This window comes from Cynara cardunculus (genome assembly GCF_001531365.2).
Source record: "Cynara cardunculus var. scolymus isolate 2C chromosome LG 2, CcrdV1, whole genome shotgun sequence".
Lineage (NCBI taxonomy): Eukaryota > Viridiplantae > Streptophyta > Magnoliopsida > Asterales > Asteraceae > Cynara > Cynara cardunculus.
In genome coordinates this window covers 49,661,005-49,733,093 of record NC_037529.1, presented here as the reverse complement: position 1 = coordinate 49,733,093, position 72,089 = coordinate 49,661,005, and positions in this window count along the sequence as shown.

Sequence of the window (72,089 nt, the reverse complement as noted above, 5' to 3'; positions counted from 1 at the left end):
AACTAAGGAAAGAAAGTTAACAAAAAGATAGATATTACCTAGACCACGACGAGTCTTAATACCTGCACCTGGATCACCAAGAATTTGATGAATTGGATGCTCTTTAGTCCATCGCTAAGCTGGTAGATGATTATCATCTGAGTAGAGAAGTTCAGGAACAGTGGATCTTCAGTTGCAGTGTCTTCAGTGATTGGAACAATTGCTAAAGGAGTCTCAGATTCAGCGACTGAAATAGGTTCAGATGCTGAAGGCATTTCATTCACTGAATGATCAGTGTTTGAAGTAGAAGGAGGAACACAGCTAATCGGCACAGCAACGATCTCTAAAGAAGTCACATTGGTGTGACTAGCTGCAACTGGAATGATTAATGGTTCATCTTTAGCTTCTTGGGCTTTAATCTTGAGAGGAATGCTGAAGGAAGCTTCAGGTTGTCCATAATGAGAGAACATTCAGTTTTCTAATTCATCTTCATCATTTAAGATCGGTTTTGAATTAGGTTACTGAGATTCATCAAAAGTGACATGGATAGTTTCTTCTACTGACTACGTCTGTTGAATACTCTGAAGGCTTTGGATAATAAAGAATATCCAATAAAGATTCCTTCATCAGCTTTGGGATCATACTTTCCTAGTTGATCACGGTTCTTGAGAATATAACACGTGCAACAAAAAATATGTAGAAAGTTAATAGAGGGCTTTCTTCCATGGAAAAGTTCATATGCCCTTTTCTTAAATCTTTTAACGATCAGCGACCGGTTTTGAGTGAAATAAACGGTGTTCACAGCTTCAGCCTAGAAATGAGTACGGAGATGGGAATGGCTGAGCATTGATCGAGCAGCCTCAATGATTGTTCGTGATAGTCCTGATGTTGATCAATCTTCAATAAAACTCAAGAATCCATGGCAGATCTATGATTTAGCATTAAGAGCATGTGATGAAGGTTGAGAGAGAAAGTCAAATATTCAATCTTGGTCAAACTCTCTACTACGTAAACTGGATATTACAATAAGGCTCATACTCTAAAATTACACAAAAGCAAACTATATATAGGGTCAAACTTGAGCCCTATAGTCAAAGTCAAACTTTACACACAAAGTCAAACACGATGTCTATTTTAATTATAGACAATTTTATCTTTCAAGACAAATACAACTTTACACTGAAATTCAGTCCTAACATTCTCCCCCTTTGTATTCAGGCTTGAATGAATTTACGCGCATTGAATCTCGTTTGAACTTTGTCTCTTTAAGCACTCTATGACTTCTTCAAAATAATCTTCAATTTGAAATCTTCAGACGATCGTTAGTTGAGAAAATCTTCTAACATTCTTCCACTCGAATGTGGAACAACGACGATCTTCTCTTTTAACAATGTAGAACAGTATCAGCAACGATCTTCAGATATGATCTTCACGATACGATCTTCAAATATGATCTTCAAGATACGATCTTCAAAAAATCTTCAGACAAACAAATCAATAACACTCTCTCCAAAAATGAACTTCTTCAGACAAAAATTCACAAATTTGCTTCAATAAGAAATCTCTGTCAGTAAACTTTTGAAACGATGATCTTCACATTCAAAAACTCTCAGACATTTTAGCGTAGGAATAATCTTTAGTAATAATCTCCAGTCATACTTCTTTTGAGTCTTTTGCCGTCATTGATGTTACTCTCCCTTGATCTTTACAACATATTCCCCTTATATCGTTCGGAATTGAACATTTCATTCATTATTACATACTCCCCCTTATGATGAAATGAGAATCATTACATCATACACAAGAATGAATGAAATTTTCCGCAAAAGTCGTCAATTCATGAAATTGTAAGTAGATCTTTTCAAATACACTTGTATAATCTTTTCAAATTAAGGGAATGGGAAGGTAACAACCAATTTCAACTTATGAAATTGTTTTCAATCTTACAAAAAGATTGGCCTATGAGTATAACAAATATACTCAGTACAACGGATGTACTGTATATATAAGACTTTTTTGAGGTTCGTCTCACCAGGTCTTCCATTCAATTATCAATAACTTAATAATAGCATATCTATGAATGTTGTGGCAAAATAACATATAATTTGGAAAATATGTGTAGTGTAGAAAGATAAAGCAACATATGCTTCTGTTTAGGCTCAAAATGATAAACCGTGTGGACTACACAAATTTATCAGACTCAATTAGTGATCAAAAAGACTTGAAGGGGGGACATATATCCTTCTGATTCAATATCAAATTTCTCCGAATGAGAAACTGATAGATTGTGAGCTGCGTGCCCCAAGTATTATTAAAACACTTATCTGTTGAGAGATAAATGATTAGCTGGTGGGGTTGTGACAAGAATTGGTCTGGGCTTTGCCTTTTTCAATATTAGTCTCAAAAGAGTTGAGAACTAATAAATTGTGTGGTATGCCCGAAATTTAGAAATTTGGAACATGATTCTTATGTTCTTTTAATCCTGACACAACTCTCATCAATTCTTTTAGCTCACAACAACTACCCCTCTCTTTTTCCATTTTAATCTCAGCACACAAACCCTTTTTGATTTAAAACTCACCCAGATATGGTTGTCCTCTTGGGTAGGTTTGTCGGTTCTGACATTCCATGGAGGTATTTATGTGAAGCACTCAGTTCCTCCTAAATTTAGCAATATGCTCAAATGATCACAAGCAGTTGATCAAAAATATTATTGCATATAAAGCACAATGATCATATAAAATTTGATCAAGATATAACTTTGAAGCACAATCAAACTAGGAGTGATGAACAAAATCAGATTATTCAGTATGTGAGAGAAATGAATGAAGATCTGTAAGAACAAGTTTACAAAATCTGAATATTCAAAGAATTAATGAATGTGAATCAATAAAAAAATATCAGAAAAACAATATTTGAATACAAACGAGCGTATTATCACCGAAAATGATTTTCATTTTAAGAGACGTGATAATAACTATTTGAAGAATAGCTGAAACAGGTATTGGAGTTATGTACGATGATAAATTACACAAGTAAGATCTCAGAAAATACATGCTCAGAAAATGTATTCGTTTTCAAAAATAATTCACTTTCCGAAAACATTTATTGAAATTTCTAGAGACTCCCCCTAGAAATAGATTTAAATAATATTTCATTTCAGTTCAAAAATTAAAAAAGTAAAGAAAACATTTTTAGCACGGGTCCTAAACTGAGTGTTTAGAAACCACAACCGGTTAAACACGGGTCCTAAACTATGTTGTTCAGAAGTCTTTGTTTGAATAGTATACAACTCCCCCTGAATTAGTGCATCAATGGTATGATATTCTGATCAACGCAAAATTAACACACCTGCAAAATAAGATCAAACATATTTTGGTACCCAAATGAACTTGGGTCCTTCTTTATTAGTATCAGGTTGCGGGATGTTATAACTTCCAAACCATCTATTTTTATTTGATGTTTTCTTTTTAGCACTTTTAACAGGATGATTATATACAAAATAAAATCTATACAAATTATTGTTATCATACATGTTATTACCTTTCCAACTGTTCTGATATCTGTTATCATCAGTCCATCTGTTGTACTGTTTCCTGTTGACAAAATTGGTTGTCTTGCATGTGGAGCATATGATTCTTCTCTTGTTAAGATGAATCAAATCAGTAGTAGATCTCACAAAACAAGGAAGATTATTAGTAACAACAGGGGTACAAGATGAAACAGGTTCAGATTTCTTTACCCAAATGCTTTTAACTTTAGAAGAATAATTGGGTGATCCAATGACGWACCCTTGATAATACTGATTAGAAGAACGAGAATAGTTATTAGAAACAGTAGATTTAGGGCTGCTTGAATAACTGTTTAATTTGGAACAGTCATAAAAGTTGGTTTTACACTGAGAAGGATAACCAGTTGAGCTTTGAGCACAAGAAAAGTCTTTGAATTTTTTTAAAAGCTGGTCTCGTTCGTCAGTAACTAAATCATACTTCTCTTTAAGTTCAGTTCTCAACTTCAGTTCAGTTTCAAGTTCTGTCGTCAGATCAGACAATTTCCTTGAAGTATCAAGGAGTTTACCTTCTAACTCATTTTTAAGCATTTCAAATTTCTTCTTCTGATTAATAAACTCTCTTCTCTCTTCATCTGAGCTACTCTTCTCATTCTCAGAAGCGATGTCGAGCCATTTTTTCTTATCAACAAGCTCTTTAGCAATAGCTGCATATTTCTTTGTAGTATTTCTCTTCTCAAGCGCAAATTGCTTCTTTTCTTCATCTAAAGTCTTCTACTTTAGAGCAATGTTGTCAGACAATTTCTGAGTCTGGCTCATACATTCTTCTGTGATGTCTTTCTTCTCTTTATCATTCTTGGCTCGTTCCAAGATATCAGTTGCTCAAAATCTGAGATTTGCTTTAACAACATTTTGGCATTCAGCTCGAGAGAGTTTATCTTATTTTCATAAGATACACGTTCAGCACCAAATCTTTTCTATTCTTCTTCTCTTTCTCAAACTCTATTATCTCAACATTCAAAACTTTTCTCAGCCTCTTGAACTTTTTTCTTCTCTAAATTCAATAACTTCTTTAACTCACTCAGATCAGTCTCAATCTCATTATAATTCCTTGGAGATGTTTTCTCAGCATTAAGTTCACTCTGGACTTTTTGGAGTTTGTCAAATAGATCTTTGTTAGATTCAGTCCAAGTTTTCAGTTCTACTTCACACTCTTTTCTTACTGTGTCCAAAGCTCTCTCAAATTCACAAACTTTAACTGATAAATCTTTTTCAGAATTTTTTCTCAAAGTTTTTTTTCTCTTTACAGATCCTTAATAAATTCCTTATATGCATATTCTCATCAAACATTTTCAAGTATTTATCATTGTAGTCCTTCACAATCTTTTCCAACTCTAAAATCTTAACTTTCAGTTCCATATTCTCCCTCTCAAAATATACTGCCATTTTCAGAAACGGATTGATCACTGGATCTAATGCGACGAAATCAGTCAAAAGAAATCAAGAACAATCAATAAGCTAAAAAACAAATCAGAAAAACCCAAAACTGTTGAGAAATCAGAAAATCAACGAAAACTGTCAAAAATCAGTAAAAATCGTCAAAACTGTTGAAAACAGTTAAAAATTGTTAAAAACAGTTAAAAATGTTAAAAACAGTCAAAAACAGTTAAAACTGATAGAAAACAGTTTACGCGATGAAAAACAGTTAAAAAATTTCTCAAACAGTTAAAAAACAGATACAATCAGATAAAAAGAAATTGAATCAAATGAAAGTCTAAAAAAATTAAAACAAGTCCAAATCAAATGATTCTAGCCCAAATTTTCTAAGCCTAAATCAAATGATTCTTGCTGTACGATTTACACAAAATCTAATCAGCCTATTGTTCGATAAACATCAAATCTGGTTGAGACTATGTATGACTAAGGTGAAATCAAACAGGTTGTCTTGAAGAGCACACGGCTGCAAATCACAAACAATTGTTGGACTCTTATCTGACCATTTTGATGAATTGACCGTGATTTTTGCTACTGCACTGCATTCTTCCCATTTTGGAACACCAATCAATTGAACTAGAATTCCAGATTTTCCTCCTTTACCCAAAACCTTCCTACTGTTTGATCTCCTATCAGCTTGAAATGCAGATTGATACTAGGAGCAAATGTATTTCTCTTTGTACCCAGACTGCAGGCAAGCAAATTCTCCTTCAAAGACTCTGTGTTACATCTGGATGAGCAAACCAGGCCCTGATCTAGAAAATGCAGGGCACTGCAAGGCCCTTGAAAGACTGCAAACTCACATCCAAGAAAAACTTGTGGAATTAACAGTGGAATAAGCAAGTGTACTAACTGTAACTTGAAAGATTGGACTCTTCACCGGAATTCTGCAGATGTCTATCTACTATTATATTGATCAACTCCTCAAATTCTTGGACAAACTTCTTAGCAGTGGCTTACCAATTTAGTAAACAATGAAACCAGTTTGTCTTAGTTTTTTTTTTTTTTCGTTGTCAACAACATTCCATTGCTGCATCCTGGTAAACCTGCCTTGTGGAGCAATCACAACCGAAAACCCTGTCAAATGCATATGTAGATGGGTACATGGATCTCTCCGGCACACTGAGGTTCACATTCTTGTAAACGATTGTGTTGTCAGCAACACATTCCCAATCAGACACATCGTTCACAACAATCTCTCTCCCATTCAGCAGTCGCAACCGCACAGATACAAAAATCTTCTCATCATGGCCGACGCCAAATCAAGGCTTAGACCAAGTCAAATCCGGTAATTAGATTGTGTGATATACATCAAATCCGCCCAAACAGTAAGTAAAAATTATGCTGGTTCAAAGATCAAAAATTCACTCAATCAATCAAAAATGACGATGAGTTTCTGCAAAACAAACATCAATTGACTGCTTTATGCGATTTAGACCACACTAATTTCTTGAAACCATATTGACTGTCTTGAGCGATAAAGAAGAACCAGATGAAGAAATGAGCGGTAAACCCTAAAACCGAATGAAGGATTAATCTTGAAATCGGACAATGTAGTATGCGGTTTAGAATAAATCAGTGACTGGGTTGTGCGATTTACATATCCGATCAATCCAATCTAGTGATTTAGATGTCCGGCTATCGTGTTGTAATTCTGGCTAAGTCTTAAACCGGCTGAAGTGAATCGATTTACAGGAATCCGGTCATGATGATGAGCAATTTGAACTAAATCGATTGAGCCTATGAACGGATAAGAGCTAAACCGGGCATAGAGTTGAACGATTTACACTTAAATTGGATATAGAGGTGCACGATTTAGGTTTTAAAAGTGAAGTGAACAGTCTGAAATGAATAAGATGATCCAGATGAACGAGGCAAATCCTTAGAACCCTTGTGCGATTTAGATATCGATTTAGCGATGAAGGTAGAAACCAGAGAAGGAATTGAGCGATTTAGGAGCGATTTACTAAACCGGGCGATGAAGATGAAAGACTTGGAATAGAATGGGCTCTAAATCAACTGGGCTTTTAAGCGGATGGGCTGTGCGATTTTAAATGAATCCGAGCAACAATCACCAAAAACACAAAATTTTCTACTTTTTCATCCAAAATTAGATCAAAAACTGACTTTTTGAAGAACTTTTCCAAGAACACAAAAATTTTAAAATCCACAAGTTTTAACAAATCTCGAAAACTAATGATCAGAACACAAATCATTGTGAATAACAAAGATTCACAATGCAAATACGCACACACTGATCATCTTTTTAACACCAAAACTCAAAAAATTTGAAATTTTTTGGGTCAAAGTCTTGAAAATTTTTAATAACACTTTGAAGAAAGGATGAACAGTAGAAGAAATTCTAGAAATATCTTCAAAAATTATGATTTCTTCATGTTGATTTCTTGCACAACTTGCTCTTATACCAATTGATAGTTCTGATGTTGATCAATCTTCAATAAAACTCAAGAATCCATGGCAGATCTATGATTTAGCATTAAGAACATGTGATGAAGGTTGAGAAAGAAAGTCAAATATTCAATCTTGGTCAAACTCTCTATTACGTAAACAGGATATTACAATAAGGCTAATACTCTAAAATTACACAAAAGCAAACTATATATAGGGTCAAACTTGAGCCCTATAGTCAAAGTCAAACTTTACACACAAAGTCAAACACGATGTCTATTTTAATTATAGACAATTTTATCTTTCAAGACAAATACAATTTTACACTAAAATTCAGTCCTAACAGTTCGATTTCTCCTTTCAGCGACCCCATTCTGTTGAGGAGTTCTTACTAAAGAAAAGTTGTGAGAAATTCCCTTGTCCTCAAAGAAGTTATTCATAGTACTGTTTTTGAATTTCGTACCATGGTCACTTCAAATAGATCGTACTATAATCTTTTTAAGCACTTCTATTTTCTTGATGAACGAAATGATGTCTTTAGGTGCTTCATTTTTGGATCTGAGAAAAAAGACCCATGTGTACCTGGAATACTCATCAACAATGACAAGTGTATACTTCTTTCCAGCAATAGATTGCACATTAAAAGGACCAAAGAGATCCATGTGCAATAGCTGAAGAGGCGATGTGACTGAAGAAATATGTATTGACTTAAAGCTAGATCTTGTTTGTTTTCCTTTCTCAAACATTGAGCAAAGAGATTCCTTTGGAAATGAGTGTTGAGGAAGACCAGTGACTAAAACATTTCTAAGTGACTAAAACATTTCTAGAAAACTCACTAAGTGTCTTGAATTTAAGGTGAGAAAGCCGTTTGTGCCACAACTAGTTGATGTCTGACGAGGCTTTTTGAAGAAACAACTATTCTCAGTGATAGAAGAATCCATATTGATGATATAGACATTCTCTAGATGAGAACTGGTCAAGGAAACCTTATCATCTTTGTCATAGACATAACATGAATTCTTGGAGAATTTCACCATGTAGTCTTTGTCACACAGCTGAGTGATGCTGAGGAGGTTATGCTTCAGTCCTTCAACGTATGCAACACGTCTGAATGTGGTTGCATCATTGGTTAATATACCAAAACCTCTAGTATATTCTTTTCCATTACCTCCAAAGGTCACGGAAGGTCCTTTTTCTTCCTTGTAGTCAATGAGCAGGGATTTGTTTCCGGTCATGTACCTTGAGCATCCATTATCTAGATATCATATGCCTTTGACTTCCTGCACAAGGGAGCAGTTTTAAAATGTTTTTGGTACCCATCTATTTGGGTCCAGCAATGTTAGAGGCTTCATCTACTGAAGCTAAAGAACCAGCGTCAGCAGACGGCTTCACTGAACCTGAAGAGGTTTTAAAGGAAAAGGGAACAACCTCTGACACTAGAGAAATAGAGTCAGTGGGTGTCTTCACTGAGCCTGATGAAGAGGCTTTAGTGGAGGGTGTTGATCTTCTCTCTCATTGATTTGATGATAATCCCTTGTACCTTACTCGAAGTATTTATGTTTCTGTTTTTCAGTTCCAGCGATCATCAATGTAAATCCAATCAGCGACATCGATACTTCAAAAAGACAAAACTCACACCAACTAACCTTCAGGAAAAGCCGAAGATTAAAGCTGAAGATTAAAGACTGGTGAGTACGTGATCTGAAGCGGTATTCAGTGATTACAACCTTGTCTATATATGTGTGAAGACTACCCAAGCCTCAACGAATGCTGAAGAGACCTTCAAGTTATTCCAGCATTTAGCGATCAAAAGAAGCTTGTTGAGCACGATTGTTTTTATCTTGTCCTTACACACATAAAGGCCAAACCCATACCCTTTCTAAATGTTAGTATGCTACGGAACCGATTAGTTGACTCTATTACCCACCAACTTTGTAAAATAATGTCTGCTCATGAATAGGCTTTCGAACTATTCACTGTAGCAAAGGACAAGCCTTCCTCTTAATATTTTCTTCAACCTTAGTCTGTTCTTTGATATTTGAATGGAAAATCTTCAATTGTTCTTGAAGATCAGGATTAAGCATTTATGCTTTAGACTTGCCATTCAGGGCATTGTAAAGGTCCACCGTCAGCGTGTCTAATGCTGATAGGCTAGAAGAAGATGAAGAAGAGGGTTCATTCAGGAGACATACATGAGCAGGTGAGGATGATGAGGGATCAATTGAAGTTGATGTCTCTGAAGCTTCTTCTTTAACATCTTTGGCCATTAAGCAGAGATAGGCCGTATCTTCCTCATCAGATGATTAATCAGATGAATCAGCCCAATCGTGCTCTTCAACGACAAGACCTTTGGCCTTTTGCTGGATGTTCTTCATCATCTTAAACTTCTCCTTCAACTTCAGGTATTTATCATCCTTAGATCTGAAGGAGGATGGGGTCTTAAAAGATGGCGTCACAGCCTTCTTGGACCTACATTCACCAGCAAAGTGACCCTTGCAGTGACAGTTGTAGCAGATCACTAAAGCCTTGTCTAGCTTATCAGACTTTCACTTTTCCTTTATGGTCAGGGAAGGAGATCTGCGGAAGTTACTTTTATTGGCGAATCTCCTAAAAGATTTAGTTAATAATGCCAGTGATTCATCAAAATCTGCAAGATCAGATTCTGATAAATCCTCAAAGTTAGTAGAATCTAACTCCATAATAATAACAGGAGGAAGAGAAGAAGAAGAAGAAGAAGATGGGATTTCAGCTGAAGCTTCTTCAGAGATTAGAGCTAACAGAGAGCTCTTCATTTCCCTAGAATCTTTAATCAAATTTCTTTTCAGGTGACGAGAGTACTCATGAATGAGCAGTATTCCATAAAAAGTGCTGATAGAAATAGATGACATGTCATTGGACATCTTGAGACATATGAAATAAGTGTCTCAAGACTCAGGAAAACATTCTAGAAACTTCGTTAAAGTTTCAGAGTTAGAATATTCCCTGCCTACAGTTCTTAAATTTATAAGAAGACAGTTAAATCGTTGATGTACTTCAGAAAAAGTTTCAGTCTTTGCACAGTGAAAGCTTTCATATTGTCTTACTAGATTGATCTTCCTAGATTCTTGAACCTTAGAGTTTCCTTCATATTGAACACATAAAGTGTCCTACATAGCTTTAGAGGTTCTGAGTTTCAACACAGAGTGATAAACCTCATCGGGAAGAGGCATAGCTATTATAGACCTTGCACGAGTGTCTATAGCTATCTTCTTCTTATATTCATCATTCCATTAATGAGGGAGCTTTGGAATCTGTCGTTCAGGAATCGCAGCAGTCGTAGCTGTTTTAGGAACAACTGGAGAAATCACATATGGAACATATGGTCCATTTTCTATATAGTGTGGAATTTCAAAATCCATACCTTCCAGAAAGAGGGACATCCAATTTTTCCAAAGACTAAAGTTGTCTCAGATAAAACGAGGTGGTTTGGCAAGCGAGCTATTATCTTGAAATTGTGTGTTTGTGTTTTGTAAAGCCATTTGAAAGCAGTAATATTATCTAGAGAAAGAGATAATATAATGCAGAAAACAACTAAACAACAATAATAGAGAATAAACTGCTCTAAAACCACTTGTTGGTCCCGTTAGGGTCTACAAGATGTGTATAACAGTTTGTAGAGGGGGAGGGGATGAATACAAACACAGTAAACTTTTCAAATTTAAAATATATATTGATAAAGAATGATCAATACAAATTTTACTAGATTGTTTCCGGAAAGATAAGGTAAATAAAACCTATCTAAACAATCTAAAGTTACACACTAGTTCTTAGCAAATAGAGAAAAGATTTGTTGTAAAAGACTTAGAAGGATGTTAGTTCTTTCTGGGTAAGAACTATTTTAGAATACAAAAAAAAGGATTCTAACTTGTTTTTTGAAGATAAGCGAATTGTGTTCTTAGATGTGTCTCTTTTTACTTATGAACGTAAGTTAGGGTTCAAGAGTAAGTATCAATATATCTTTGCATGGAGATAGAACATATTTATTTATACCCATTGCATTAAATGCACATTTAATGCAATGTAGTAGGGTTAGAACACGTGTCAAGCGTTTAGAGAAAGATTTGTCCTTGCTATAGTGAATAGTACAAAAGACATTCATGAGCAGACATCCTTTCACAAAGTTGGTGGGTAGTAGAGTCAACTAATCGGCTACGTACCGTACTATACTTTGGAAAGGGTATGGGATTGTCCTTTATGCGTATAAGAACAAGACAAAGCAATCGTGCTCAACAAGCTTCTTTTGATCGCTGAATGCTCGAATAACCTGAAGGTCTCTTCAGCATTCGCTGAGGCTTGAGCAGTTTTCACACATGTATAGACCAGGTTGTAATCACTGAGTACCGCTTCAGATCACGTACTCGCCAGTCTCTAATATTCAGTTTCAGTCTTCGACTTTCGCTGAAGGTTCTTTGGTGTGAGGCTTGTCTTTTTGAACTATCGCTGTAGCTGATGGATTTACAATGCAAGTTCTCAGCGATCACTGAACAGACTCAGTGATGAACGCTGGAACTGAAAGTCAAAAACATAATATACTTTGTATAAGGTACAAGGGATTATCATCAAATCACTGAGAGAGGGGGTCAACACAGGGATAGAAGAAGAAGAAGATGGTTCATTCAGGGAACATACCTGATCAAGAGAGGATGATGAGGGATCACTGGAGGTTGATGTCTCATAAGTTTATTCCTTGACATCCTTGGCCATTAGGTAGAGATAGGTAGTGTATTCCTCATCTGAGGATGATTCATCAGAAGAATCAGCCTAATCATGTTCTTCAGTGACAAGACCTTTGCCCTTTCGCTGAGAACTCTTCATCTTCTTATACTTCTCCTATAGATTTAGATATTTATCGTCTTTTGACATAAAGGAGGTTGGGGTTTTTTAAGATGGCATCACAGTCTTCTTTAACCTGCATTCACTCGTAAAGTGACCTTTGCGTTGACAACTATAGCAGATCGCTGAAGCCTTGTCAATAAGATCGGACTTTGGCTTATCCGAGATGGTCAGCGAAGGAGATCTGCGGAAGTTAATTTTTTTGGCAAACCTTCTAAATGACTTGGTTAGAAGAGCCAGTGACTCATCAAAGTCTGCAAGATCAGACTCTGGCAAATCCTTAGAGTTAATGGGATCTAACTCCGTCAAATAAACAGAAGAAGCAAGAGAAATAGAAGAAGAAGATGGGAGATTAGCTGAAGAATCTTCACAGATCAAAGCTAAAGAAGAGCTTTTCATTTCTTTGGAATCTATAATGAGATTTCTCCTTGACGAGACTGCTCACTATTAAGTAGTATTCCATAAAGAGAACTTAGAAAGAGGGAGGACATATCATTGGACATTTTGAGACACATAGAATATGTATCCCAAGATTCTGACAAACATTTTAGAAACTTCGTCAAAGTTTCAGAAATTGGAATATTCCTTGTCAATAGTCCTCAAGTCGATAAGAAGACAATTAAATCATTGATGTACTTCAGACAATGTTTCATTCTTTCCACAGAGAAAGCTTTCGTATTGTCTTACTAGATTAATTTTCCTCGACTCTTGTACTTGAGAAGTACCTTCATATTGAACACAAAGAGTGTCCCACATGGACTTCGAGGTTCTAAGCTTCATAACAGAATGATAAACCTTGTCAGGAAGAGACATGGCTATTATAGATCTTGCACGAGTATCTATAGCCACTTTCTTCTTGTCTTTATCGCTCCATTGATGAGGAAGCTTTGGAATCTGCCGTTCAGGAATCGCGACAGTCGAAGCTGTTTCAGGAACAACCGGAGATATAACGTATGAAACATAAGGTCCATTCTCTATATAGTGTGGAATCTCAGGATCCACACCMTCCAAGAAGAGAGACATCTGATTTTTCCAGAGACTGAAGTTGTCTCTTATAAATCGGGGAGGTTTGGCAAGAGAGCCATTGTCGTGAAAGTTTGTTTTGGTGTTTTGTAATGCCATTTGTAAAGCAGTAAATTATGTAGAGAAAGAAGAGATAATAAAATGCAGATAAACAACTAAACAAGAAGAGAAGATAACACTGGTATGATACCATTTGTTGGTCCTAGACGGATCTACAAGAGTTAATAGGCGAACAGTTTGTAGAAGGGGGGGATGAACACAAACACAGAAACTTTCGAGTTTAAAAATATATATATTGATATAGAAGGATCAATATAGATTTTATAGATCGTTTGCGAAAATAGAAAAGGTAAGAGAACTTATCTAAAACAATCTAGGATTACATACAAACACACTTAGCAACTATAAGAAATTTGTCGAATAAGATAAAGACAGAAAGGTGTTCTTCTTGGGTAAGAACTTTAGAATTAGAGAGAAATTCTAACTTTCTTGAAGATAAGGGTATGTGTTCTATTGTAGTGCGTTGTAGTAGTGCATGAGTGGAGAGAGCACTCAACTATTTATACCCATTGCATTAATTGCAATTCAGAAGAGTTAGAACATGCGTGAAGCTTTTAGAGGAAAGTTTGTCCTTTGCAATAATGAATAGTACTATTGTCTATTCATAAGCAGATATCCTTTCATGGAGTTGGTGGGCACTAGAGTCGACTAGTCAGTTCCATGCAATACTATACTCTTGAGAGGGTATGGGTTTGTCCTTTGTGTGTAAAAGGACAAGACAAAAACAATCGTGCATGGAAAGCTTCATTTGATCGTTGAATGTTGGAATAACGCTGGAGGTCTCTTCAGCATTCACTAAGGCTTGTGCAGTCTTCACACGTATGTTGACCAATTTGTAATAACTGAATACCGCTTCAGATCACGAGCACGCCAGTCACTAATCTTCAGTTTCAGTCTTCGACATTCACTAAAGGTTCTTGGGTGTGAGTTTTTTCTTCTTGAAGTATCGCTGTCTCTGTAAGATTACAATACATGTTTCAGCGATCACTGAACAAACTCAGTGATGATCGCTGAAGCTGAAAAGACAAAAACATAATACTTGGAAAGGTAAAAGGGATTATCATCAAATCAATGATAGAGAGGATCAACACTTTCTTTTTGTTTCTTCATCTACGTATTATCCGCATGTTTTTCATCGCCTTTAGTCCTTTGCTTACATTGTCGCTGCTCGTTAAAAAAAATTATAGTTTATCGATCAATTTCATGATGATGTGACTTTAAAATTTATAAATACTTCTCTTAATTAAAGAAAACTATTTAGTTCCAAAAAAAAAAAAAAACTAAAAAAACTCTTATAAAATATGAATGTTTTATTTTTTGTTTTAGATTAACTAGTTTTGTGTACCTTGCGTTGCGTGGTGACGATAATTTTTTTAGATAAAAAATAAAATTAATATAACAATGTCTGCTCATGCATATATCATTTAATTTTATTAGAAATTATCGACTATAAATATAGTGATTAATTATTGACCTTATATTACGATCAATCCCTCTAATACATAACTAAAACTTTAAATCATCATTAAATAATTTCTTCAAAATATTAAACAGAACAACTTTTTTTTATTTACTGTATATATAAAAAAAATTCTTACAAAATCTTTAATCCCGTCGCCTGCATAGCAAAATCTATCTATACCCAACAAAAAACATCAATTTTTTTTATTACGTATTTTAAATATGATATTATATAAATAAATAAATAAAACTTTAAATAATTTTAAATAATTTTAAGCATAATAAAACAAAGAATACATATCATATAATCTATATATATATATATATATATATATATTAAAGGAGAAACCAAGTAGAACGATATGACACTATGAGATTTGAGTATTCCTCAAATCTTGAATCTTGAAATGTGGTTAAATTTGTTTATCCCACATTGGTGGCAAGAAAAAAAGTAGAAGGAATGATATGTATATACATATATATATATATATATATATATGTGTGTGTGTGTGTGTGTGTGTGTGTGTGAAAAGAGGAGGTGATTCTTTTTGTTGCAAGTCATGATGTTGGCTCAAATGAGTCAACCATTTCATTTGCAATTGTCATTATGAGATTTGAGCATTCTTCTTAAATCTTGAAATGTGGTTAAGTTTGTTTGTATCATATAAAAAATAACTTTAAAATATTGAGATGACATCTTGTGAGTGGTGTATTTTAAAATCTTGCGTTGTGGTTGGTTTTTGAAAATCCCACATTGATAAATAAATGATACATTGATAGAGTATGATAGATATATATAAAATAAGCATGTGATGGTTCGAGAATTAAAATAGCAATATAACTATGTGAGCTATTGTTTGACCTTTAATTTTGGAGTGATGTTTTTTTATTATGAAAAAACAACAATAGGAGTTGAGGTGACATTATGAGATTTGAGTATTTTTCTTAAATCTTGAAATGTGGTTAAGTTTGTTTATATCATATAAAAAGATAACTTTAAAATATTGAGATGACATCTTGTGAGTGGTGTATTTTAAAATCTTGCGTTGTGGTTGGTTTCTGGGAATCCCACATTGATGAACAAATGATACATTGATAGAGTATGATAGGTATATATAAAATCAGCATGTGATGGTTCGAAAATTAAAAGAGCAATATAACTATGTGAGCTATTGTTTGACCTCTAGTTTTGGAGTGATGTTTTTTTTAATTATGAAAGAACAACAATCAGAGTTGAGGTGACATTATATAATTTGAGTATTTTCAAAGTCATGAATTATAGTGTTGTTTAGATTTTCTACAATGGTAAGAAGATATTATTATAATAGAGGAACAATAAATGGAGTTGAGGTGACATTATAAAATTTGAGTATTCTGAAAGTCTTGAATTATAGTATTGTTTAGTTTTCCTACATTGGTAAGAAGATAGTATATTGACAAAAAGAAAGTAGAAGAAATGTAAGGGTGTATATATATGAAAAAAGGAGGTGAATTTTTTTTATTGTAAGTCATGTTTTTGGCTCAAATGAGTCAATCCTTTCACTTGCAATTGTCAATATGAGATTTGGATATTTCTTAAATCTTGAAATGTGGTTAAGTTTGTTTATTCCATATAAAAAGATGATTTTAAAATATTGAGATGACATCTTTAGAGTGATGTATTTTAAAATCTTGCGTTGTGGCTGACTTTTGGAAATCTCACATTGATGAAAAAAAATGATACATTGATAGAGTGTGATATTCTATCTATATCTTTATATATATAATTAAAGTAAAACCCATAAAGAATGAGGTGACATCCTAAAAAATGAGCATTCTTCATTTTTTGAATTGTGGTTGAGTTCGTTTATCTCACATTGATGGAGATATGAAATATTTACAATGAATGGTGGGTATTTTAAAGGAAGATTTGAGATGTTTTTGTGACAACTTAGGATGTTGGTTCCTTTTGATCAATCCTCTAAACTCACGTTGTTAGCTCATTTTAGCCAACCCTCTGAACTCATGAATTTACTCATTTTGGCCAACCTCATTTTAGCAAAAAGAAATTAGTCATACAAAATAAAAAAAACTCTTTATCTTTATGTATATTAAAATAAACCGCACAAAGAATGAAGTGATATTAAATGAAGAACAGAGAGTAATTGAGCTGATATTATGAGAATGAAGTATTTCCAAACAGTGAACTGTTGTTGAGTTTTAGACATCTCACTTTGTGAGAATTTGAAAGAATATAATAAAGAGACATGTATAAGAACGAAGGATGAGATGATAATTATGTCAACTAATGAGGTTTGACTCATGAGTTGTCTTATTTCTATGGCTCTATTTTTGCAAAATAACGTTTATTATATAAAACAAATCTTTTTAAAAGATCAACCAAGTACTGTAAGGTGACATTACAAGACTTGGGTATTCTCAAATATTAAAATATGATGTGTTTTGATTATTCCATGTTGGTAGGAAAATGATAGACTGGAAAAAGAAATGTCTTTGAAATCTATAGTCGTGGGTTGGAATCAAAACCAATTCTAACCAAACGATAAAAAATATAGTTATGAAAAACCATGGTTGAAATCTACCAAAGCCAATCAAATGGTAAAACTTATAATTATGAAATATTTTTCTACATGCATACAAATTTATGAAGGGTTAAATTCATGAAATAGCAACCTACTTTCATAAAATTTCTTATTAAAGTATTATACTTTTGTTTTTCTTTATTACATCAATGTACTTTCAAATTATTTTTTATTAAGGCATCGTACTTTAAAAAATTTACTCATGATAGCAATGGGTAACCTGTTACCTTTTAAACTGGTTAACCCCTTGCCTTTTTTTTGCTTGTGTGGCTTTAATGAGGTGATGTGGATGACACATCATTTTAATAACTTAATTAAAATAAAAATAAAAACCTATTTCAAATTATTATTAGTGATTTTCATTTTTCATTGCTATGATCTAAAAAAAATTTAATTTTTTTAACTTTTTCTTATTAAGTTGCATACAAATTAAATATTCTAAAGTAAAATATTTCTTAAATAAATATGAAACATTATTTTTTAGATATATTCTGTTTGTAAAAAAAGTAACACTTCTTATTTTATATCGTTCAAATAAATACATATCTTTTAAAGTTCTCTTTAAAATGTTAACGAAATAAATTATGATCTACATTTTTTTAATATTGTTATATTAATAAATAATTCAAAAAAAACTAATTAATTTAATATATTTATAAGTCAAGTAAAAGTTTTTGAACGAATATAATATATTCTTTGAAAGATAATATTTTTTGGTAAAAAAAATAATTCTTATTTTCTTTTTTCAAAAAACACATATTTTTTTAAAATATTAGAAGATAAGTTGTGTTTTTAATAGTTTTATTGATACTGGTATATTAATGAATAATTTAGAATTTTTTTAAATTCATTTAATATATTTATTAAATAACATGTAAAATATCTAACTATCAAAATTAAAAATACAATATTTAATAAGAACTACTAGATACTATAATAAAATAATTTTGAAAGTACAATGATATAGTAAGAAAGTCACATAACTACAATACATATGGACAGCCTATGTGGACAATGATGTGGCATTAAAACCTGGTATAATGGGTAAATTTAAATCAAATTATTATCCAATGCTATAATGGGTAAATTTTTCAAAATATAATGTCCTAATAAAAATAGTTTGAAAGTATATTGTTATAATAAGAAAAACTGGAATTACAATGCTATAATAAAGAAATTTATGAAAGTAAATTGATATTTTGTAGGTTTTCTCCTTCTTTCAATCACTTTCTTTTGATGATGAGATACAATCCTTCAACAATATTTTATAAAATAGAAAAAAAAGATTAAAATCGAGCGTCAATACAAGAAATAAATTATTATTTTAAATGCCATAAATATTATAATAAGTCGTTTTTAAGGATAAGTAAGGATTAACAACGTATGGATAGAAAACCTGTTTATTTCCATCCAACACAATTACCTTCTTATAAAAGAGTCTCAATTTATGTTACATCACATTTATATATCCATCGAAAATGACCCATTAATACTTGGTATTTGACCCACCATATAAAAAGTTCGGGATTTCGCCTGTCACTAACACTAAGTGGCCAACGAAAGAATAAGTGGTTGTATAAAACTCGAAAATTGAATTAGGCCACTCGAGTCTTTACCATGGGTCCGACTTCCGCTCACTAATAATCAAAGATACTTGGAGGTTATTTGTTTCATGGATTTGGATGGAATTGAAAGGAATTGGATTGACCAAATCCTTTGACTAAATTCCAAAAACAATGTATCGTTTATGGAATAAAATTGATAGAATCCTTTTAATTCCAATAAATTTTTTCATTCACATATTTTATATTCAACGGCAATACCCTCGGATTTCAATTTCTTTCCGACAAATTCCTTCCCTAATCCAAGTTCATTCAACGTTGCGTCTACCATCTCAACTAATTGATCTATGGTTCGATCTTCATCTAGTACGCTCTCGCTCTCACTCTCACTCACTCTCTCTCGTAATTTCTCCATCTATACGAGATCGATAGACAACATATGAAAACAATGAATTGATTCAAGATAACTAGCTATCGATATCACTAGTCCAATTCCGTTATTCAAAAATCATAAAAGATCATTTGTTGATATTTAATTCCGATTCCAAAGTTGAATTCCGTGAACCAAACAAAAAAATTCTAATCCGTTAAGAATTTCATTCCAATTCCATTGAACCAAACGCAATCAGAAGGCATGGTCAAATTCCATCAAATTTCATTCCATTCACTCAAAGTCAAATTCATTTGATAAATTTCAATTCTATCGAATTCCATTCTACGAACCAAACGCCCCCATACATTCTTGAGAATAACTCAACTGGTTAAAAGTTGAATTTATTCCCACGGATAATCAAGTTCATTAAAAGTTTTTCTAGTTATTAACTTCAAGATTTTATATAATTAATCGAATAGTGCATAAACTAGTCATAAAAATATTTTACATTGAACTTTTGTGGAAGGCAAAGGTAAAAGTTGTGAAGGGACATCGTACCATTTTGGCTAAGAAACAAGTGAACCAGGGTTGGTTTAGGTGGTCTCATCAATCGCCACAAAAAAACTACTCACATTTATTTCCATCAAGAAATTTGTCCCTACCATAATAAATGATTCATTTGTATTTTGTTTTCGCATTAATTGTTTCATAGAATATGATTTTTGGACGTTAAGATATGTCTACTAACGTTGTTGTTTCTCCATGAGTTTTCCTGTATTTTATATTTGGCAAAAATCTATGTAAGATTTTTAATGTATTATTTTTAAAAAGCCCTTACAAGGAAATCAGAGTTTCTATATATGCAAGTTCAATGGCCTGTGTTTTTCAACAAATACAAGATTGTAATAGTCTAAGAGACCGCTTACTACACACTTACCCAGTAATTAAGTGCTTATTAGGTAATTTTCCCTATCTTATAAACATGGCAAGAGCCGAAAATCTTACCGGTAAGAGCAATGATAAGGGATAGAGAGTCTTACCCGATAAGTGATGGTGATGACTTTTACCCAGGTAAGCGTTTACCGGATAAATTGTTACATATGATACCATTTTAATATACTACCATCTTACCTGATAAAATAGATTATAGTATTGACTTTTACTGATAAATACTTACCGGGTAAACATTTGGATGAACAACCCGTAAATATCTATAAAACCTTTAGATCTTATCCAATGTTCTTGAAAAGGAATTTAAAAATGATGTTTAATTAATTGTCTATGAGATTTAGTTGTATGAAAGTAACAAGTGTATTTGAGTCTAATGGAATCAATTAATGCCCGTTAAGCTTGAGGTTTTGATGATTGATAAACGTGCGAAGCTTAGGCTCGTGGTAGGCTCATATAATGCGTGAGCCTTGAGTCATTATGCATACACTATAAAACAAATGGTTTTTACCTATAAAAATTATCCAGGAAAATTTTCATCAGTGATCATGGATGAATTACCCATAAAATACCAGCAGTTTGGTAAAACCCGATGTTTTTCAAGAAAATGCCGACCATCGAATACCTGGGTAATCTCCCATGGATTTAAATTACCCACTAACAATTTATCCACAAACTTTTGTGACATTTTTATGACAAATCATTCTTTAGGAACAGATTTTCCAGGGAAAAATCGATAAACGAAAGTGTTTGATTTAGTAGTGATAGGTTTTGCTTTCGTGGTCCATAATCATAAAAACATTTATAAATATATGATAAAATTTTGTATTTATTGAGATGCATAATATTGACAAAATAGATAAACAAGTTATTATAATCTCCCATTTTTTAAATTTATATTACATAGAAAAAGAAATTTATGAATTACATGTTTAAACATTCATATTAATATTAATTAAACTTTTTATATTATCAAACTATTTGGCATAAACCTTGATATAATTGGAGTATAGTACGATTTTTCTCTCTATCGTTTGTCAAAAATTGTGACTTTTTGTCATTTTGCTTTAAGGATAACGATTTTTATTTATATAGTTTGCAATGCATTTTATTTTCGTCATTGAGACCAATTTAGTCAATGGTTTACCATGAAATATGATAGACTAAAACTACTATAAATCGTAAAACATATAGACGATAAAACAATGAATAGAAAACCGCAAGAAGAAACCCGTAATTTAAAAAATATAAGAATGAAAGCAACAACCTTCAACAAACCACACCAGGCATTAAAATATGAAATCAAATGATTAGAGTCAGGGTTCAAAATGACTTGAGGCGTGGCGTCATGCCGACTTCAAGCCTTACACGCCATGGTGAGGACACGATATTTTTTGAAGGCGTGACATAAGGTGACAAATTTATATGACATATATGATTATGTATATATATATACATATATGTTTCCTACTTATTATATAATAATATAATGACATTAAAATTTGTATATTCATAGAAAGTTATTCGTGTTAAATTGAAAGTTTGTGATATGATATTGAAAACTTGGAAGGGTTTCACAAATTCGTTTTAACTATGATTCGTGACATGTGCAAATCCAAGAAACTGTGAGTGATGTGATCGGCTAAGTGTTGGTCCCGTTAGGGTGTAGTTTGTAGAAGAAGGGGGGGATGAATACAAACATAGTAAATTTTTCAAATTTAAAATATATATTAATAAAGAAGAATCAATACAAGATTTTACAAGATTGTTTGCGGAAAGATAAGGTAAACATAACCTATCTAAACAATTTAAATTACACACTAATTCTTAGCAAAAAGAAATGATTTGCTGTTTAAGACTTAGAGGAAAGTAAGTTCCTTCTAGGTAAGAACTATTTAGAATTTTAAAAAGGGATTCTAACTTGCTTTTGAAGATAAGCATATTGTGTTCTTTAGATGTGTGTTCTTTCACGTATGAACGTAAGAGTTAGGGTTCAAGAATAAGAGATATCTCTACATGGAGATAGAACACATCTATTCATACCTATTGCATTAAATGCACATTTAATGCAATGTAGTAGGGTTTGAACATGCGTCAAGCCTTTAGAGAAAGACTTGTCCTTTGCTACAATGAATAATACAAAAGCCTATTCATGAGCATATATCCTTTCATGGAGTTGGTAGCTAGTAGAGACAAGTAATCGGCTCAGTACCGTACTATGCTCTAGAAAGGGTATGGGTTTGTCCTTCGTGTATGGAAGGACAAGACAAAACTAATCGTGCTCAACAAGCTTCTCGTGATCGCTGAATGCTGGAATAATTTGAAGGTATCTTCAGCATTCGCTGAGGGCAGTCTTCACACATATGTAGACTAGGTAGTAATCACTAAATGCCGCTTCAAATCACGAACTCGCCAGTCTCTAATCTTCAGTTTCAGTCTTCGACTTTCGCTGAAGGTTCTTTAGTGTTTGTTTTGTCTTCTTAAAGTATCGTTGTCGCTGATAGAATTACATTACATGTTCTCAGTGATCACTAAACAGACTCAGTGATGATCGCTGGAACTGAAAAATAGAAACATAAATACTTCGTATAAGGTCAAAAGGATTATCATCAAATCACTAATAGAGAAGATCAACAATCTCCCCTTATTTGATGATAACAAGGCAACATAAAGAAAGTTGTATTATCAAATAACAGTAAGGAAAAGTTACATATAAAGTACATGTCCCTTTTAACTGTTTTGAGATCTTTTTTAGTGAGTCAGTCTTTACTTAGAAAATTTTCTTAAGTTACAAGTCTAAAAAAAATTAAACGAAGGGAAACTGAAACTGAAGGCATGTTCACTAAGTTATAGATTGTCAGTGAATGTAAGAGTAACACTGGAACTCATAGACTTGTGTCCCTATTACTCTTTTCAAGGATCTTTTTCAGTGATGCATAAAAATACTTATATTAATTTCAAGGGAAATATTACAATATGTTCAGTACATGTCTAAAACTTACAAAATATAAGATTAATCGCTGAAAATAGACATAGAATATAGTTTATAGTGAATTGACAATATTGCAAATGAAAGAAACTAGTCTAAGTCACTCAGCTTAATGAAACCCGGTACATTCTTTCCAAGCTCCTTTCGATGTAGAAAGTCCCTTTTTATCTTTCGGTCCATCATTTCACCTTTGAAGCCATCCTCTAGCCAGAACCTGAGATATTCGAGGTGTTCGATAGGGCATAGATGTAACTCAGACATTCTTTGAAATCTCACTTCGCCATCATAGTCAAGGAATATAAGTCCTAACTTAGGCTTATCATGCACATTGTTGGGTATATAAGGACCCTTCACTGGCAGCGAGAGAATCAACATAGAAATATCTGGCTTCTTCGAAGCCTTCAGGACTTCATCTAAGGAGAACTTTGTTTCATGTTCGTTCCTCAGGGATGGTCCATCATTAGGGCTTGAAGGCCTTTTTTCTTCTTCCACCTTTCTTCAGCATTAGGGCTTTGGTAGTCCTTTTACCATCTCCATATTTTCCATCAACTTGAGACTCTTATAATTCAAATGACCGAACCTATAATGCCATAAATGGGATATATCTTTCGTAGTAGCTTGAAACAAAATGGGGGTCAACATTACCGAGGTTTTATTAGGTGAGACATTGGCTAGGAGAATAACATTAGGTTTGCCGTCATTTTTGTTTGAACAATCAGCCCCAGACGTGGATGATACAACTTGCATTCTCATTCTTGATTTAAGATTGTAATCCATTTTTCTTGAAGTTGACCTATACTCAGTAGATTATTCTTGAGCTATGTTCTTAATTCAAGAATTCTGAATTTTTTGACCTTACTTGTTATCTGTAAAGATAATTTGCTTGCGTCCAATTTGAAAAATATTTCAGATTTGGAAAAAGAATTAAGTTCATGTTTTGATGAAAGGACTCAGCTTATGAGTAAAATCATTAAGCTTGAGGAAGATCTCAAAACAACTTCAAGATCATTTGTCAAAAATTCAGAAGCTGCTCAGAATGTCTCTAAATAAAAAACAATTGTAATTGATAAAATCAATCTTTCTAAAAGTAAGTTTGAGAAAGGGGAGCCTTCTAAACCTAAATCTGAAAATGTTTCTAAGGCGACTTTTAAAGCCGTTAAATCTGTTCAAAATGTAAAATCAATTAAATCTGAATCTTTATTTGCGAAGCGCTTGACTAACCCAAGATCTTTTTCTATTGCTGAGCTTTTAAAGATTGGAAAAGACTGCAAGTAGAAGTCTTAGCAGACGACTGAGAAAAATGTTTCAAATAATTCATCTTCTGTAAAGAATTTTTTTGTGAATACAAATAGTTACAATTGTAAATTGGTGAACTCAAACTGTAATCTAGATGCTATAAGATGTTGATCCTTTTTCTTTTCTTTGCTGATTCCTCTCAATAGTCCTCTATTCCTGGGGATTCATCACTAGCTAGTATCTTTTTGATAGGTGCCTTTATTTGTATGGGGAATTCGCTTCTGATAGATCTTGCCTCCTATTTGAGTCAGGATGGAAAGAATGCCGGCCAAGTTCAGATGATCTTAAGAATGTTAAATTTTTTTATCATCCGAATCTTATTTTTGTTGCTAGACGTCATATACATTGCAATTATTGTGGGTCAAACTCCTTTGCAGTTAACGCCAAATGCAAAAAGTCTTTAGGTCAAATATTTCGGATTCTAAATCAAAGACCGCGCTCAAAGAAAACGTTTTCAATGGTCCTCCTAATGTTCAAAAGAAAAGTGCTTTCAAGAAAATGTTTCAAAACCAAAAAACGGAGGAGCCATATTTTGTTGATGTTAGGTTTGTTTGGAAATGGGATCCATAGGAGACATACGAGTGGCACGTTAAATTTTATCTTCAAATGTTCTTTCTAACTCAAAAGGACCCATTTGGAAATGGGTACCTAAATCTCTATGATTATTTTTGCAGGATTGTCATGTATGGTACGTAGACTCAGGATATTTAAGACACATGACAGGACAGAGGCACCTTCTGACAGATTTTATAAAAAAGCTTGGCGGAACAGTCACTTTTGGTAATAAAGAGAAAGGTTTTGTGAGAGGATATGGAACTTTATCAAATGACATTGTCACGATCAAGAAAGTTTTCTATGCTGAGGGTTTAAAGCATAATCTATTAAGCATCAGTCATTTGTGTGATAATGGGTTTGATGTTAAATTCTTTGTGAACGGTTGTGTGATTTTTGACTATGAAGGGATAAAGGTGATAAGAGCTAAATGCTATGGTAATATTTAGGCAATTAATTTTCCAAATCTGACTGCTTCTAAACCTGTTTGCTTAATTGCTAAAGCATCAAAAGCAGACAGTTAGACATGGCATAGAAGATTATCTCATCAGAACTTCAGAGATATTAACTGACTCGTAAGCAGTGATTTGGTCATTGGTCTGCCTAAACTTAGATTCGATAAGAACTCACTGTGTTCAACATGTGAAATGGGAAAGATTACAAGATCTTCACATAAAGCAAAATTAGCTTCATCTTGTAAATCTCCACTTGAAATGATTCACATGGATTTATGTGGACCAATGTGTACTCAATCGCTTGGAGGTAAAAAGTACATCTTGGTGATGGTCGACAAATATTCCAGATATACGTGGCTAGAGTTTCTGAGAGCTAAATCTGATGCGCCAGAGATGATCATTTCTTTTATCAAGCGCATTCAAGTTCTTCTACAACTTCCAGTTCAAAAGCATCGAAGTGACAACGACACTGAATTTACAAACGAGACCCTTCAAAGTTTTCTGCAAACTGTTGGGATTTCTCATAATTTTTCTGATGTTCGAACTCCACAACAAAATGGAGTTGTTGAAAGAAGAAACATAACATTAGTCGAGGCTGCTCGGACTATGTTGGCTTATTATGGTCTACCTCTGTATTTATGGGCTGAAGCAGTGTCTACCGCCTGTTTCACGCAAAATCGAACGATCATTGTCAAGCGTTTTAATAAAACTGCTTATGAGTTAATAAATAAAAGAAATCCTAATGTAACATTTTTTCATCTTTTTGGATGTAGATGCTTCGCGTTTAACGATCGAGACAATCTAGGGAAGTTCAATAAAAAGGCGAAGAAGGCTACTTTATTGGTTATCCATTAAAGTCTAAAGCCTTTCGAGTCTACATCAAGTCATCCAAGATTGTCATAGAAAACATCAATGTTAGATTCGATGAATCTTCGACTTCTGAACAAATCAGTTCAGGACTCAAGCTACAACAGTTAGCTTCTACACAAAGCAACGTAGAACCTATACCAAACAAGATAAATAATTTTGATTCTTCTACTGTAAAATCAAATTTAGATTCTTTATTCAAAGACACATTTGATCTTACTTGGGATATTGTTGCAGAATATGAGATATCTGATCTACCCAAGTTGAATAAACCAGTGGTCCTGATTTCGCAAGTTACTCAACTTTCTAGACCATCTAAAGCTGGTTGTTCAACATCAAATGCTGTTCAACCTGAATCTACTGAAGCTACTGAATCAAAACATGTTCAAGTTGAGGCACAGACTCAACCAGAGGTTGTTCAATCCGATATTGATCAATCTGAGTCTTCTTAACCTGCTAATGAAGCTGAACATTCTATGATTCAAGCTGAAGCTGAATTAGAAGTTCAAGCTAAAGTTGAAGTCAAATTCAAGCTATAACTGATGAATATGATGACCAGAACAGCTTAACTGATGTTCAACCCCTCCCTTGTACTCATAAGTGGGCAAAAGATCACCCCCTACTCAAATAATCGGTAATGTTAATGACAGAGTGAAAAGATGATTTGCTGCCGCTAACGAGTGTCTTTTTGTGAACTTTCTTAGTGCAATGGAGCAAAAGAAGCCATCTGAAGCGTTGAAAGATCCAGACTGGATCAATGGCATGTAAGATGAACTTCGAGAATTCAAAAGAAACCAAGTTTGGAGACTTGTACCAAGGCCGAAGACAAATCAATAACTGGTACAAAATGGGTCTTCCCAAACAAAAAGGACGAGATGGGAATTGTAGTGAGAAATAAAGCCCGATTGGTTGCAAAAGGTTACAGTCAACAAGAAGGTATTGATTATTTTGTTCCAGTTGCACGCATTGAAGCTATCATAATATTTTTGGCATATGCTGCTCACAAAAATTTCAAGGTTTACTAAATGGATGCCAAAAAATGGGCATTCCTGAATGGTATTCTTCACAAAGAAGTCTATGTGAGTCATCCTGAAGGCTTTGTTGATCCACACAAACCTGATCATGTCTATGTCCTAGACACAACGTTATACGGTTTGAAACAAGCTCATAGGGCATGGTATGATACTCTAACTCAATTCCTGTTGAAGTCTGGTTTCAAGAAAGGTATGATAGATACAACATAATTTCTTAAAAAACAAGGTAAGCATATGATCTTAATTCAAATATATGTTGAAGATATTATTTTTGGTTCTTCAAATCCAAAGTTTTGCAAGAAATTTTCAAACATCATGAAATCTAAGTTTCAAATGAGTATGATGAGAGATTTAAATTTCTTTCTTGGTCTTCAAGTAAAACAACTCCCCAATGGCATATCAATTATCAGTCCAAATATATTAAAGATATTTTGAAAAGATTTAATATGTCTGTTTGTTCTTTGATAAAGACTCTTATAGCCACTGGTACTTTATTGGATGCGGATTTATCTGGAAGATCTGTTGATCAACAAAATTATTGTGCCATGATTGGATCTTTACTGTACTTAACTTCAAGTAGAACAGATATAATGTTTTCAACATGTTTTTGTGCAAGATATCAGGCTAATCCTAAAGAGTCACATCTTGCTGCGGTAAAAAGAATTCTTAGATATCTTAAAGGCACACAAAATTTGGGCCTTTGGTATCCAAAAGAATCTGGTTTTGAGCTAACTGGATTTACTGATTCTGACCATGCATATTGCAAACTGGCTAGAAAGAGCACTTTTGGATCATGTCAGTTCTTAGGTGACAAACTAGTCAGTTGGACTTCGAAGAAGCAAAACTGTGTTTCAACTTCTACTGCTGAAGCAGAATTACATTGCAACAGCTAGTTGTTGTTCACAAGTTTTTGTGGATGAAGACACAACTCCTATACTACGGGTACACGTTTAACAAAGTTCCTATCAATTGCAATTCAAAAAGCACGATTGCAATAACTACTAATCTAGTTCAACACTTTAAGACCAAACACATCGATATCAGGTATCTTTTCATTAAAGATAATGTAGAAAAAGAATTAACTGAAATGCATTTTGTGCAGTCTGATTTTCAACTTGCTGATATTTTCACAAAACCTCTCGATGAGAAAAGGTTTTCATCTTTAGTAAGCAAGCTTGGAATGCTCAATTTTTCTGTATAAAATCTATTTCATTTTTCTAGGGGTAGCTAGAGCTTAATGTTTATCTGTATTTGATCTTTTTATGCTAAACTACAAAATTCTAATCACTTGTTTGAGTGTTTTTGAGTTGTAACATCTAGGGGGAGTTCATCAAATCATACATCTGATTTGTCATTCTTATCAGGTATATTATTTTGAACTTTATCTAGATTTGCATAGAAGAAGTACAACTTATGTATATATAAAAATGTTTTCCTAAATGTTCAAACCACTTCTTGAACTTAAACGATTTTCATTTCTAAGAAGTGTGAATTTTAAATGATTTTGATTTTTTTTGGGAACGAGTACTTTCTCTAATCAGGTATTTTCTAGAGATTTTTCTTGTGTATTTTCTCTTCGTACATAATTCTAATACATGTTTCAGCTATTCTTTAAATCGTTATTATCACGTCTCTAAAATGAAAAATGATTTTTGGTGATAATACACTTGTTTGTACTCAACTTTGTTTTCTGAGCTTATTTGTAAATAATTCTTTGATTGATACACATCTCTTAGTTCCTTGATTTCTAAATATGTGAACTTGTTCTTACAGATCTTCGTTCATTTCTCCCGATATTTTTCTGAATAATCTGTTTTGTACATCACTCCTTAATTGTGAATGTACTTAATTGCAAAATTATTGTTGATCAATTTTCATCTGATCAATTGTACATAATTTCAATATTATCTTTGATCAATCATTTGTGATCAATATTATTCTTGATCATTCCTTTGTGATCAAATGAGCTTATCTAACTTTTTGTAGGATGGATTGAAAGCTCAACATAAATACCTCTATGGACTGTCAGAACCGACAGCCTTACCCAATAGGATATCCATATTTGAGTAAGCTTAACTGTAAAATGGGTTTGTGTGCAGAACTTAAAATGTAAATGAGAGGGGTAGTTGAAGTGAGTTAAAAGAATTGATAAGAGTTATGTCAGGGTTAAAAGAATATCAAAATCCTGTTCTATCTACTATAATCCGGGCAACCACACAATCTATTAGTTCTCAACTCTTTGGAGACTAATATTGAAAAAGGAAAGCCTAGACCAACTCTTGTCATAACCCCACCAGCTACTCATTTATCTCTCAAAAGATAAGTGTTTCATTAACACTTGGGGCATGTAGCTCATAATCTATTGGTTTCTCATTTGGAGATAACTGATATAGAAAAGAAGGATATATGTCCCTCCTTCAAGTCTTGTTGATCACAAATTGAGTCTGATAAATTTGTGCAGTCCATACTGTTTATCTTTTTGAGCCTAATCTGAAGCATTAGTTGCTTTATCATTTCTTCACTGCACACATTTATAGTATATTTGCTGTTCTATCATAACATTCATAGATAAGCTTTTTAAAGCTATCAATGATTGAATGGAAGTCCTGGTGAGATGAATATTAAATCATATATAAGGTAGATTCATTTATTGAATATATCGGTTATATTCACAGGCCAATCTTTTATAAGATTTTAAACAGTTTCATAAGTTGAATCTGGTTTTTTCCCTCACCTTTATAATATGAAAAGATTATATAAGTGAATTTGCAAAGATTTGCTTAACTTTTTATGAATTGACGACATTCCTACAAGGATGATTCATTTCAAAGTATGATGTAAATGCTCCCCGTGTTCATCATAAGGGGGAGTAAATATTAAAAGTGAATGAAGATATACACCTCAATTTATGAAGATCAGGGAAGGTATAAAAGTTTGAAAGGAGTTGATAGATATGTGCTGATAATTGTTGAAGATTATCAATATGCAAAGTTCAAGGGGGACTGAATGTGAAGATCATTTTAAAAAAAAGTTTGTTGTTTCTTAAAAGGGTAGATTATCAACATTATAAATCCTTATCAGTTTAAAGGGAGTTAAAACTTTCTAATACTGATGAAAAAGATAGATTATTTGAAGTTTGTTGATAAAGAGGAAGATTGTTTTTGTGCTAGGAAGTTATTTGGGGAAGATTATTGAAGAGCTAAAGTTGTTAAAGCTTTGAAGTTCAAATCTTGAAGAGTTAAAGTTTCTGAAGATTGTTGTTGTTTTGGACTTGAATCCAAAGGGGGAGATTATTGGAACAGAAATGTTGTATTCAAGTCCCTGTGCTTAAAATGTTTTAATATGCTTTGTAATGTAGTTTTGTAGGATCCCAAAATCCTCTTAAGTATCAAGACACACAGTAAAACAAGAGATTGAATGGAAGCATGACTGTGTAACTGGAAATGGTTTAACATAATTACTTCTTTTATACAACTATATTAAATAGAATCTCCTAGATTATAGGCTTCAAACTCTGAGTTCTTGTTAAGTGTTTTTAGTCTTCATGTTCCTTACAAAGTGGAGCGGATTGAGTCAACGTGGTAGATTCTGTTACGAGTCTTGCTGAAAAGTCTGAACAAACAGTGCAAACACATGGAATAGGAGACTTAGAGGCTCTGCATGTACTATGCAGATGCTCTATGCCTTGAATGTTGCTATACATCAAATACTTAAGCTTTTTGATGCTTAAGTTTTGATCTTCCTCTAAGTTGAGCACGGGCTCTATATATGAGACTTTTAGCTCTTTGATTAAGAGCTTTGTCTCTTGGTATCTTCTGCATAAGAGCTCTTGGTCCAGATTGCTTCAAAATATTAAGTCCTAAACGACTAGCGTAAGAGGCTTCTTACTTACACTTTTACAAGTTAGGATCTAACAATCCCCCCTAAGTGTAAATAAGACAGATTCTTACTTGAATGATAACACAAGTCTAATAGAAGCCAGAGGCCAAAGAGGACCTCTGTTTTACATTTACTATCTAATTGCTTTAAAGTACGATGAAAATAGAAATTACATCACTTAAAAGAAAACAAAAGATAGTTAGTACTTACAAAGGTAGAGGCCTAGATGTGTTGAAGCTTCATGAACCTACTAAGAAGTTCATGAAACTCTAGTACATTGCGAGAGATCTTACTAGGTTGTTTGCCCTCTCCTTTGCTCCTGGGGTTGTATCTCTGCTTCTCAAAAGATTTTTCTTTATGTATCGTAGAGTAGAGTTTGAATATTTGAAGCACTGGTCTTCAATAAAAGAACACCTTATTGCCTTGTTCGTCTCTGAAGACCATCCCATGTTTTGGCTCAACCAGCACCGTCCAGGAAGGGATGTGCTTTATGCTTCAAAATCTTCATTGAGCGAGGTGACACTCAGCTGGCCAATCCTCAAATCCAAAGTGATTTCGAAGTCGAGCTTGCTTCAAAAGTCCAGAAGGTCGGTCATTGTTTTCCCTATCGCAGAGTTGGCAAGAGCATACTTTATACATTTATCTTTCTTGTGGTCTGTAAAAAAATATATGGAAAGAAGATCCCAGGGATTAATATTTATCAGATCACAATAAGTAAAGGTGTAAATCTGCCCATGGGATCGTTCCACTGTATACTCACGGAAAACTATCTAGTTATGGGCAAGGTTCTCTTTCTCATGTCCAGTATCTGCTTGATCCTGTCCATAGAGTGAATTGCAGAGATAGGCTGTGTGAACTGACGGATGAACCTCTGCCTGATATTTTCTTGTCCCACCGGATGAAGGTTGATTTTCTATGCTGGCACCTCATTCCTCTAGGTATACAGACATTGATATATTTTTTCACTGTCGGGCGTATCCTTGATAGTCTTTTCCCTTGGTATGGGCCTCATCATTGCATCCATTTTATCATTGATATCTTGAACGAGATCATAGGATAGTTTGGAGCTCTGAGGTCTGCTGTTGCTCGCCTCTTGGTGGCTTACTCTAACTGGAACTTCCGTTCTTAGAGAAGGCATCACGACTTTGATCCCTTGAACATGGACCTTTGCTCTGTGTGTTTGACGGTGTGGTGGCGATGCGACAGCTGTTACCTGGGTAGCAAGTGGTATGGCCATTGGAAGAGGAGCATTTTTTATTCTACGTTACCCCCCTCTGGCTCTAAAATGTTTACCACTACTACCTCTTCTTCATTCATTCTTGTGGCTGAGCCATCTCCAAAAAATATTCACAGGATGATGAAAGGCTTGATGAAGAGGAGGCATAGATAAACAGAAGTTTAATTGCATCCTCTTCATCAGGCATCTGCTCTGCCTATAGAGCTACAACTGGTGAGGCTACCATCGGTTCTTCTCTTTTGACCGCCTATTGTTCATGCAATGACCTAGTTACTTGTCTTGATGGATCTTGGGCTTGCTCTTGTTGTGTGGAGACAGAGGGGGCAGTAGAAGGAGTAGCAGTTTGTGCTACAGACGGCTGCTTCTCCCCCTCTTGATGATTTTGAGGAACAGAATGGTCTGGACCCTCATTATCATGAAGTCGTCACTTTTTGGATGACTTACCATATGTAGAGGGGTGCTTGACAGTTTCGTGTTTTGGCTTCTACACGTCAGTGGGAGCTATGGCCTGAACCTTTGCACTGATGAGGTCCACTATGTCAGCCGCTGCCTGAGTGGCCTTATTGATTTCAATGTTGGCCCGAAACTTGAATGAAACAAGGGAGCGTTGCATCTCTGTAGTTACTTGCTTCAATGTAATATTGAAGTCTGAGGTAAAATCAGCCACCTTCTGAAGTAGGCGATCACCTAGAACCCGCATTTTCGTCTGGGTGATGTAATTGGCAGGGACGCTCAGAGGGACGAGCGTCGTTTGATCATGGGAATGAGAAGTGGAGGCCGCATCCCCCTATATCTGAGCAAGAACCCTTTGCATGGTTTCTATGTTGGTTGCCGTCAATGCTTGAAGTTGTTCGAGGCGATAAGCATTTGTCAAGGACTGAGCTTGTTGGAACCCATATTCCTCTTAATTACAGAAAACATAGATAAATCAAAGTATGAGCGAAATAAAAGCTGTGTAACTGGAATGTTCTAACAAAATATTCAATATAAAATAGGAATGCAAGATATACTTAAATAAGTAAGAAGCTTTTATAAGATGAGAAGAAATAACAGTAAATCTCTCAAACTAATTGTATTTTCAGAAGATTTTGCTATAGTTTAATTTGGCACTTTCAGGTCACTTGCAACCTGAAGAGGATACCTCTTTATATACGACTTAGTTCAAACAAAATCTCCTAGAATCTTGGCTTGAAACTTTGAGTTCTTGTTCCACGTTCTTATCATTCACGTTCCTTGGAAAGTGGAGCGGACTGAGTCAAGCACTCTAGATTCTGTTAGAAGTCTTGCAGGAAAGTTTGAATCGTGCGCATTTCCATGGGTGTAGGAGACTCAGAGGCTCTGCATGTACTATGCAGAGGCTCTGTGTCTAAAGTGAAACTCTGCATCAAGCACTTAACCTTTTTGGTGCTTAAGGCTTGATCTCCTTGGAATAGAGCATGGGCCCTATATATTAGACATTTAGCTCTTCAGTAAGAGCTCTGTCTCTTGATGTCTTCTGCATAAGAGCTCTTGGTCCAAATCGCTTCAAAAGACTAAGTCCTAAATACTAGAGTAAGAGACTTCTTACTTACACTTTTACAAGATGGGGTCTAACACCACTCTCAATACTGCTATGGATGATCGAACTTCATCCAAAGCAGGTGCAGAGGGGGATGGCTCTGCACGAGCCAAGTTGAGTTTTGGCTCTTCCAAGGAGCATAGTATAGAGGTGGCAAAGGACTAGAACTCGTCCCTTGTGACATATGTTGTATTGGTAACCTTTGGCTCAACACATGGGCCAGGTTCAGTCCTTGTTCCAAGGACACCTTCTTTTTGAACTTGATAAACGTTGGTCGAGGAAGGATTTCCAGCCGATCCTTGTGTCTCTCGTGGAGGATAAGGCACTATGGTTGTTCTATCAAGAGGGACTTCCTCAACAGATTCAGAGTCTGAAGAAGAGCCATCATTAAGTGGACTTAGAGACTTATCAAGAGTCTCTAAGCTGTGTGCACATAGACTTTGCTCTGAACAAGGTTGGGGAGTTTCTAGTGCAGAGGAAACGAATTCCTCTATAAGGGAGAGTGGCATGGCATGGGGAGACATGACACTTATTTCTTCAAAAGAGTCATACTTTTAAGAGGACGAGTCATGTGATATGGATTCCCTTTGGCTAATATGGCCAGAGGCAGATGCGACCTCTAGCTGGTTTCGCTAGTAAAGGTTCGAGGTGTGTGCCTCTGTTTCAATGACCCATGTTGCTCGATCAACTGGACCAGATTGTGTGGATGCATTAAGAGTTGGGCTTGGAATATAGGTGTGCCTATTTTTAGTCATAGCCTGCGTTGTCTCTTCCTGAGCCTAGGCAGCATCTCCCTCTCCTCTCTCATCACCCTCATCGCCCTCAGAGCTCTCTGAAGATGAGCTCTCATTATCACTCTCTTCCTAATCTCCTTCTGAGTCATCTACGTCAGAGTATGAGGTTTTTTTTGTTGTTGACACAGAGCCTCTTCTCTAGTCTTTCTCTCTTCCTCCTCCCTCCTCGCTCTCTCTTGTTGTTCTCGCTTCTCCCTCTCTTCTCTCTCTCTTTTTCTCTTTTCTTCCATCTCCCTCTCTATGTTGGAAGCTTTATCTTTTTTTACTCCTTCTTCAAGCATTAAACGCCAGTTTTGTGACTGAGCTTCTAGCCTCTTCCTCTTCACCTCTCTCTCTCTCTCTCTCTCTCTCCCTTCTGTTCCTTCTCAAATAGAGGTCTTTCTGCCTCTTCTCCCTCTTGGGTTATCCCTATGCATGTCGGGGTTCGAGGCACTAGTTCTAGTGCCTCGCATACACGTCTGTAAGCTCTCCTCATCTCCCTCGTCGTCATGTAGGAGACCAATTTTGTTGGAATTGGTCTCTCAGCTGGATAGTCATCCTTGTGCATAATTGGCTTCTATGTTGACAACATATGTACCTTGTGCACAGGAAGGCCTGATACGTCGATGTTCTACTCTTCAAGACTAGGCCTTAGAAGAAGACCTAGAAAGTGCGGGAAGAGCAGAGCTGGTAAATCCTTTCCTTTGGAGACATCAATGACCTTCTTTGCCACTGTTGCCTTAAATTTTGTGTATAAAATCAAAGAGTAATCAAGTGGGAGATTGAAGAAGATCCCATAGACTATTTGCAGAATATTTGTTGAGCACATGTTGAGACTTCCTATCTTGCCCGTGAGCGAGTGGTTGACCAATGTGAACAACACATTCCACATTGGGGGCAAGAATTGTCAAAGGTACTGAGATGGGTACCGGATCTGCTGGTTGTAGCCCAATATTTTTAGGAAAGCGACCAACTCATCCCCGGTTGGGAGAGGTGCATACTCGTTCAAACCAATATCAGTCTTGGTAGGTAGTTGAAGGACGCAGGTAAACAATGACCTTGAAATACGGACACTGACGTACACTTTGGTTGAAGGGAGATAAAACTCACCGACTATCCCTCATTAAGAGTCGGTTATGTTGCAGGATTGCCAATATTCCTGAATAAAATGCTTAGGAACGACGTCATCAGTATTGGTGAGGGCAGGGTTGAGAAAGTGGTGGTGGAGAATGTCCACAATAGGGTGATACTTGGAATCGAAGCTATCCAAGATCAGGTATAGGGAGTGGTTGTTGGGTTTCAAGGGAAGGAGTATGACATTCTTGTTTGTTCCCTCGACAAATTTGAGAGTGGTGGTGTTGGTTTGTGAGTTGTTCGATTCGGAAGATGACATCTTGCAGGTTTCTTGGAGAAAGGCGTTGAAGATGATTGTTTATGGTTTTGGGAAGAAAGTTTTAGGGTTTACTGTAAGCATTCTTGATTTGATATTTCTTTTAGGGTTTTGAAGAACTGGTTGGTTTATGAAGAACTTACTTGAAATCGGAGATTGATTGACGAACATGGATGATTTGCAGGTACTAGAGGTGGGTGTTCTTCAATGGAGGTCGAAAGTTCTTGACATATCTTAACTTTGAAAGAATATTTGAATATTTGAAGGCGTGAAGAAATTTGAACTTCGGGATAATTACTTCTTTAAATAAGAGATTTCCTTTAGAGTACTCGAGTAATTATCCTCTTGAGGCATAAAAAACCGAAGAGTTTTCTTAGCAGAGCCTGTGGGGAGAAGCCACGTGGCTTAACAGGCTATGTGTCCCGCCTCCCTTATTTGAAAAATTAGGGTTACAGGCGGTGATCTTCTGTAAGTGACTGCTCAAATTAATTAAAATATTTAAATACGCCTTCTCAAAAAAACATTTGTTTTTTTAACCAGAGTGGTTGTTAGGAGTGAAAAATACCTCTGTTTTGAATATAACACTTAGAAGAAAAAATATACTCGGGGTCATAGATGAAGAGAATACCTAATTTCTTGAGACAGAGGCTTTTCATAGTATATGCAGAAGCTCTGTATCAAAAGCTTGATTGTTCAAGAAGACATGCAATTGTCATATTGAGATACAAAGTTTCTTGGGTTAGAGTCTCTGTATAGTCATATAGATGCTCTGTATCTGAAGCTAGAGTTCTCAAGAGTGCAAGGTTCATGAAGTCAAGTTTCTAGAGACAGAAGCTCTGTATAGTATATACAGAGGCTCTGTACACAAGATTTGGATGTCTTTAGGATAATAAGTATGATGAGACCAGAGTATGGTGTGAGAAAAGTTACATACAGTTGGAGTTAAATACAGAGGCTCATGGTTGGACTATACAGAGTTTATGTTCGCAAATTTGGAAATTTGATGAGACAATCACTCTGTATAGTACATACAGAGGCTCTGTATGGTTGACGATCCGATGCTCCCCTTTGAATTGTGTTGTCTGTGCTTCTCCCCCTTGAACTATGCTTGGCTCAAAGATTATAAGAAGTGTTCTAGTGATAGAACAAGGCACATAGGTTCGATATGACAATGAGACAATAGACTCGAGCAAAAGCCTCTGCATAATATATGCAGAGGCTCTGTCTTATGGACTAGAAAAAAAATCAAACATAGGTATGCTCAAAGAGGATGCAGAGGCTCTGTATAGTACATACAGAGGCTCTAACTTATTATTGAACATTGAGCATACCGAACTTGTTGACCAAGAAATTGATCCTCTTTTCATCGAGAGCCTTTGTGAATATGTCTGCAAGTTGGTGATCTGTACTAAAAGAACATTTCAATCGTACCATTCTCTATATATTCTTTAATGAAATGGTATCGAACATCGATGTGCTTTGTCTTAGAGTGCTGTACTGGATTGGCCGTGATGACTATCGCGCTTTTAGAGTCACATAGGATGGGAATTTTGTCAAACTCAATTCCATAATCTTTGAGTTGAGTCTTCATCCAAATCACTTGGGAACTGCAGCTTGTTGCGACTGCATACTATACTTCCGCAATAGAAGTAGATACACAGTTCTGCTTCTTGGATGTCCAACTTATGAGCTCGGCTAATGAATATACCATGTTCCCTTTGTCTTACTTATAACCCGATGAAGAACGTTAATTGTCTCATCATGCTCATTTCAAAGTTACTCTTCATTAACACCGATAACTTATCACAGTGCCTCTGGTTCGTTGAGCCAAATATAATATCGCCCATGTATATCTAGACTAGAAGCATCTCACTTTTATGCCTCTTTATGAACAAAGTGGTATTGAATTTACCTTTTTCGAAGCCATTAGATAAAAGAAACGATGAAAGACGTTCATACCAGACTCTTGGAGCTTGTTTAAGTCCATACAGAGCTTTGTCTAAAAAGTAAACATACTCTAGGTGTATGGAACTTTCAAACCCTATAGGTTTCTGTACATAGACTTCCTCTTTTAGCTTGCCATTCAGAAAGGCTGACTTAAACGTCCATTTGATAGACTCGGAATCCTTTATGTGCAGAGAAGGCTAGGAATAAACGTATAGCTTCTAGCCTTGCAACTGGTGTAAAGGTCTCGTCATAGTCCATGCCTTCTTCTTGACAGTAGCCTTTGGCATCGAGCCTGGCTTTGTTTCTGACCACTATACCATCCTCATCCTTCTTGTTTCTGAAAACCCACTTAGTACCAATAGCAATTTTATCCTTTGGTAAAGGAACAAGAGTCCATACCTTATTTCTTTCAAATTGCTGGAGCTCTTATTCCATTACATCAACCCAACTAGGATCATGTACGGCTTCATGAACTTTCTTGGGCTCTACGACACTTAGAAAGTTTACAAATAAACATTCATTGGTTGTGGCAGCTCTTGTTTTTACTCCACTTGAAGGTTCACCAATAATTTGATGAAGGGGATGGTCTTTTGTCCATCTTGTCATGGGAGCTTGTACAGACGTTGGAGTCATAGCATCATGCTTTTTTGGTATGTGTGGCATTCTGCTCATAGTAGATGATGATGGCTCTGCTTGCTCTCCCTTGGATGATGGTACAGAGGAACCAGGGTCAGAGACAAAGGTATTGTTCTCTGGCTCTAAAGGACTGGGCTCTGATCCGGAGCTTGAAGGCTCTGGTTGTGGATCGTCTTGATCAGTAGAGGAATCAGAGGTGTTAGAGGGACCAGAAAACGATGTACTTGAAGTCTGTGGCTCTCCTTCAACACTTGAAGAGTTATCTCTGGGTGCACATTCAGAGACGTCTTCATCACCAAAGAAGTCTTCAAAAAATTCCCTGAGTTCCAATTCCCTTGACTTCGATAGAGAATTGGAAGTCGTAGAGTTAAGATTGAGTCCAGAGCTGAAGTACTCTGAAGTTGTTTGTTCTTTATCGTCGAACTAGACGTTGATGCTTTCCATGACCGTCTTGGTTCGTAGATTGAAGACTTTGTAGGCTTTATAGTGTGTGGAGTATCCAAGAAACTTGCCTTTATCGTCCTTCTTGTCGAACTTTACAAGATGATCACGATCATTTAGAATGAAGCATCTGCAACCAAAGATATGTAAAAATTTAACATTAGGCTTTCTTTGTTTAATGAGTTCGTAAGGAGTCATATGTCTCTTAACCATTGTTGCTCTATTTTGGGTAAAACACGCGGTTGAGTCCAAAAATGGGTTGGAAGACCAGAGTCTGCAAGCATCGTTCTTGCAGCTTCAACTAATATCCGATTTTTTGCTTTCTACAACACCATTTTGTTGTGGTGTTCTTGCAGCAGAGAAGTTCTGAGAGATTCCCTCTTTGTCAAGGTACACATCGATTTTTGCATTCTTAAACTCTGTACCGTTATCACTTCTTAGCTTTTGAATTCTGCTCTGTAGTAGGACTTTAATTTTGATCATTAGTTTGATCAGCAGCTCTAGGACATCTGACTTCTGTCTTACACACTCAATCCAAGTATATCTTGTAAAAATTCATCAATAAGCACTAAGATATACTTCTTTCTAGACAGACTCTGCACAGAGATTGGACCGCTGAGGTCCACATGAAGCATATGCAGAGGTCTAACACAGGACGCATCTGTCTTTGCCTTATGGGATGCTCTTTTGAGTTTTCCCATTTCGCAGGCAGGACAGAGATGGTCTTTTTCGAACTTTATAATTGGTTGTTCGTCAACCAGTTTGTTTTTAACAAGCTTCTCTATATTGTCAAAGTTAAAGTGAGAAAGCTTGTGATGCCAGAGCCATGCTTCTTCATATTTGCGAGATATGAGACAGAGAGTCTCTGAGTTATCTCAAGGTCATGAGTTCACAAAGTATAAATTACCCTTAAGATTGGCTCTTAGCAACTCTTGACCTAATTCTGATAATATTGAACAAGATTCCTTTTGGAACTTGACATTATAGCCAAAATCACAGAGTTGACTTATGCTTAGAAGGTTATGCTTAAGCCCAGAAACATAAGCAACTCTGGAGACATAAACCTTACCTTGATAAAGATCTCCATAGCCTTTAATTTCTCCTTGCATATTGTCCCCAAAAGTCACTCGTCCTCCAATTTTGTCTCTAAATGAGAAGAATAACTCTTTGTTGCCGGTCATGTATCTTGAGCATCCGGAGTCAAGGTGCCAGATGTCCACATGTGGCTTTTGCAAAACAAATTATAGGGATTTAGGTACCCATTTCATGATGGGTCCTCAATGATTAGGCTTTGGAGTCTCGAATTTTGGTTTACGGAAAGGGTTCTGCCTCAACACCTGATTTTCCATACATGCGCTCTAGTTTGCCAGATTTGACCTTAGGAGTTTTCTTCTTCTGGGTCCTTTTGGATTTATTCTTTGATGAGCCAGAGAGAATGCAATTAGGACTAGAAAGTAGCTGCTTTAATTGTTGCAGCAAAGAAAGACATTTGCAAGTATAAACACAATTTTGATGACAAAATGATTCATTGGATTCATAAAACAACTTATTACAACCGTTCATAGCATTGTTTGTTCGAATGAACTCTCTATCTAGTTTCGATTGTTTATTAAAGTTGGCCTTTGTCTTCTTTGGTCTGCCTTTCTCCCCTTTAACTCCTTTGGCCTTGAGAGGCCTTTCTGAAACAGAGGAATTTAATTTAGAATTAGAAGTGGGATTTCCTTTCTGTTCCGGAGTGAACTTTATTGGCTTTTGTAATTTGGACTTCGAAAATTTAGATGCAGAAGTGGCAGATTAAGATTTATTTGCCTTGTTTTCTTTCTTGTGCTCAAGAGAAGACTTGGCTTTCAAACACATGTCCACGATCAGGACACATGGGAATATTTTTTCTCTGCTCCATTACTAGAACAGATTTATTTGATATCCCATTTTGATGTTCATTAACTTCTAGTCCTGGTTCCACTCTCTCTGTCTCAATTTGCTCTGTACTCGAGTCCACCTCTGATTCGGAGTCAGACTTAAGAAAATCCTTGCGTAGATTTTGAGTTGTAGAGGTTTCATTGAGATTTTTAGATTTCTGTAGACATGCATCAATGCCTTCGTCTTTTTGTTGCATCGATGAGGAGCTTCCAAAAATTTCTGAGGAATTACTCTCAGAATTGTTTGCCAGAGATACAGAGGGATGATTCAAGGCATCAAGCAGATCTTGCTCAAAGACTTGTCTCACCTTCTCTGTAAATTCATCCTCAATTTTGGATCAAGAGTTTTGAAAATATCATCTTCTGATGCACTCTTGGTTTCTTCTGGTTTAGTTTTAATTTCATCACCATTTGATTTCAAATGCTCAGGATTATAGGTACCAAAACAAAAAAAATTCTTCTGTCTTTTGTATGCTTTTAAATCAACTAGAGGTATACTTTTAGAAGAGTGAGATATGTTTTCAAACTTAAGCTTTCGAGCTCTGGCTCCATATTCAAGTTTAATTCTTTTAAATGGTTAGGTTTTAGGCAGAGCTGGAAAATCGGTTTTTGCTCTGCCCCTAAACGAAACACATACTTAAGAGTAGGTTTCTTCTTCTAGGTGAGGTCTAAGTCTGTATAACCTATTCCTGCTTTATCTTGTTGATAATTTATCATTTCATACACCTGCTGAGCATCTTGATACTTTTTAATGAAGAGCTCTTTTCTTTGTAAGCTCTGGTGTAAGAATTCCCTTTCTTTTTGAAAATAATTTTTCAAAGCTAGAGAATTTAATCTATCACGCTCTTTTTCTATTAATTTTTCGTCCTTTTTCTAAATAGCCTTTTTCAACTTAGAGCACTACGTTTTTAGACTATTTTATGTGGAGAGTTTGGTTTTTAAAATTTTATCTTTCTCCACAGAAAGCTCCACCTTTTCTAGAGACAAAATCTATGTTTCTTGTTCAAAGAAAATCTTTACTTTTTCTAAAGCTTTTCATTTTGCTTTTTCGTCAGAGAGTTTTTGTTGTAGTTTTACAAAATCTTGGGTTAAAATAGAGAGGCTTTGCTCCAATTCAGAATGGGAATAGCCAGAAGTAGAGCATGCCTGAGAGTCGGAACCGGATCCAGATTCTTCTGCATCACTGTTAACAGCCATACCACAAAACTGAGCTTGGTCCTATTCTTCAGATGTAGAGTCAGAGACCCACTTCTCTTGTTCAGCCATGAGACTCCTCTAGAGCCGATACTTGTACTTATTTTTATAGTATAATTCATATTTGACCAAAGGGCCTTTGCACTTCTTTGAGTAGTGGCCCGTTCTTCTGCATCTGAAGCACCGAACATCATGCTTTTTCTTGTCCGGCTGTTCTTCCTCCTTTTTGATTAAATGAGAAGGAGGGTTCTTTGGCTCGTACCTTCTATCTCTTCCCCCATCACTTCTGCTCCCTTTCTTGTCAAATACCTTATTCCCAAACTTCCTCTTAAACTCCTTGGTGATAAGTGCCAAGGATTATGCAAAGACACTTATGTCGTCATCTTCAGAGCTTGATGCTTTGTTTTCATCATCGCTCTCTACTACCAGAGTCTTCTTCCCTTTTCTTCTCTAATCTCTCAATCTTCGTTCTCTGGATGGTTAGCTAGATCCAGTCTCTTTGGAGTCAGACTATAGTTAAAGGTCAACCCAGACGACCTCGTTCTTCTGCATCTCTTGTTCTTGTGCTTGCAAGGTTCCGTAGACGTCATGAAGCATCCACTATTCCAGATCCTAATTTTCCTGTAGGGACATTGATAGGTTTCTCGACTCGTTGTTCAACCTTTTCAAGAAGAGCATATTATTCTCTTCTTGAGTTCTAATCACGTCGCACTTTTTGCACTTATTGATTAGAGTGTTGAAACGATGATAAGTCTGCTCGAGACTCTCATCGGGGAGAGCTTGAAAGCTATTGTACTCGTTGAGACACTGAAAACGTTTATTCTTCATTTTAATTCCCCCTTCAAGCTGATTCGCCAACTGATCCCACAAATCCTTGGCGGATTCACAGGCATCTAGAGATTGAAAGATCTCGTTTGGAAGAGCCATTATTAAAAGCCTTTTGGCTTTTTCATGGACTTTCACTCGTCTCTTGTATTCATTGTCCCAATCTCTTCGGAGTTTTGGAACGCGTCTTGCAAGTATTTCAACAGTGTCACCAGCACTGGAACCCTAGGAATTAGGGTTGTGGGTACATAAGGACCGTTGAGAATAGATTCGTAAAGTTCAAGATTTAGACCTTCATAGAAGTTTATCATCCTAATCTTCCATTGGAGATATTCTTCCCTAATGAGAGTATGAGGTTTTGTGAGGGAACTATCACTATACGTAGAGTTCCAAGATTGAATAGACATTTCAGAAGAAGTTTTGTAAGGATATTTAACATAAAGATGAAAAAGTTGAGATTCTAAAACTGGCAGTTTCAGAGAATACTTAAAGCAAAAGTGTTTAAAAGAATTGATCTGAGATCGGAATGAAATGTGTTTTAAAAACGATTAACCAAGTAAAGAGAACTATCCTTATTAGTTATAGATCGACTAATCAATTGATTTGATTAGAAGGCTCTGATACCAATTGTAGGAACCCAGAATCCTCTTAAGTATCTTTCTTTCTGTTACCTCCGTTGCATCAACAGTCAATGAAAATGTAGTCGGATTCATGGCTATGACAAATTCTCGGATTGATGGTTTCAATCCCCAAATGTATCTCTCCACCTTTCTAGATTCTGAAGAGATGTAGTGTTTTGCGAAACGTGAGTATTCGATGGATTTCTCTGTATATTCCCTCACAATTCTGTTTCCTTGCTCTATTTTCATAAAGTCTTCTTCCATTTGTCTAGTAGCGGCCTTTGGGCAAAACTGCTCTTTGAATCTGTTGACAAACTCTGGCCATGTCATAGTTTGCAAAATATCTGTTCTGGCTAAGGATTCTACTTTCCACCAAAATAACGCATTTGATTTCAACACAGAGACTGCAAATCTGACTTTATCTGTCTCTGCACATCGGATAGTATTAAACATAAACTCTATCTCTTTGATCCATCACATAGCTTTAATTGGATCTCTTTCTCCCGAGAAGGTTGGTGGTTTGCAAGTTAGAAACATCTTTATTTCTCCTTTCCTATTATTGATAACTAGGAACGATGGAGTAACTTAAATTCTGCTTGTCTCTACCCTGGCAGGATTCCTCAAAATGGAAGTCATGCTTTCCCTTAGTTTTCCCATTTCTTCAGCTAACATATCTCTTATTACATATTCTGGGTGAGACATCAGTTCTTAATTCATATTTTCAGAGTTAGATTCGGCCTGATCTATATTAACTTCTGGCTGACTTATTCTGCCTCTGGTCCGTCCCCTACCTCTGCCTCTGCTCTCAGAGGTACCAATAGGAGCAACAATAGGAGAATTCTCTTCTTCATGGGGATTGGGGCGGGTGATCATTTCAGACCTTCTGGATCTACTAATCATCTGTAGATTTCAAAGTTAATAAACACGTATTCACATTCCCAAATATAATAAAGTGTCCAAGTTTAGTTATGTGCCTATGGATTCAAAATTACATTGGCCAGATGTAATCCGAAAAAACCTTACACACTGATCTCTTTTACTTATCATATTTATTCCAAATGTGCTAACTATGTCTGGGACCCTAATATGCAATGAAAAAGTTTAAGTATATGTAATAAACATGTGAATACCTAAATCCCTTAAACTTAGACTCTGATACCAACTTGTAACACCCATATTTTCATCCATTGCATATAACATAGAATTCTTATACAAAGAAATACATGTTTTCCCTACATAGGTCCATAATACAAGAGTTTGTATTACAAAATACACAACTCAAAAATTTCAAAATACATGCTCTTGTATCTATATCAACTATTCTTCAAAACACATCCAAAATGATCTTCATATAGCTAAGCACATAGAGAAATAATTCACATTTTCCCTTTTCCTTTACTATCATTATAACTGATATTACCTGCACACGTATTTAAAAATGAAAATGAGGGTTAGACATGAATGTCTAGTGAGGATTCCCTTTTTATGTAATGCAGGGTGAAGATCACCAACATATTTAAACCATTTCATATAATGAAGGATAAAACCACATTCTATTTGAGTCTATTGGACCTCTAGTTTGAAAGAGCACACTTAGAACATATTCTGTTTGAGTCCATCGGACCTCTGGTTCTAAAGACCATACTTAGAAATTATTTCAGCATATAAGAGGACCAGAGCCCCTCTGGTTCCTCTAACAGAGCCTCTTGCCTAGGAAATTTCTCATAATGTTCCTTGACTAAATTTGTAAGTAATAAAAATAGCTTTTTCCATAACTAAAATGATTAAAAAGAATTCATGTAGGATCAGAGCTTTTGGTTCAAAAGATAAGACCAACCAGAGCCTCTCGTTCAACGTGTAAGCCAACTATAACCTCTCTGGTCTGTATTTTGTTACGAAAAACTAAGTATAAAAATCCTTTTCTTAAAATATGATTTTGACACATGAGCTCTTATCATTAAATACAGAGCCTCTGGTCCTACTAATACATTTAGTAAGAAGTTGCATATTTCTCAAATTAATATCCAGAACCCTCTGGTTCTATAATGAGGACCAACCAGAGCCCCTCTGATTCCTCATAAAATGAGCATTCTGTTCCAAAACACTTTTAACCAAAATCGATGGCCGTAGGCCAAGTTTTCCTCTTCTTAATAACATCAATACTATCACTTCTAATAAGAACAATATCTTTGAGTTCTCAAATCGCAAAGAAGTAAGAACTCGAATCTATTATAGTCTTAAAAGACATAATAGAAAGAGCTATAATATCCACACACAATTGCCACCCTTATATCAAAAGGTACACCTCTCCTTGATATGCCACCCTTATCCCAAAAGACACCTCTTCTTAATATGCCACCCTTATTTCTTCTTCAAAATCTATGAACTAGTTCGGATAAAGGAGCGCAGTCACAACCATCTTATCGAATCCTCATTCATAGTTTTATCTATAAAATCTATAAATTAATCCCAAACGAAGACAGACCGAAGTCACAACTGTCTCGAAGGAATATCCTCTATAGTTTTCAATTAATAATAGTTTCAAAACACTTTTATCATCAAAACTCTGAATATTCAAGAACAACCAGTTCTTGCAATAATATTTCCAAAATCTAATTCTTTTGTATCCTTTCAACAAGATATCATTTCAAAACTGTTATAAAAAAGCAACATCTTCTTTATCTTTCCTAAAATAGTTTTCAATACTCAAGTTTATAACAATATCATTTTTTTTGAAATTGTTTAAAATAGTTTTACCATCTTTCCTTCCAATCAACTACCAAAAACCCAACAGTTTATACACAACAAAGACAAAGTTTAATTTCCAAAACTCAGTTTATAATCAATTGTAGCTTAAAAACTAACCTTAATAATCACAGATTCTGCAAGTTTAGCACACAACAATTCAACCGCACACAGGTTCTTCTTCAAGAACACTTTTACCGCCTCAAGCTCTTTTCTCTCTCAAAATATTTCTTTTTCCAAAAACAGAAAGATCAGATAAGATTTTTTCCTTATCTCTTTCTTTTTATACCTCTAGTTAAGGCGGTGAGGGTTATTTTATGATTATAACCCTTGCGCAGTGGAATCTTTATCCAATAGAAACAATTTTGGGCGGTGGAAGAAAACATTTTAAAATCAACCTTACTTCATTATGAAGATATCGCATCTTCATATTTTAAAATATTTAAATTCTCAATGCATGCTTTACACCTCATACATGCACATATAAATCGTGTATGCATCATATCACCTTTTCATATGCATGCACAACACCATATTCACATTTCACATTTATGGCTCATGCATTTCTGAATTAGACATGCATATTTCACGTAATTCACATAATAACCACGCATAAATTACCTCAACCCAGGTTGTCTGAAACCCAGTTATAACAATGACCAAGCGATTCGTTTCTGTTATATGTTTCCTCGCCGATGGTGCTGTTGGAACTGAGTAGCTTGGGCTACCGGTTCAGCTCAGAGCTTGCATTTGGACTATGTTTACATGGTCAGGGTTATGGCAGGAGTGGGGTGATGGAGCGGTTGGGCAATGGTTCAAGGTTGCTACCTTATACCCTCAAGGCCGATGATGTTTTTTTACGGCTATGTGAGGTCACCAACTTCAGCTATAGGGTAATATCTATTGCTAACCACCACATCCCGGTGTTTCAAATGCAATTCGATTGGGTTTAACATGCTGGGATGATGTCTTAATTTTGAGAATTGACCGGTTGACCCATCTAGGATTTCCACTAGAAAGGCAATTGACAATCGATCTAGTTCTGATTGACTTACCTAAATCATATAACCAGTTCGTCTTAAACTATAATATGTATGGTTTGGATAAGTCTTCCACAGAGCTTCACGACATGCTTAAAACAATTGAGAGAAGTATAATTCCAAGTTGGAAGTAATCAAACCAAAATGGGTTTTGGTGATCAACCCTAAAGGTAAAATTGTAAAAAAAAAAAAAAAAAAAGAGGGTGGTTGCCAAGGGAAATGCTAAGGTTGGAAGTTCCAAGAAGGATATGGGAAAAGGAAAGATTCTCGAAGTGGCATCGAAAGAGAAACTGCCTAACCCTACTTGCAGAGCAAAAGAAGTAGAAGACTGTTGTCGATGCTTCAAGTATGTTTACCATTGATTTGTTCACTTTAACTATGACTATTGAGTATTAGATTACATTTGTACTACTTTACAGAGTCTATGAAGTGAAGAAAAGATGAAACTAGACCAAGGATGAGCATTTAAGCTAAGGTAGTTGTTATTGCTTAGGGGCACATATGATATAAAGCTGCCAAATGGTCAAACAATTTATCAAATCATGAAAAGCATTATCATATTTCATATTCTATTAGTTATATATAGGTGTGATAATCAGGACTTAGGGCAGCAGCAGTTGAGGTAATCTTTAAGTGATTATTATGTGAATATGTGAAAATGTGCATATTTATTTATGAGATTGATTATATGCCTAGGTAAAATGCATGGATGATATATGTGTTATTGTGCATACATGAGAACTATTGAAATATGTGTATGTGTGTGTGTGTGTTTGCATATTCTTAGATAAGGAGAAGGAATAAGAGAAGAGGTTTTATAATATTAAACCTTCACCGCCTTTAATAATGTATATATATTAATGGGATAAGATCTACCTTGTCCTACTTATCTTTTTGAAAACAAAAGAGGTAGTAGCCGTGAAAGTGTGAGTGTTCTTGAAAGAATTTCTGCATAAGTTACTTGGAGAAGAATCTGTGATTATTGGAAAAAATTGCTGTTTGATTTATCTGCAAATCTATGCATATAAGGTGAGTTTGGTTATTAAAATTCTTATATGTTGATATTTGAAGTATATAGAGTTCAATAGATGTTCTTGTTGAAGAAAGAAAACTGTTTTAGTATTTGATTTGAGCTTTATGAATCTAGTTTTTGAAACTATTTTTGTAAAATAAAATAGTATCTGCTTCTTTTAAAACAATTGAGATGATATTCTATTTTAAGGAATAAAGGGTTTTGAGTTTGGAAAAGTGGATCCAAGAACTATTGGTTCTTGAGTTTCAAAGTTTTGATATAAAACTGTTTTGAAACCATTATTGGTTAGAACTATAGATGGTGTTCCTTCAGGACGGCTGTGTATAAGCGTGGCATTTGTATGTGCGATTATTATTATAGCTCTTACTGTTATATCCTTTAAGATTGCAATAGTTCTGAATCCTTATTTCTTTGTGATTTGAAGAGTCAATAATATTGCTCTAATTGGAAATGATAGTAATGATGTTATTGAGAAGGGGAAAATTGGTTTATGGCCAGAGGTTTTGGATAATTGTGCTTTTGATTAAAAGTGTTTGGAAAAGAGTTATGAGGAACCAAATAGGCTTTGCATGTTTCTTGAATGGAACCAGAGGGGCTCTAGTTGTTCCTTGAAAGGAACCTAGGCTCTGGTTGTTCCTTGAATGGAACTAGAGGGGCTCTAGTTGTTCCTTGAAAGGAACTAGAGGCTCTGGTTGTTTTTTGAATGGAACAAGAGGGGCTCTGGTTGTTCTGCAATTTGTTAAAGGAATTTTGGGTTGTTCTTTAAGAACAATCAAAAGATCTCTAATTATGATAAAAGTATTTAATTTCAAACTTTTATCTAGATCTAGAAGCTCTGTATGTATTACATAAAGGCTTTGTGTCATAAAAGTTATATTTTAGATTGTTTATAAACTTCATTCCCTTATTCAAACTTAGAAACTATTTACATGGAAGTTCTTTGGCAAACAAGAGGAGCCAGAGAAGCTCTGGTTGGTCTTTGCATTTAAACTAGAGATTCTGGTTAATAGGACCAGAGGCTCTGGTCATGTAGATGATTTCAAATTATACTTCTCTTCATATATACTTGGAAAATATTTGCATCCTTTCTATGTACATGACTTGCTCTAGTTGATTGAACTAGAGAAACACCCTTATATATATATATATATATATATATATATATATATATATAAGAGTAAAATTGAGTTTGAGAGAAGAGCTCTGGATGGTAGTACCATAAGCTCTGGTCAATGGAACCAGAGGGGCTCTGGCCCTGCTATTTAAAAAATAAACTTTTCTTAAGTCAAAATCTGGTCTTTAGAACCAAAAGGGCACTGGTCTGTGAACTATGAGATTATGTTTCTGTTTATATGAAAAGTTGATTTTAAATAAAGTTTTGGTGATCTTCACCCTGCAATTACAAGTAACAAGGGATCTCACTAGACCTTCAGGTCTAACCCTCATTTTGTCTTTCAAATATGTATTGTAGGAACAACTGGGTTGCATGATAGTAAGGGGAAGGGGAAAATATAATTATTTTCATATATGCATAACTATATGAAGATATGGATCCATTCCCATGGCTAATTATATATGTGAAAACATAAAAATAAAATAAAAAAATTTATAAAAAAATTTAAAGAACAACCCTCAATAACCATTTAAGTTCATGGAGGCACACAAAAATGGTAATACCAAAATAATTGAAGTTCAAAATATTTGTAACAACCTAGTCATGCATGAATTTTGTGTATCAATGTAGATAGAATTCACAATTTGCAGGTATAACCAGACTTATGTTTGGATCACTACACCACGAGTGTGGTCCATCAACTAGACTTATTGTTTTGGTCACCTATTGATTTATTCATGAAAATCTATTTGTGATGTGGTTTTCAAATCATTTATTAGAAACCATAGGTTATATTTTATTAATTTTTAAGTATATAAATAAAATAAATGAACTCATATCTCTTTTGTGAGGTTTGAATCTCTGACCACTTATGAAGTCAAAGACGTATAATTCGCTAGAGGAACGATTGCTGGCTATATAAGTAGTCTCACCATATTGACGACGTTTGCTATATCTGAAGGGAGCTTTAAAGCTAGAAGTGTCAGGGTTAGAAAGCCTGGGATGAGAAGGACCAGCTATATCAATACCATTATTAGATGTCCTTAGGGGAACGACTGATGTCTTAGATATCGTGGTGAAAGGGTAAGTTTAGTTTTGGAGTTGATCTCTAAGAGGGTTTAGAGATCTTTTTACTCGAGGTTGAAGGTGGACAAGCTGAAGGTCTAGAAGAAGCCTTCTTCAGCTTTTGGTTTTTCTTGGTCTGAAGAGGAATGCTAGCAATGGATTTACCTTTGTCTGAGCGTTTTGAACTTTTAAGAGTTCCTTCAAGAGAGAGACTCAGATGTAGAGGAACACTGAGTGGAAGAGGTGTTAGGGATAGAGGATACAAAGGTTCCAAATTTTAGCATGGATTTGTCATTAACATAGTCTTCCTAGTCTTAAGGATATCCTAGACCACTCTTAATCTTGGCGGGTATCTAAGCGTTTATAATCTCAATAGCCTTAATAGAGGCTTTGCACCATCTTTCAATGGTAGCCTTAATAGAGGCTTTGAACCATCTTTACAATGACTTGATCTTTATTATTTTTTTCAGTCTTAGTAAGCTCTTTTATCTTAGAATGACATTATTCTAATTGATCTTGTAAATCAAGAATTTTCTTTTCAGCTTTAGTCTTGCCATTAAGTGCATTATAAAGGTTCATAAGTTAGAGTATCTAACGCAGAGAGACTATCAGAACTAGGGATAGAAGGATCATTTAGATTAAATATCTGAGTAGAGGTTGAGGGATCATTTGAAGATGACGTCTCAGATGATTCATTTTTGACATCCTTAGCCATGAAACAGAGATAGGTCGTGTCTTCCTCATCCGATGATGATTCGTCAGATGAATCAATCTTGTCATGTTCTTCAGCACTAAGTCCCTTGCGCTTAAGCAGGTGGTTCTTCATCTTCTTGTACTTCTCCTTCAGCTTTAGATATTTGTCATCTTTAGATTTGAAGGAGGATGAGGTAGAAGATGGCTTCGTAGCTCTCTTTGACCTGCATTCACTTGCAAAATGTCCTTTGCATTAACAGTTAAAGCAGATTGCTGAAGCCTTATCAACCGAGGTTGATTTTGACTTCTCAGCGATGATTAGAGAAGGAAATCTATTAAAGTTACTTTTTCTGGTGGAACTTCTAAAAGAATTAGTAAGAAGGGCCAGTGACTCATCAAACTCTGAAAAGTCAGCGTCTATTAAGTCCTTAGAATTAGATGGATCTAACTCCGTGATAGAAGGAGAGGGAGTGGTCGTTGAAGGAGTTTCGAAGAGTTAAGCTACTGGAATACTTTTTAACTTCTTTGAATCTCTAATGAGATTCTTCTTCAGGTGGTGAGATTGCTCATGATTGAGCAAAATCCCAAAAATAGTGCTAAGAGAGAGTGGACATGTCTTTAGACATTTTGAGACACATGGTATAGCTATCCCATGATTCTGGAAAATATTTTAGAAATTTTGTCAGCGTTTCAGAATTGGAATATTTTCTTCCAAATATCTTGAGGTCAATAAGGAGACAGTTAAAGTGTTGATGCACTTCAGACAAAGATTTAGTATTTCCACAGATAAAACTTTCATATTGTCTCAATAGCTTTATCTTTCTAGATCTTGTACATTAGATGTACCTTCATATTGAACACATAAAGTGTCCCACATGGATTTTGAGGTCCTCATCTGGAAGAGACTTGGCTATGATAGATCTAGCTTTAGTATCTAGAGCCATTTTCTTCTTGTTCTAATTACTCCATTGATGAGGGAGCTTTGGAATATGCCTTTCAGAAATGACGACTGTCGTAGCTGTTGATCCCGGATATCTCAATCTATGGACAAATTTAAGAAATATTGTGCTAAAGAAATTGATCTATCCATTTGGGTTATAAAGAATTTACGAACAACTTAGATGAATATTTAAGAACAATGGGAAGCTATCATAATCTTTATTGATGTCACGAAGTTCGACTTGATTACAAGACATATAAGAGCTATTTATACTAGTAATCTAGCTAATGTGATAAGAATCTATGATAAGATATATATGACAAAAACATGGAAAATATATCTATCTAAAGAAGATAACAATTATCTCTAATCACCTAGAATAACAAAATCAAGGCAGTGATGAATCACAACCTGCCATGTGTCAAGTTGTATAGTTGTTTCTAGGTGGCATGTCCAACCAACATTCTCCATGTGTCAGTTTGTTAGGCTTGAGCTTATTGGACAACTGTTGATAACTTGAATACTTCATCAGGAGCTGAAGACCATAAGGGTTATGGAAAGGACATGTTCATCGACCAGATGGACTCTTCATCAGTGGGTAATCATCATCTTAAGCATCTCTAGATCTTCATAGCCTCTCTCGATCATCTTCATCGAGTCTCTACTCTTCAACACTTAGAGCATTTTTTTAGTACTTTTACATATTAGAATTATAGGGTCTAACAATCTCCCTCTAAGTATTGGAAAATGAAAATAACTATCTTTGAAATGAAAAATGAGCTAAGACTAAATGAAACATCCTTAGTGCCAAAAGTCTTTATTGAAGGATGAAAACTAACAATACTTGAGAATATAAAAGAAAAACATACATTTCCTTTAGGTCTCCATTAAATATTATCCCGAAACGCATCATCAACTATCAAAACTTGATCATTATGGAGACCTCATTGAACTAGTTCCCCTTCTTCCTGCCTTGGCACATGCCTTCTGTCCAGCCTCTTGTTCACAACCTTCTGAAACCATTCAAGTGTTTTTCTGTTGAGTACTTGAAGGCTTCAGTCAACAGGAAGAACTTCTTCTAACTATATTCATTATTGTATACCATTCTTAACTCTAGTTAGGTTATAAGAGAGGTAGAGCGCACTTCCTCGTCCTTCAAAAGTTTCATTCAGAGCCAGGCATGATAGTCTGTCAATACCAAGTTCAAGAGAAATTTGAAAGTCATTCATTGCTCTGAAATTTACCAAGGTCCCCATCACCTCCATAATTAATCTCCGAGCAATCGTAAACCGAATCCCTTGGTCCACCCGTTAGCTGGTGTAACCACATAAGTTGATAAGATCCCATGCATTGAGGTTGATGAGATCGTTTTCGTTGAAGATGTAGATCTTCCCATATGCCTGCTGAATAGTGTACTCGGTGTATTTGATAACTTTGTTGGCAAAGGTTCTAAGTTTTATGTCAAGGACAGTCCAAATACCTCAATTTGAGAATACTACTTAAGGAGCTTGAATATGTTTTCTGACAAATTTGTGCCTGATCAAATCCATCGATTATGGGAATATGTTTGGAGGGTTTATCACAATATGCTCATCTCAGTCATCGTAGAGGTACTGATGGATGTTTTCCATCAATATGGCTTCCCTTGGTGGTACCTCTAGATGTCTCCTTAATGTCCCCATCTGAGCAATGACCTCTTAGACTCAGTCTATGGAAGAAGGTTGCCTCGAGGATGAAGGGATATCAACAAATAGTGCTTGTACCGCTGGTTGGATGGTAGGTGGTTCTAGTTGTGTGGTTGGTATGGGCACTGGTTGGATGATGGGTTCAAGATGTATGGTGGGTGTGGGTTTTGGTTAAGGCGTAGGCTCTGGTTGAGAGGGTGGACTGAGAATTGGTGTGTTTGAAGAGAGGTAGATAGTGTGAATGGAGGTTGGGATTCTAGTTGAGTGTTAGGCTCTAGTTGAGAGAGTGAACTAGGGGACGATGTGAATAGAGGTTGGTATTCTGGTGGGGTTCTGAGCTTTTTAGGATGGGTGAGGTTTCTTTGCTTGGTGGGGTAGGTTCAGTGGAAGATGGGTCAGAGGGTGGTAGAGGTACTTCTGATAGAGGCACAACCATTGTAGTGGGTGTAATTGTGCGTACAGAAGGGTCTGATGTAAAAGGTGCAAAATGATAGAAGGAAAATCTAGGGTATTTATATTATGTACATCATCATAGGGCAAAACCTCTGGTTCCCTTGCCTTTATTCTTGTTTATGCTTTTGTCAGAGGGGGGAGCTTGTGATGAAGATGGAGGTTGTCTTGGAGTTATGGTAGATGTTGTAGTGGTTGGTGGTGTAGTGCTTGGTATCTCCCCCTAATGAGGACCAAGACCCTGGTCATCGAGGTCTTCGTCATCATCCCTCTGCCTCTTGGATTGTTCCTCAACAGCCAAGAGACAGATGACCTCTTCTTCCTCTTCAAGGAGAAATAGAACTTCATCGCCATTCTTCGTCTATCCTCCTCCGTTTTCCTCAAGAGCTCCTCAGTCTGGGCCTGCTGCTGTGTGAGTGTTGTCTGAATGATGGCAGCAATATCACTAGCCTTCTTGATGAATTTGGCATTGATCTCGTTGAACATGGAGATCATGGACTCCTTGAGATTCTGGAGATCTGTCTTCGAGACTAAGGCCGATGAGGAGGATGCAGTAGCTGATGATGATAAGGCAATGGATGATATGATCTCTTGTACCTCTGTAGCAAAGGAAGAGAAATCTTCATGGGTGATAGATGGTGTTGCAAGGGCAGGAACAGGGATAATTGAGGGGATGAGGCTCTGGACTGCCTCTAATAAAAATGAAATCGATGCATCGTTGGCTGATATATAGGTAGAGAGGGCTTCAAACCTGGTGAACATAAGATGGTTGGTGGAATTATTGTGCTGGGTTACCAAGGTTTGAAGTTGGTGGAGTCTGATGGTGTTGTCTCTGGATTGGTTTTCCAGAGAGGTGAGGGATTGCTGAATTCGGATGATTTGAGAGATGGGAATGGATTCAGCAACCCTTAAGATGGTGAGTTTAAGATCATCTGTGATAACCGAGGTTTAAGACAGTTATGGTCGAGGTTATCTTTATGTGATTATATGTGAATACGTGATAACATGCATATTTATTTAAGTACGTGCATGGATCGTATTTAAATGTGGATGTGATACTATGCATACATGAGAAGACGTTAATTATATATGTGTGTGCATATGATAATATGCATAACATGAGATATTATTAAAATATGTGGATATGCAACCTTCATGGTTAAGAAAGGTTATGTTTTAAAATAATAAAACCCACCGCCCTAAAAGAGTTTTATATTAATAAAACATACACACTGCCTTCATTAAAAATATTTTAATCACAACATGATGCCTAGACTTAAACTGATTCATTGCATATTAGGGGTCCCAGACATAATTAGCACATTTGGAAATAAATATGATAAGTTAAGGGATCAGTGTGTAAGGTACATTCGAATTACATCTGGCCAATGTGATTTTGAATCTACAGGAACATAATTGAACTTGGACACTTGAAATTTGGGAATAAGAAAATGTGATTATTAACATTGAAATTTGCAGATGACTAGTAGATCTCGAAGGTCTGAAAGGATCACCCACCCCAATTCTAATGATGAAGAAATGGCAAAGGTCTTGTCGATGAAGAACACAACTGAACTGATTCTTTTGATGAATCATCCTCTAATGAGGAAGACACGAGATACCTCTGTCTTATGGACAAAGATGTCAAGTAAGAACCTTCTAGATATCATTGTTCTATGATCCCTCATTATCTACATCTGCCCAGGTATGTTCCCTGAATTCACCCTCTTCTTCTTCTGTCCCTGATCGCCTATCAGCATTAGATACATTGACGGTTGATCTTTACAATGCTTTGAATGAAAAATGCTTAAAATCTTGATCTTCAAGCACAGTTGAGGATATATTATTCTAATATCAAGGAACAGACCAAGATGGAGAAAGATCTCAAGGATCAGGTCATTGTAAACCAAACCATCAGTATCGAGTGTGAACAGGTTATAGCTGAGCGTGAGCAAGCTATTGCTGAACTCAAGGCTGAGAAGGCTACCCTTGAAGGGTGGTACAAAGCCTCCATCAAGGCCTCTGAGATCTTCAAAACTCAGATCCCCGCCAAGATTAAGAATGGTCTAGGCTTCTCCTATGATCAGGAAGAAAGTGTCACTGACGGGTCCATGCTAAAGTTTGGTACCTTCGTCTCCTCTATTTCTGACACTTCTTTCTCTCAGTCTTCTTTTAGTGAGAGTCATCTTAAAGGAACTCCTTCGAATTCAGGTTGCAAATACAAAGGTAAATCCATTTTCATAGCACCTCTTCCTAAGAAGGCCAATAAGTCATACAGATTAAGATCTATTCCTCCAACTTGTGCACATTCTTCTTCTTCTTCTTCTTTTTCTTCTGAGAAAAAGATATATGAATCCACTCAAAAATCTAAGTGAAAGCTTAAGGTGAAAGTTTCACCCAAGGACCCTAAATCCTCAGTTGTTCCTCCTAGAACAAATGAGAAGCGAATCCTTGAAGCTTGTCCCGCTTCTGTTCCTTTGGTACTTCCTGGCCCTAAAGCTAGTTTCAGCTATAGGAAGTGTAAAGGATGTGGTGAAACTACAAATATTTCCAGTAAGTGTCCCTCTGCTACCAAGGATGGTCCTCCAGCTGAGGTAAAGAAAGCAACCAAGGTTGAGAAATCAACCAAGGTGAAATCTGCCACTAAAGTTATGAAAATGACTATGGTGAAGAAAACCACTAAAGCTTTCTCATCTCAACTTCAAGACACTCAGTGAGTTGTATCGAAATGATCTCATCACTGCTATCCCTCAACACACATTTATAAAGGAAATATTTGCTCAGCGTGTGAGACAGGAAAACAGACAAGAGCTAGCTTTAAGTCTAAGCAAATCTCTTTTGTGATATCTCCATTTCAGTTATTGCATATGGATATCTTTGGTCCAGTCAACGTGCAATCAATAACTGGAAAGAAATATACACTTGTCATTGTTTATGAGTATTCCAGGTACACTTTGGTCTTCTTTCTCATATCCAAAAGTGAAGCACCTAAAGAAATTATTTCATTAATCAAATGCAAAGAAGTACTTAACAATGTTAAGGTACGATCTATCAAAAGTGACCATGGAACTGAATTCAAAAACAGTACTATGGATAGCTTTTTTTAGGCCAAGGGGATCTCTCACAACTTCTCTTTTGTGAGAACTCCACAACAAAATTGAGTCGCTGAAAGAAGAAATTGAACAATCATCAAGGCTTCTCGATCCATGCTCAACGAATCTCATCTCCTTACTCAATTCTGGGCCGAAGCCGTCAACACTGCTTGTTTTACTCAAAACCGGTCATTGATCGTTAAAAGATTCAAGAAGACGGCTTACAAACTCTTCCATAGCAGAAAGCCTTCTCCCATATTTCTTCACATACTTGGTTGCACTTGTTTCATTCTCAACAACCTTGACCAACTTGGAAAGTTCGAGCCCAAAGCTGATGATAGAATCTTTCTTGGAAATTCTTCAGTATCCAAAGCCTTCAGAGTATTCAACAAATGTCGACAAACCATAGAAGAAACTATCCATGTCACCTTTGATGAATCTTAATCATCTAACTCTAAACCCATGATTAATGATGATGAAGAGTTAGAAAGTTGGATGTTCTCTCATTTTGGACAACCTGAAGCTTTCTTCAGCAATCAACCCAATGTTGATACTCCAGAAGCTGATGATGATCCTCTTATCATTCCAGTTGCAACTAATAACCAAGGCGAATCCTCTTCAGAGATCGTTGTAATGCCCATTAGTTGCATTCCTTCCTCTACTTCAAACAGTAACTAATTAGTGAATGAAATGCCTTTAACATCTAAACCTTTATTAATCACTGAATCTATCTCTAAGGATCCTTTAGCAATTCAACCTATTACTCAAGAATCTGTAGCTGAAGCCTCATCTTCTCTACCTGAACATCAATGCTCATATGACAATCCTCCATCAGTTCAGCGATGGACAAAATACCATCCAATTCATCAAATTCTTGGTGATCCAAGTGCAGGTATTCAGACATGCTGTGGTCTAGGTAATATATGTCTCTTTGTCAACTTTCTTTCTCTAATTGAACCTAAGAAAACCAATGAGGCTATCTCAGACCCTAGTTGGGTCATTTCTATGCAAGAGGAACTCATTTAGTTTGATAGGAACAAATTCTGGTACCTTTTCCCACGTCCATATGAAAAAAATGTGATAGGCACCAAATGGGTTTATCGCAATAAGTTAGATGAACAAGGTGTTGTAACCCATAACAAGGCTAACCTTGTTGCTCAGGGTTAGAGACAAAAAGAAGGAATTGATTATGATGAAACCTTCGCACCGGTGGCTAGACTCGAAGCTATCTGACTCTTTCTAGCCTTTGTTTCCCATAGAGACTTTAAAGTGTTTCAATGGGATGTAAAGAATGCTTTCATTAATAGAAAACTCCAAGAGGAAGTTTACGTTTGAACAAGTTCCAGGGTTTCTTGATCCTAAGTATCCAAATCATGCCTATAGATTGGATAAATCTCTTTACGGGTTAACACAGGCCCCTCGTGCCTGGTATGATACCCTCTCCTCATTTCTCATCTCTGAGAAAATTGTCCGTGAAAAGATTGACCAGACCTTATTTCTTAGGAAAGTTAAATGTCACATCATTCTAATCCAAATTTTTGTCGATGATATTATTTTCTGTTCGCTGATCGCATGAAAAAAAAATATCACATGAGTATGATGGGGGAACTAACCTACTATTGATCCCAAATATCTCAATAACACGAATATACAAGTTATGAATAACCTAAATATATCGTGTAGACGGAAAAAGTGAAGAACACTCAAGAACACAAATAAGAATATTCAAGGATAATATTGAGTGCTGAATGATTCACTTTTATTCAAATGATTGGTGAAAAGCGTATACGATTACATGAAAGGTAAAGTCTATTTATACTAGAAATCTAATTATGGAGATTGCTATCTATGGAAGATATTTAGCAAATCTCTTATTAAAGGAAAACAATCTAGACTTATGGAAAGTAAATAAAGCTAAGTAAGGAATGGAGAATCCAGCTGTCGATTTGCCATCTCCAACTGTCTTCTAAAGGGCGTGTTCAACCATGAGTCTTGTGATCTTCTTCATCATGTATCTCTGGTTGAACTGTTGAGGAAAGCTCTAAGTGTTGGTAACCAGAGGTGTTATGGAGATGCGCAGTTCATCGCATCTATCGACGTTCATCGCACCTCTGGTTGTATTGGGCACTTAGACTTTTTGCTTGAGAGTCTTCCATTGGTCTTCTGCTCTTTCACATTTGTTGTGTTTTTCATTACTTTTACAGATATGAGTGATGGGGTCTAGCAAATTCCCCCTAAGTAATGAAAAGATAATCATTGACTAGTCTATGAACAATTGAAGAATAAGTGAAAGACAGAGGCTAAACTAGAAAAACAACCTTTTACCAAAAAAAATTCATTGGACAAGGTGTTGGATGAATTCTTACAAAACGATGAATGAAAATGAAATTACATAATGAAAATACTTTAATCATGGTCTCCTCTAGATATTTTCCAAAATCGTATCATCAGTCCTCTAAATCGAATGACTGTGGAGATACCATGAATGAGTTCTTGTCCTTCCTTCATCGGCACATGCGGCCTGCCTAGTCTCTCTCTGATGACTCCCTGAAACTATTCTAGTGTAGAGGTTGAGTACTTGAAGGTCTCAGTTAGTCTGAAGAACTTTTTAACACTAAACTCATTTTTAAAGACCAATCCGAGCTCTGGTTGGGTTAAGACCGATGCAGATCGCTTCTTCTGTAGGCTTGGGAATTCTTCATCGGGAGGAGTGCAGGAGAGTCTCTCAATACCAAGTTCAAGAGCGATTTGAAAGTCGCTCTTTGCCCTGAACTTGACAAAGGTTTCCATCGTCTCCACTATCGCTTGGTTGGCCATCCCATATCTGATCCCTTGGTCCAGTCGTTGAGCTATGTGTCCATAGAGGTCGATCAAGTCCCATGAGTTGAGATTGATTAAGTTATTGTCATTAAAGACGTTGACCATCCCATGTGCACGTTCCATGGTATACTCGATATACTTGATAGCTCGATTTACGAAGGTTCTCATCTTGATGTCTAGGACCGTCTTGATTCCATCGTTTGAGAAGACGACTTGTGGTGGAAAGGTCGTCTGTCTCATGAATCTATGACGTACGAGGTCCATCGACTCAGGAGATAAAATGGGAGGGTTAAGGACCAACTATTCATCACGGTCATGGTAGTGATATTGATGGATATTCTTCATCATAACTGGTTCCCTTGGGGGCATTGGTGGACGTCTCCTTAGCGACTCAAAATTCACAATGATTTCATCGACCACGCCTTGAGGAGGTACTTGCCTCGATGAGAAAGGTATGTCTGCTTACACCTGTGGGGATGGTTAGATGATGGGTGGTTGATGTTGGGTGATGGGTTCTGTTTGGGTTACGGGTTCTGTTTGGGTTATAGGTTGAGGTGAGGGTATGGCTTTTGGTTGTGAGGGTACAGGTTGGGTGATTTCTGGTTCTGTGGGCTCTGATTGGGTTGGCTTTGGTTAAGGTATAGTAGGTTGGGTGATGAGGGGTTCTTGTTGAGTGGGTAATGCGATTGAAGTTTCTGTTTGAGGAGGTGTTGGTGATGGAGTGAAGGGTTGGTTTATTTCTAGCTGAGAGGAATATGGGTTTTCAGAAGATGAAGAACTCACCACAATTGGTGAGAACTCATTGGATGTGGGTATGGATTATTGGGTGCAAGTGAAGGAAACATGTACATTTTGTACATCTTCAAGGGGCTGAGCCTTTGGTTCCCTTGCTTGAGTTGCTTGGGTTCCTTGGGTTGTTTGGGTTTGGTGGCTTTGTATTGGTGGAGGTGGTGGTGGAGCGGTTGTCATTGGTTCATGGGCCGTGTTCTCCCCCTCATGAGGACCTAGACCATGATCATCTTGGTCAGGGTCATCATGCCTTGGCTTCTTAAAGGAGCGACTTATTGAGCAGGAGGCTCTGCTCCTCTTCTTGGTCATCCTAAAGGAAGCTAGATACTTCCTTAGGGCTTTCTTTCTTCGAGTCTCCTCCATTGATAGGAGGATGGAGTTGGTGCGAGCTTGCTGGATCTCAAGGCACTTGGAGAGAGCCTTGGTTGGTTCTGTAGCCCGATGTGCGAACCTGGCACTTATCTTGTTGAAAGAGGAGATGAGTGCCTTAGAGAGGGCTCGAAGGTCTGCTCTAGTTGCTGCGTCTGTTGGGGTGGAGGTGGAGGTTGAGGCGGGAGGAGGGATAGAGGTTGAGGTTGAGGTTGAGGTTGAGGTTGAGGCGGATGATGGGATGGTGATGGAGGATATCATGTTCCTCACTTCTGCAGCAAAGGAGGTAAAAGCTTCATCGAATAAGGGAACTGTAGAGGGGGTGGGGGGGACAGTGTGTGGTAGGTTTACAATTATGGTGGTCGGTAGTATCGCGAGGGTGGTGTTTATGGAGTTTATTTGGGTGGTGAGAGAGGCCATGGCTTCATCGGTCGCAGTAACCTGGGCCGTGAGGTTTACGAGGGTGGCAGTGAGGGTTTGGTTGCGGAAGGTTGAAAGGATGGAGATGGTGTTATGTTATTGAACCACCAATTGTTGGAAGATTTGTAAGCGGGTGGTGTTGTCCCTCGATTGAGCCTCGAGGTACGCAAGGGATTGTTGAATCGATGTAAGGTCTATCGATAGAGGGGATTCAACAATCCTTGCCAAGCTGAGTTTAAGGTCATCCAACGACCGCTGAATCGAGTCATCAAAGGCCTGGAACTTGGCCTTTGTGACCAACTCTACAATAGGGGTAACCCCTACAGCAACGGATGATGTACGTTGAGTCTCAGTCCTAGAGGTGCCTTCAACATTTCCTTGTGTGAAGGTAGGTAGAGAAGGACTTCTATCATGTCCTTGATAGCCCTCAAGTGAGGAACTATCTCTTGATGTTGCTACATTAACCTCTTCTTCATCGGATTCAGACTCTGATAAAGGGAAGTAGATGTGTGTCCATTTTGCTAGATCAAGCATCGAAAGGGCATGTACAGGAACAGATGATCGTTCTAAATGATCGATGGGGATTTCAAAGTCAGAAGCAACACATGCTTCTGTGTGTGTGGGAAGTGGTGAGCTATGAGGCGAAGTAGCTCTTATCTCTTCATCACCCCCTGTTGGGAGAGAGGTGATGGATGGTGTGGTTCCTCGGTTTGATCATCTCTAGAGGCCCGAAGAGTGGCCTCTGGATGGCTGGCTGGGGTTGGGTTTGGACTGGGTCGTCCTTGTTCAATACCCCTTTGGCCTTGATCACAAGGGGTAGTAGATGTGGTTGCCCTCGGGATAGATGTGTGTATGGGGCCGGGGGATGCTGGAGGAGTGTCATCATCATCGTCTTCATCATCCGATGAAGATGACTCCTCTTACGATCCCTCGCTTGTATCGGGGGACGACTCTATGTGCTCCGGGGTAGCTGGCCTTGGTTGTTGGGTCAGCATGGAGCTCTCATATGCCCTACGGGCTGCAGATGTTTCAGGGATGACGCTGAGCATTGCCCTTGAAAGAATCCTTTCTGCGAGATAACCATCCTTCGAGATGGTTGGACGATGGCCATTCATAAGGTACTGTAGGTTGAATGGCTCATTGCTTGGCAGGTTGTGCCTCCTCATCGCATCCCTTATGAAGAGCGCAAGGAAACGCGTGAAAAACACTTATGAAAGTGGCTTTCCTGCAGCCACTAACTTATTCTTCTTGACTACTGTTGCATGGATTTCATTGTAGATCAGCAAGGCGTAGTCCAGGGGAAGATTAAAGAATAGACCATATATGATGGTCATAATGTTGATGTTCCCCTGGTCCATGCTACTGAGTTTGCACGTGAGGGCTCGGTTGAGGATTGAGAAGAACATATTCCACATCGGGGGCAGGAATTGCCTCTTGAAGTCTGAGGCATTGCGTAGGTCCATGTTGTAGCCCAACATCTTGATGAAATGTAAGATGTCGGAACTTGTTAGCAGCTCGGCATAGTGGTTGATCCCGAGCTCCTGTCTTGTTGGAATGAACAAGACCTTGGAGATTTTGACGCGAGATATCCTTTCCAAACACACCATGTCATTCGGGACGTCGATGTCCCCCATAATCCTGCGGTTCTCCGGGTAGAACTCATAGGTTTGTTAGTATTGCTGGACATATTTGACCGGCAGCCCATTGTCGGAGAGGGTGAGGGTCGGTTGTAGAATACAATTTCGAAAGAATTCAATCATGATAGCAAATCTGTCCTCGTAGAGATTGGAGCAAAGGTCGATCGATGGTTGTTCGTCTTGATTGGGGGGAAGACAATAGCATGGTTGTCGGCGCCAGTCGACTTCACGTGACTGTCGTTGTTATTTGATTCATGGGAGGCGGATGACACCATTTTCGCAGTTGGGTAAGTTGCAGATTCGTCTGAGTTTGCAAATTTCTTGAAAGAATATTGTGTGCGTAAAGAATGGAGTGGTGGGGACGAAGGGTTTATATAGTGGGGGAATGGGAAGGGTTGGGAAAAGAAAAAAATATTATTTTAATGGTTAAGAAGAGGGTAATGATGGGTTTTGGGGACATTTGGTGAAAAGGTGAGTATGTGGGTGATCGTGAGCCGTAAAGTCTGCTCACGATCATAAATGCGCAGGTGGATAGGGACACATGTCGAATGGGGGTGGAGTTCTTTGACAAATGAAGGGTGCCATCTAGTTCATCAGGGAGAATGCAGGATGGAGCCAAGAAAATGTTATTAATGTGGCGATGCAGGTCATTTGTCGAATAACTGCCCAATGACAAAGAGGTGTTTTAACTGCAATTCGCCCCACCATCTTAGGCCCAATTGTCCATAATTGAAAGCCCCACAGTTAACCATAAGGAGCAATACATCGACAGGCCGAGGAAGACCGAATATGGGCAGAGGAGGATCGGGTGGGGTGCGGGGTCGATCTTTTCAAATGACCAACCACGAAGCAGAAACTACACCCGATGTAATAACAGGTCTTTTTCCTGTGAACTCGTTACATGCTAAAGTGTTGTTTGATTCGAGAGCAAACTTCTCGTTTGTATCCCATCATTTGCTCTATATGCTCGTATGAATTTTGTGCCTCTTGCGATAAATTAGTAGTTGATACTGCTAATGGTCAAGTATCTGTGAATTATATGCTCAATAACTGCACTATCATAATTGAGGGATGTGAGCTACCCATCAGATTGTTTCCCATGCCCATGAAAGAATTTGACGTGGTAGTAGAGAAGGATTGGTTGGCCGAGAATCAAGCCAGCATTATTTGTGACAAAAAGATGATTAGAATTATGTTGCCAGTCAATGGAACAGTTGTTATATATGGTGATCACCAGGGTCATCATATCGGGCTGTTATCTGTAATGAAAGCCAGAAAATGTATCCAAAAGAAATGCCAAGGATTTCTAGCTTATGTGATCGATGCTAAGAAAGAAAAAGGGAACAGGGATTAATTCCAATTGTTAGTGACTATCCGGAAGTATTGCCAGAAGACTTATCGATTACCACCACACAAGATTATTGAATTTGGAAGTGATCTGATACCCGGAGCAGCACTTGTAGCTAAAACACCATATCGTTTAGCTCCTTCTGAACTTAAAGAATTGGTCACACAATTGAAGGATTTACTTGATAAAGGATTCATCAGGCCAAGTACTTCACCGTGGGGAGCTCCAGTTTTGTTTGTGAAAAAGAAAGATGGCACTATGCGTATGTGTATTGATTATCGGGAGCTGAACAAACTAACTATAAAGAACAAATATCCATTGCCCAGGATCGATGATTTGTTTGACCAATTGGTGGGAGCCAGTTATTTCTCTAAGATTGATTTACGATCAGGTTACCATCAGTTGAAAGTTAAAGTAGATGATATTGCAAAAACAACATTCCGAACCAGGTACGGGAACCATGAATTCTTAGTTATGCCATTCGGTTTGACTAACGCACCTGCAGCTTTCATGGATTTGATGAATCGAGTATGTAAGGAATACCTTGATAAATTTGTTATTGTATTTATCGATGATATTCTCATATACTCTAAAACCAAAAAAAATCACGCAGAACACCTTTGGTTAATACTTGAGCTCTTAAAAAGAGAAAAGTTGTACGCAAAGTTATCAAAGTGTGAATTTTGGCTAAGGGAAGTTCAATTTCTAGGGCATGTCATATTCGAGGCAGGGGTAAAAGTCGATCCAGTAAAGATTTAAGCCGTTGCAAAATGGGAGACACCAAAGACACCATCTGAAATTCGAAGTTTCTTAGGATTGGCAGGCTATTACCGCAAGTTCATCCAAGACTTTTCAAAAATATTCGTGCCATTGACCAAACTAACTCAGAAAAAATGTTAAGTTTCAGTGGGGAGAAGAACAGCAAGAAGCTTTCCAGTTATTAAAAGATTATCTCTACAGTGCTCCAATACTATCCCTACCCGATGGAACTGCAGATTTTGTGGTATACAATGATGCATCAAAGTTGGGTTTGGGCTGTGTCTTGATGCAAAGAGGAAAAGTTATATCATATGCATCTCGGCAATTGAAAGATCATGAAAAGCAATATCTGACTCACGACATGGAATTGGCATCCGTGGTTTTTGCTCTAAAAATATGGAGACATTATCTCTTGGGAACGAAGTGCCAAATCTATACTGATCATAAGAGTTTGCAACACTTGTTCAACCAGAAGGAATTAAATATGAGGCAGCGTCGATGCATTGAACTTGTCAATAATTACGATTATGAGATTCTCTATCACCCAAAATGAGCCAATATGGTAGTCGACGCCTTAAGCCGAAAGGAAAGAAGTGGAACAATCAAAGCAATGAAAATTGCTTAACTCCTGATCTTCATCAAGAGATCTTGAAATGTCAAAAAGAGGCTGTCAAAGAAGAAAATATGTAGGTAGAAAAAGTGGGTAAGATGATTTCTATTATGAAGCCGAATGATGAAGGGATATTATGTTTCCAAGGCCGGATATGGGTACCAAGCTATGGGAATACACGGGAAATCTTATTGAATGAGAGTCACAAATCCGTTATTCGATTCATCCAGGAACCAACAAAATGTACAAAAACTTGAAAGTATTTTATTGGTGGCCGGGATTGAAGAAAGATATAGAAAAATATGTAGAACGATGCTTAACATGTCTGCAAGTTAAGATTGAGCATCAAAGACCCTATGGAAACCTGCAATCACTGAAAATACCAGTCTGGAAATGGGATCACATCACAATGAACTTTATCATGAAGTTACCCCGAACTCCAAAAGGTTATAATACGATATGGGTAATAGTGGATCGTCTATCAAAATCTGCACATTTTCTATCGATGAAAGAAACTTATTCATTGGAAAGATTGGCTCAAATTAATATCAAGGAAATTGTGATTAGACATGGTGTTCCATTGTCCATTATCTCTGACAGAGACAGTCGTTTCACCTCAAAATTATGAGAAAGTCTGCAAAGAGCTTTGGGATCACAGATCAGATTAAGTACGGCTTATCATCCACAAACTGATGGACAGAGTGAAAGAACAATCCAAACTCTTGAAGATATGTTGAGAACTTGTGTCATCGACTTCGAGGGATCATGGGAGGAACATTTTCCATTGATAGAATTTGCCTACAATAACAATTATCACTCCAGCATAGAGGTAGCATCTTATGAAGTTCTATATGGAAGAAAAATGTCGAACGCCGTTGTGTTGGAATGAGGTAGATGAAAGACAATTAACAGGTCCTGAAATCGTGCAAGTAACATCTGAAAAGATTGAACAGATTCGGGGAAGAATCAAGACTTCCCAAGATCGACAGAAAAGTTATGCCGACAAACGAAGAAAACTGATTGAATTCAAGGTGGGAGATTTTGTAATGTTAAAAGTATCTCCATGGAAGGGGGTTATGAGATTTGGGAAAAAATGAAAACTTAGTCCGAGGTATATTGGACCGTTCAGAATCTACAAAAGGGTTGGACTGGTAGCTTATCAGTTGGAACTACCAAAGGAACTCAGTTTAATTCATAATACCTTTCATGTATCAAATACAGACCAGAGAGGCTCTGGTTGGCTTCCACTTTGAACTAGAGGCTCTGCTTGGTCTTGTCTTTTGAACCAAAAGCTCTGATCCTACATGAATTCTTTTTAATCATTTTAGTTATGGAAAAAGCTATTTTTATTACTTAAAAAGTTAGTCAAGGAACATTATGAGAAATTACTTGAGCAAGAGGCTCTCGTTAGTACAACCAGAGGCTCTGGTCGAAGAACCAGAGGGGCTCTGGTCTTCTTATATGCTGAAATAATTTCTAAGTATGGTCTTTGGAACCAGAGGTCCGATGGAATCAAACAGAATATGTTCTAAGTGTGTTCTTTAAAACCAGAGGTCCGATGAACTCAAACAGAATTTGGTTTTATCCTTCATTATATGAAAGGGTTTAAATATTTTGGTGATCTTCATCCTGCATTACATAAAAAAGAAATCCTTACTAGACATTTATGTCCAACCCTGATTTTTATTTTTAAATATGTGTGCAGGTAATATCAGTTATAATGATAGTAAAGGAAAAGGTAAAATGTGAATTATTTCCCTATGTGCTTAGCTATATGAAGATCATTTTGGATGTGTTTTGATGAATAGTTGATATAGATATAAGAGCATGTATTTTGAAATTTTTGAGTTGTGTTTTTGTAATACAGACTCATGTATTATGGACCTATGTAGGAAAAACATAGAATTCTTATAAACATGTATTTCTTTGTATAAGAATTCTATGTTATATGCAATGGATGGAAGTAGGGGTGTTAATGGCCAGCGATGGTGGTGCTCCTCAAAAACCCAGCCATGATCCCACGACGTATTGGGTGAAACTTGTGGTTCACAATGATGGCCCTTGGTAGTCTAGCCACCAGCCGCTTAAAAAAGTGGTGTGATAAAAACCAAAGAAAAAACTTGGATGCTTAATCCATTGGCCAGCAACCATTGGCAACAAGCCGATAGCGGCGGCAAAAACCATAATAATGGCAGGGGCCGGCAGCATAGACAATGAACCTAACCACTAAGGATCATACTCTAGCAAGGTTTCCCTAGTGTGGAGAGAAAATCAATGGCAATTGACGACGAAGAACAAAACCCTCACTAACAGCCAGAGGCAGTGACTTGATGGTTGGTATTAAGTAGATTAGTGTCGGCTATTTAAGGTAGCAGCACCAACTTTGTTCCCTAACGATAGTCAACCATAGGCAACCCTTCTATGACTAGTGACCCTTCAAATGGTTTTTATTATATAGGAGAGAGAGCGGCAACCATTAAAAATTAGGGTTAACAAACCCTTTGAATCAGTCAATTCTCTTTTAAAGAGTAGTTCATAATATACATATAATTAAAAACCCATAGCTGGATCCGGTGAGACATTTAATTAAAATCACAGGACATAGGTGTTTAGAATTCGTACCTTTTTAGATCAAACGTGGATTTTGATGGAGCACCAAGAAATCAATGAAGGTCTTCTCTATCAGTGATTCACACACGAACATGCTCGGATCTTCCACTGGTGCTAGCCTAAGAAGCTTAGATCTATATGTGTATTATAGAAAAGGGAATGTTTCTTTTCTATATAATTTCTGAAAGGCTAATTCTAAAAAATTCAATCAGTTGGAATTGATTTAGCCTAACACCTTATTTATATGGTCTAAATTATAGGTAGACTAGATTTCAAATAAAGTTTAACAATTATCCATAACATATATATAATTATCTTAAACTTTAATATAAATATACATATTTACAGATAATAGTTTATAACTATCATAACTATGTTTGAACACATATTTTCATAATTATTCTCCAAGAATAATTATATCTATAATCAACTTGATTTAATCTAGGTTTCTACAATGGAATCAAACGTATTATTTGTGTGCGACTCTGTAAGTTTACATACCTGCAACAATATCCTATGTGACACATGACGTGGGCGTACAATAACTTACAAAGAATTTTAGTGAAAAGATCATCTAGTTGATGGTCTGCAGAGATGAAGTATAGTTCAATTACCTTTTTGAATGCAATCCCGAATAAAATGATACATCACATCAATATGCTTTGTCTTGGAGTGGAAGACAGGGTTGTTTGCAATGGATATTGCACTTATACTATCACCAAAGATTGAAATCTTCTCAATTAAAGGATTTACTATCAACTGGTTCTTCATCCATGAAATCTATGAGCAGATGATGTCAACTACAACATACTCAGCTTACTGTTGAGATAGATACAAAATTTTGTTTCTTACTTGTCCAGATGACAAGTTTTTCTCCTAACAGTTGACAGCCATCGGTTGTACTTTTCTGCCTAACTTATAACCAACATGATATGCTTCTAAATAGCCTATTAGCCTGAAATTTGAATTGTTAGGATCCAAAGTCCCAGATAGGGTGCTCATTTGAGATACCTAAAGATTCTTTTCATAGCCAGTAAGTGTGACTCCTTTCGATCAGCTTGGTATCTTTCACAAAGGCATGTTGCAAACATTATATCTGGTCTATGTGCAGTTAAGTACAAAAGAGACCCTATCATGCCTCTATAGGCAATGGTATCCACTAGCTTGCCAAATGGATCAGCATCATGTCATGCAGCTAATGCCATGGGTGTCTTCATAGTTGAGCATTTTTTTTAAAATTAAACTTTTTCAATAGATCTTTAACATATGTTGATAGATGGTATGGAGATCCCTTTAGAAGTTTCTTTTACTTGAAGATCGAGGAAGAAGGTTAGTTCTCCCTTCATGCTCATCTCTGTTAATCCCAGTTTGATTAACCAATCTTCATGCAAGGTCAAGAACACACTAAAATGGCAAAATATGAATCTTGAAAGTAGAGAAAGAATCTTCAAACTTGTATATTGATCTTCAAAGTGTACTTACAAAAATGATTAGAAAGTGAAAGTGTTGTAACAAGATTACATAGACAATAACTATTTATAGTAGGAAATTACAATACAAAATTACAATGAAGAAACTAAGTTTGAATACAATACTAAGCACATAAACTCAAACCTAAAAATCTCGCATTTGGTTTGCATGAGAATATAAAACTTCTTACATAACTTTTCATTTGTAGACCTAAAAAAATGTCAACATATTTTTATACAAGAATGATATCATTTTTTACTTTCCTAAGAAAAAGAATGTTATCAGTCTTACCTCTTTTAAAGTGATATTCCATTAGTTTACACGGTTTCTAAGAATTGCACGGTTTTCATTTGAACGTGCATATATATATAGAGGAGCGTTTAAATGAAAACCGCCTCCATTTGTGTAAACCGTGTAAACCAATCTCATCCATCCATTTTCTTGATCAATGGTCAAGATTAGTTTACTTTATTTTAGGAAATTAAAAAATATATATATTAAAAATTTATTTTTATATCAGCAATAAGGGCAAAACGATAAACAAAAATACATATTTTGTAACATCCTATTGAAGGACATTATTCTTTATTTTAGGAAATTAAAATTTTCTATTTGTTAGGAAATAATTTCATGCAACAGCCTTTTTATTATGTATCCTGAAATAGTTTCAATGTCCTTCACACACCCATGTGAATATGCACCATATTCATTATGAAATTATTTCAATACGCACCGGTTTCATCATGAATCCATTTCAGCATGTAATTATTTCATGACAAACCGCATACATTATGCACCCGTTTCATTTTGCATTTCACCTACTAAATGGATCAACTACACAATCACTTAAACGAGGTTCACCATCAAACCAATTCACTACTCATTATTCAATTACGCCATGAACTAGTTTCACATTCGTGAAACTTGTTTCATGTACATAGATTAGTTTATTTCACTCCTGATTTGATGAATTTATTCCTTTAATCCTTACAATCTTAAAGATTCTGTAACAAATTACAATCTTCAAGATTATGGAGCAGATTCATCATGTACCCGTTTCATCATGCAATTATTTCATGACGAACCAAATATATTATGCACTCGTTTCACTACTCTTGGTTCAATTACGCCATGAACCAGTTTCACCTTCATGAAACCTATTTCATGTACATTAATTTTCTTATTTCACCCGTGATTTGATGAATTCATTCCTTTAAGCCTTACAATCTTCAAGATTCTTGAGCAGATTACAATCTTCAAGATCCCGAAACAGATTCATCATGTACCCGTTTCATTATGCAATTTTTTCATGACGAATCAAATACATTATGCACCCGTTTCATTTTCCCCTTCACCTACTAAATGGATCAACTACACCATCAATGAAATGGGTTCACCATGAAAATGTTTCACTACTCATTGTTCAATTATGACATGAACCAGTTTCACTTTCATGAAACCTCTTTCATTTGTATTAATTTCTTTTTTCAATCATGATTTGATGAATTCATTACATT